Source organism: Canis lupus, chromosome X (genome assembly GCF_048164855.1).
Source record: "Canis lupus baileyi chromosome X, mCanLup2.hap1, whole genome shotgun sequence".
NCBI classification, from domain to species: Eukaryota; Metazoa; Chordata; class Mammalia; order Carnivora; family Canidae; genus Canis; species Canis lupus.
Window position 1 is genome coordinate 86,456,532 of NC_132876.1, and position 72,089 is coordinate 86,528,620.

At 39.9% G+C, this 72,089-nt stretch overlaps 1 long non-coding RNA gene across 1 annotated transcript; it reads left to right on the top strand.

The window, feature by feature from the left end:
• The first annotated feature begins 9,570 nt into the window (after positions 1–9,570).
• LOC140628597 (uncharacterized) lies at positions 9,571–24,567 on the top strand. The gene is made up of 3 exons (XR_012026664.1): positions 9,571–9,905; positions 15,249–15,401; positions 24,480–24,567. It is a non-coding gene; the product is annotated as an uncharacterized lncRNA (long non-coding RNA).
• Positions 24,568–72,089: the final 47,522 nt, after the last annotated feature.

The following is a 72,089-nucleotide window of genomic DNA, read 5'->3' on the forward strand; positions in this document are numbered from 1 at the left end:
GATGCAAATATTGATGTAGGCCCACTAAGATACACCAAGCACGTGTTTATCAAAATGGATGGATAGTGATATTGAAATACTTCTTCATAGCATGCATAAACGAGATTATGTGCTTTTACATTTTTTTCTTTGTCTTTTCTAGTTAAAAGAGACATCCTTCATGTTTATGAGTGTGATTTTCATAAGACTTCACATTTTTTTATATTGAAGTTTCCATATACTACATTTTCATGATCCTTCACTGACTCACTTATACATTCACTCCTCAACAAACATATACGTGTGAGGTAGCATGTAAGTGCTTCAAGGAGTAAAAATGGATCAAAACGGTTCACAATGCTCAAAAGTTCACAATTGTGTGGTGAGTTTAGGGAATATGGTAGGGATATGAGAAGAGCTATCCAAAATGGCACCCACAAGAGAATAAACGTGAAATAAAGATGTGATCATTGTGCTATGAGAGAAGAGAAAGGAGTAATTCCTTCCAGCTTGAGTACGAGAGAGAGCTTCCAGAAAAAATCACCCTGATCAGCAGAAACCACCACTGCAAGCAGCTACCCAAGCCTCCCCTAACATAAGATGCCATCTTTTCAAAGACTGATCCAATTTCCTCCTTGAAGATGAAGTTAATAGTGTCGTCCCCTGCCTTTTGGTAGAGAAGAAATAATCAGAAGTTTTGCCATACAGAGTAGAAATTGAGAGGATTATGTGGATATTCTTTATAAGGTCCAAAGTAATTTACAACTCCAAAGCATTTATTATGATTGCTCTTATTTTTTTTATTAGTTTCAGAGGTAGAATTTAGTGATTCATCAGTTGCATACAACACCCAGTACTCATTCCATCAAGTGTCTTCTTTAATGCCCATCACTCAGTTACCCCATCCCTCCACCCACCTCCCCTGCAGTGACCCTGTTTGTTCCCCTAAAGTTAAGAGTCTTTTATGGTTTGCCTCCCTGTTTTCATCTTATTTTATTTTTCCTTCCCTTCCACTATGGTCATCTGTTTTGTTTCTTAAATTCCACATATGAATGAGATCATATGATAGTTGTCTGTCTCTGACTTATTTTGCTTAGCATAATACTTTCTTACTCCACCCATGTCATTGCAAATGGCAAGATTTCATTGTTTTTGATGGCTAATATTCCATTATATATATATATATATTTATCTCCAGTCATCTGTTGATGGACATCTGGGCTCTTTCCATCGTTTGGCTACTGTGGACGTTGCCGCTATAAATATTGGGTGCATGTGCCCCTTTGAATCACTGTTTGTATCCTTTGGATAAACACCTAGTAGTGTGGGGTGCCTGGGTGGCTCAGTTTATTGGGCACCTGCCTTCGGCTTGGGTCATGATCCCAAGGCCCTGGGATCGAGCCCTGAGTTGGGCTTTCTGCTCAGTGGGGAGCTTGCTTCTCATTCTCCCTCTGTAGCTCCTCCCTGCTTCTGTTCACTTGCTTTCTGTCAAATAAATAAAATCTTTTTATTTATTTATTTATTTTATTTTTTAGCAGCAGGCAGAGACAGCGAGAAGCAAGCTCACTGCTGAGCAGAGAGCCTGACGTGGGACTCAATCCCAGGACCCTGGGATCATGACCCAAGCCGAAGGCAGATGCTTAGCTGACTAAGCCACCCAGGTGCCCCAAATAGAAGTTTAAAAAAACAAAACAAAACAAAACAAAACAAAACCCTTAGTAGTGCAATTGCTGATTGCTCTTATGTTTAAGAACCCCTACCTCGGGATCCCTGGGTGGCACAGCGGTTTGGCGCCTGCCTTTGGCCCAGGGCGCGATCCTGGAGACCAGGGATCGAGTCCCACGTCGGGCTCCCGGTGCAGGGAGCCTGCTTCTCCCTCTGCCTGTGTCTCTGCCTCTCTCTCTCTCTCTCTCTGTGTGACTATCATAAATAAATAAATAAAAATAAAAAAATAAAAGAATCCCTACCTCCCAAATGTAAAAGACTATGAAGGGACTGTTTGGTGACTCTGGAGCATTTGTAAACCTAAGCTCTCTCAATCTCTTGCTCAGGCTGGGTTCTCTGAAGTTCTCACCATGGCAGCTCCTGTGTAGGCATTGGCTCTGAGAATCTTGTTCTGACGAAACCCAAACATGTGTGCGCTCACCTTGTTCTCAGCAAAGCTTCCTCACTGCCAGGCCTCTGGAAAGGGGTAAACACTAACTAAGCCCAGGCACCCCTTCTGTTTCTTCTCTTCCTCTGTCTCAAATTCATCCAAAAATAAGTCAGCAGACTCATGAAACTTGATGCCTTTGAGCAGATGCCAGGAAGAGTTGCTCACTGGCTAGAATAATTAGGAGGGAAGGGAATTAGGTCTGGAGTTGCCACATTAAGAAGCCTGATGTAGCAAATCTGTTGGGCCTTCCTTGGGCAGACAGGGTCACCAACCGTGATGTTCTAAAATACTCACAAATTCTTGTATACTATAGCCACAATTTCCTCCCCTTGAACATGAGCTGGCCTATGGTGACTTACTTCTCACCAACAGAATGCAGACAAAGTGACAGTTGAGTGACTGCTGAGGCTGAGTTATCAAGGGTAATACAGCTTCTGCCAGGCTCTTGCTCTTGGGATCCCTGCCTTGGGATCCCAGTGCCATCATGTCAGGTGTCTGGCTACCTGGAGGCCACCGTGCTAGAGAGCCCACATGGAGACCCAGAGAGACTGCCTGAGGTGTCCTGGTCTCCAGCTGTTTGAGCCCTTCCAGCATCAACATCCAGATTTGTGAGTAGAGCCTTGGAGTGTTCCAGATCCCAGCCTTGGAGCATCCCTTGCCAATGGCGAGTGGAGCTGGCTTTCGAGTCCCCTCCACTATCATGGAACAGGGCGGTCATGAGCTGTCCCTGCTGAACCCTGTTCAGATTGCAGATTTCTGAGCAAGATAAATGCTGCTGATTTAAGCTACAAGTTTTTGGGTGGTTTATTATGCAGCCAAAAGTAACTGTAATATCTACTTAACTTCGTCATACAATCAGTTTTATTTTCCCCTGAATCAAGCCATCGAACTGTTGTTTAGACTGGTATAGACAGAGCCAGACTTGCTATTTTTGGAGATGAAGTTCCCAGAGTGGGTCTTCATATCTGGGACATGCAGGCCATAATCATTTCAATCTACTCTCATTTAGTAGCAGAGAAGTGGGCTGGGTTTTTTTTTTTTTTCTTTTTCTTCTATTTTTATTATCTATGGTAAAAACAGGATCTGTGTATTTGAATTCAGATCTCTTCTCAATTCCCTGTCAATTTTTGTTGCAAGCTTTCTTTCCCACAAGGAAATATTTTATCGGTTTCCAGAATTCAGCACTGCCCAGCATTAATTTTGAAATCACAGTGTTTAATAGGGATTTATCTATAGAAAAAGTTGTCTCTATAATTTTCTATTCCCGTGACTAGAAGCTGCTGGGTCAGTGCAAATTTTAATGCTATTTGTCCCCTGTGTATTCATTTACTGATTTAATGGAGGGGTAGGGGACAGGAGGCCCAGGTTTTGACTTCTTGGAAATGGCCTAAAATAGTTAGCTGAGTGAGGACTCACAGATAAATAGATGTTTTTAAATGCAGAGAGCATTAAAAAAAAATCTAGCAAGGAGATACTATGGAGAAAAGAAGTAAGGAAATACCTCAGTTCTTATAAAATCGTACTTTTGAATAAAAAATAAAAAAATAAAAAGTAAAATCGTACTTTTGGTAACACAACCATCTAGAATGCATCTCTGAGCAGAGACAGATGAACATCGGAAAAAAAATGACAGGTGTGGAGAAATACCTGAATAAGTGTTAGAGTTTTCATAATTTATTCATAGACAAGTTCCCCAGCTTTCACTCAGAGACCATTTCTTCATACGGCAGTAAATTCTAGCTTCTGAATTTGCAAATATTTTACACAATATTGTAACATTCGTGGTCATCTGGTTTCCTAATCCATGGTAGATTAGAATTAGCAAATAAGCAAGGGGGGTGGGAGGAATGCTTAAGGGGGAAAGATAGTAGGGACAGGTACCAGTGACAGTAGTGGGAAAAAAACATCTCAGAACATGAGACAGAAACTTAAAAGTGAAACAAGAAATCAAAATGCATAGTCCACTGCCCTTGGCATAGAGGCAGACAGCTCTACCTGCGTCAGTGATCCAGGAGAACATCATTGATGTTCAATAACATCACGTGGTGACAAGTCGTGGTGAAATTTTATTCAGGATGCTCTTTTTATAAAAGAAGGGAAAGTTGTTTGGGCCATATTTTAGAGAGACTAGAGAAAATGAGCTGAAGAAACAAGTTTTAGCACTTAAAAAGATAAAGTTCTGTTAGCTAGAAAAATCACTTAGGTGGACACATTTTCTCACACGTGGGTTAAGTCTGGACTTGCAGCATTATGAATATTCATCTCAATGACTGGAAGTCATGTCACTTTGTATAAGGTCTCACAGGTTCGATTTTTGTCTTTAATGAGACGGTAAGGTTATCTATTTATTTATGAATTTATTATTTTTTTTATATCAAACTCCCCTCCTTTCTTCCGGATTGAAGACTCTGCTTTCTTCGGGGAGATGCTCCTTTAACCCGAGGGTCAAAGGGGAGTTGCCATCTTTTCACAGACGTCACCTCCTCGGCCACGGTGATTGGTTAGAGGTGGCGCCTGCCTAAAGTGGCCTGATCCCTGGTCACAGTGGTGGGACTCGGGGATGAGCTTGTGACCTAAGACAGGCCTGTGTCCACCAGAGTAATTTTAATTAGCACAAAAGAGAGAGACCACTTTCCCACTTTCCTATGGGGCCGTGAAATTGAGTAGATAGGAGGCTGGAAGCTTCCAGGGCCTTGGTCTCAGCCTCTGGGCCTAAATTGATCTGAGAAAATGTCACAGGGGAAGAGACAGCACACAGATCCTGAGGAACTTCTTTCCATCCTTTGAGGTTCCTGGGGCTGTCCCGATTTTGCTTACGTGACCCTGTGTGCTTAGCAAATCCCTTGATTCTAGAAGCTACCCACAGTGTCCTTGCCACAAATCCTCTTTTGCATAAGTTATTCCAGTTGGCTTTCTATCATTCTGCTGCTAAGACGTCTGCCAAATGCAGAGAACTCTGGAAACTGGGTGAGGCCCCTGTGGGCTGGCCGCTGCAATCTAGAGGGTCTGATGTGGATGTCAAGAGTAGAATACTGAGAAGCAGTTCCTGTTTGTGCAACTATGGGGGAAGGGACGTCTCTCGAGCCGCATGATTGGGAGGAAGTGCTGCTGCCTACCTGGGGGCGGGGGTGGGCTGGGGTAAGGCCAGGCCTCAGGCTGCAGTCGGAGTCCAGGAGCAAGCTGCATTATCAGATTTCCCTTTTCTGGGACGCCTGGGTGGCTCAGTGGTTGAGACTCTGCCCTCGGCTCAGGGCGTGATCCCAGAGTCCCTGGATCGAGTCCCTGGATCGAGTCCCTGGATCGAGTCCCTGGATCGAGTCCCTGGATCGAGTCCCTGGATGGAGTCCCGGGATCGAGTTCCGCATCCGGCTCCCTGCGAGGAGCCTGCTTCACCCTCTGCCTATGTCTCTGTCTCTCTCTCCTTGTCTCTCATGAATAAACAAATAAAATCTTTTAAAACAGATTTCCCTTTTCTGAACAATGCAAGCCCAGGGCTCAGCCTCACTCTCCGGCTCCCCTCACCCCCGAGGCCCTAAGCGAACCCGCTGATCAGGCGTCATCCCAACTCCGGGGCGGGGTGGGAGGTGGGGGGTGGAGGGCAGCTCTTTGAGGACTCTTTCAGTTGGAACTTTCTAGGCCATCCCATCATTTTGGGATTCAAATCAGTCCTGTTTTTTTTTTTTTTTTTTTTAATATTTTATATATTGATTCATGAGAGACACGGAGAGAGAGGCAGAGACAGAGGCAGGGGGAGAAGCAGGTTCCATGCAGGGAGCCCGATGTGGGACTCGATCCCAGGACAGGGGATCACAACCTGAGCCGAAAGCTGAGCCACCCAGGCGCCCCTCCAGTCAGTCCTGTTAACCAATCATCATGTCTCTCAGATACTGCTGGTGCCCCTAACCTCAAGTCTGGCTAACTCTGAGTAGAATCCCTGAACTATAACCACTCTAGAGACAAGATGTCCTCCAGCCAGAAAAAAAAAAAAAAAAACAATAATAGCAGGTTAACACTTATATAACACTCTTACATAGAGTATCTTACCTATACTAACTGATCAATGGCCCACAACAACCCTAGGAGGTAGGTGCTATCATTAACCTCATTTCACAGATAAACTAAGGCACGGAAACATTAAATGACTTGCCCAGGTTTATATAGATAGCAATATGTGAAGCTGAGATTCAAACTTAGGCATTCTGGCTTCCCAGTCTACTGTCTCAACTTCCAGGTTAAACCTGCCTTCGGTGTGCCCATCTGTCTATCCATCGATCTCTCCATCAAGTACCTATCTCACATGCACACATACTAGTAGATTTGGTCTGCTAATTTTCCTTTTGTAGTTAGGGGTTTGGGTAGCAGCCTTTGTAAGAGTGATCAGCCTATACTTTTCCTATGTTTTTTCTTCATTATTGGTACCAAGATTATATTGACTTTATAACATGAATTGGGGAGTTTTCTCAAAATTGCTAATGGTATTGCCAATTCTATATTCTTCCTTGGATTTTATAGCCTTAATTTATTAGTTTCTAATATGCCTGTTAACATCCTCCATTAGGATTGTGTTTTACATGTCTTCATAATTTTTTTAAGACTTTATTTGAGAGATAGACAGCACATGCACTCAAGTGCTGGGGGTGGGGGCAGTAAGGGAGGGACAAGCCGACTGTGTGCTGAGCAGGAAACCAATGCAGGGATCAGTTTCACCACCCTGAGATCATGACCTGAGCTGAAACCAAGAGTCAGAGGCTTAACCCACTGAGCCACTCAGGCACCCCATATTTTCAGATAATATCAATATAAAAAGGAATGTTAAGGCAAACTCCAAAATTAAAAATAGAGTGAAACAAACGAACCCACAGGGAAAAGCCTTATTTTAAGTGGCCTGTGCACAGTACTGTGTACATTCTTGGTGGAATATATTATAAAGGCATAAAACACTACAAAGAAACCTTAAGCTCTCCTCAGTCGTTTTATTTTTAGAAGTAATATTGACATTGCAATTTTGGAGCTATTTTTATGTATTATAGAGTAAAGTAAAACATGTAACTATGTCCATGTTATGAAAAAAACAAGACTTTCAGTTAAGAAAATAGAGATACAAAAATAAAATCAAAGAAGTCAAGAAAAACACTTGAGTTCCAATTTGAATGAAAAACAGAAACATGGAATGTTATTATAATATATAATTCCTAGATGTTTACACCAGAATTGGCAAATTTTTCTTGTATGGCTGAAATGGCTGGATAGTAGACAATTTAGACTTTGCAGGCCACTTCATCTTGCTGCAACTGTTTGACTCAGCTGTTATTGTGTGAAAGCAGCCACAGACAATATGTAAACAAACGAGCATGATGGTATTCCAATAAAAATTTATTTACAAAAAAAAAAAATTTATTTACAAAAGCAAGCAGTAGCTTAAGGGCCAGAGTTTGTTGTGTTTTCTGACCCTTGGTATAGAATCCACGCCCCTTCCCCCAATAGCAATGAGAACATTTAGCACTTATGTTGGCTTTTGAATTGCATTCCCTTAAAAGCAATCAAGGGTTTTCAGAGAGAGCTGATTCCAGATCTCTGCAGGAAAAGTTCAAGATGAGCCTGAATTATCTTGTTTCAGAAAGCAAAACAAAACCAAAGAAATCTCCAAGATTAATGGAGTCATTTCAAAAGAATCTTGGCATTACATTGAAGGGTTCCCACTGTCCAATTTGAGCAATTTGAGTATCAAATAATGATAATGATGATAACAAACATAATTATACACAAGACAAATAAAATTCGTTTTTTATTATTCTTTTTTAGAGAGGAAGAAGGAAGGGACGAGCAGAGAGAGGAGAGAGAATCCTAAGATGGGCATGGAGCCTGATGCAGGGCTCACTCTTACAACCCTGAGATCATGACCTAAGCTGAAATAACTGACTGAGCCACCCAGGTGCCCCAAAATGAATAAAATACTTAAGTTTATATTGATAATTAAAAAGAAAAGGAAGAGAAAGAAAAACCACTCCTTTGCCAGCATTGCAGATGATTTCTATATCAACTTTTTCTCTGGTGATTTGTAATTAGAAAAAATAAGTTTTTCCTCTACTCTAATTGAAGAGAGAAGCCTCTTCTTTACAGAAAAATTACAATTGATAAGTGTAGAAGGATGATAGAAGTAAAGAATCACCAATGTGTAAATCCTAGTGGCACAACTGATTCAAGAAGGGATTATGAATGTGTGGCAAAATGGTCAGCTGTCAGGTTGTTGGTGAACAGAAGAGTTGCGTGGTGCCAAATTGTCACCTCACAAATAATTCACCTGCTATAAAGGGGAATGCATACCTTTGCAGTGGAGAAATCTGGTGGTTGTCACTAACTCAGGAATCAAATTCAACAGCACTAAGGCTGGGGAAGTCTGACATTACATACACCTAGTCTGATACAATATGAAGGAAACAGCATAACCTATGAAATAGTGTTGCCTTTCAACCTTTCACGTGGAATATAGGGGCCAGGAGAACAAGTTAAGTGATACCGCAAGGAAACAGTCAAATTCAGGATGATGTGGGACATTCGACAAGATGACAAATTGATCTTGTCTCTTCAAAGTCTATGAGTGCAAATTAAAAAGATGTCGAGGGGATCACTGGATGGCTCATTGATTAAGCATCTGCCTTCGGCCCAGGGCGTGGTCCTGGAGTCCCGGGATCGAGTCCCATGTCGGGCTCCCTGCATGGAGCCTGCTTCTCTCTCTGCCTGTGTCTCTGCCTCTCTCATGAATAAATAAATAAAATCTTTAAAAATAAATAAATAAATAAATGTTGAGACACAAAGGAGATATGACAAATACATTTCATCAACTTTAAATCACTTTTCAAAAAAAACAGTCACATAAAATATATTTGGACAATTGGGGAATTTTGATTATGAACTACATAGCAGTTATAAGAAAATTATCGTTAATTTTCTTAGGTGTGATAATGGCACTGTGGTGATATAAGAAAATGTCCTTATTCTTGGGAGATGCATGTTCAAATATTAAGGACTATCATAGCATCATACTTGAAAGCAGATACAGAAAGCAAACATGGCAAAATTTTAACAGCTCTTGAATCTTATTGGTTATATATGTGTGTGTACATTACGCTATTCTTTCAAATTTTTTGTATGTTTGCAACTTTCCAAAGTCAAAATTTAGGGAAAAGTTTTCTTTGTGCAGGACTCTACCTTGCCTTCAAACTTGCAGTCAGGCCGATCATTTTGCAAACTGGCTTTCACATAGGCAGAATTTTAAGGATGACTCCCTCAAGATTGTATGCCCTAATCCAGGTCCTGTGGGTACCATAAAAACAGCCTTCCCCCCGATTTACATTATGTTACATAGCACAACTGACCCTAAAATAGGGAGATTATCCCAGTGGTCCCAATTCTAACCATGTGAGTCTCTTTAAACAGACTTTTTTTTTCTGGTTGGCAACAAAAGAGGACATCAGACTCAAGGCACGAGAAGAAGTCAACTCACTGTCGCTAGCTCTAAAGACGGGCAAAAGGGGGCATAAGCCAAGGAATGCAGGTAGTCTCTAGAAGCAGAAATCAGCCCCTGATGACAGCCAGCAGTTCGACAACTGCAAAGAACTGAATTCCAGCAATAATTTCAATGGGCTTGAAAGAGAAATATTCTTCAGGGCTTCCAAAGACAAATATAGCCTGGCCAACACCTTCATTTCAGTCTTAAGAGGCCCAGAACGAGAAAGTACTGAGTCTGCCTAGAGCTCTAACACACAGAATGGTGAGCAAAGAAATAGTGTTGTTTTTAACCATGAGGCTTATGGTTATTATTATGGCAGCAATAGAAAATTAATATAGTATACTAGCAAGATCCAGGTGCTAGAGGAAAATGTTCAGGGAGTTTTGAGTTTGGGTTCATTAATTTGTTGAATTCTGTAAACTGTGGAATTAAAATTAAAATCTGAGTTGCTTTGCTTCTCTGTTGCAAATTACTCCTTATCTTTCCAAATTATATAAAATTTATTCTCTGTTCCTTATTTCTTTGTATCTTCTAAATATGCGTGCTCATTAAGGTGTTTTCAGTTTTATTTTTCAAGTACCAGAAAATATATAGATATGCACTTTCTAATCCTGTAAAAAATAAACACTTAATAGATTTTCCTTCATAGATTGTTAGATATGAAAGCAGATTCAGAGGAGTGACGTCCGTGGGAATGGTGGCACAAAAATATCCGCAAAAATTCTCCCCAATAAGAACAATGAGAATGCTAACAAAAATTGTCAAAATCAACTTTTTCAGAACTCTGGAAACTAAGTGAAGGCTTGCAACAATTCACAGAATGTTTATTCAAGAAAAAGAGTGGAATCTCAGCAAGAATGGGAGCTTTGTGGTACTTGCCTCATAACATCTTCCTCTTCCAGTCTCCTTGGAAGCCTTGAAATCCAGGAATCTCACAACAAAAGTAGCTGTGAAAACTAGCAACCTAATGGCCACAGGGGGCAGAAGAGGTTTGGAGCTCCCCCAAGGCTCATCCCAATAATTGCCTTTATCTGTTTTTTTTTTTTTGCTGCAGTTCCCTGGAAACACCCTAAATCAAAAGGCAGAGATTGGCAGAGTGGATAAGAAAACATGATCTGACTCTATGGTGTCTATGAGAGACACACAATAGTCTCAAAACCAAATAGGAGCACCTGGATGGCTCAGTGGTTAAGCATCTACCTTTGACTTGAGTTATGATCCCAGGGTCCTGGGATCAATCCCCACATCGGGCTCCCTTCTCGGCAGGAGGCCTGCTTCTCCCTCTCCCTGTGCCTGCTGCTCTGCCTACTTGTGCTCTCTTGCTCTCTCTCTCTGTCAAATAAATAAATAAAATCTTAAAAAAAAACCCACAAATACTTTGAAAGTAAAAGGACGGAAAAAATATATACCATACAAATAGTAATCCTAAGAGATCTGGAGTGGCTATACTAATTTCAGCCTGCTTTTCCCTCTCCCCCTGCTTCTGCTTCCTCTCTCTCTTTCTGTCAAATAAGTAAATTTTTAAAAAAAATCTTGAAAAAAAAAACCACAGCAAAATACCACTACATCCCTATTATAATGGATAACATTTTATTTTAAGTAGGCTCCATGCCCAGCATAGATCCCAATGAGGATTCGACTCAACAACCCTGAGACCAAGACCTTAGCTGAGATCAAGAGCTTAATGCTCCATGGTCTGAGCCACCCAGGTGCCCCTAATGGATAACATTTTTAATAATAATGACAATGCCAAGTGCTGGTAAGGATGAGGAGCAACTGGAAGTCTCACAATTTGCTGGTCGCAATTCAGAATAATATAGTTACTCTGGAAAATGGCTCAGTATGCTCCTTGTAAGATTTAACATACCCTTCCTATGAGACTGAGCCATCTCACCTCTGGATGTTTACCATGGAGAAAGGAAATTTCATGTCCATACAGAAACCTGTTCGCTGATAAACCTAGGCTTTATTCATAATCTCAAAATATACAGTTAATTTTTGTTGATTTTAGAGTATCACAGATAATTAATAATTACCTAGAAATGATTTTGATGATCAAGGATTTCACCATTATATATAAAAATATGCTGCAGAGGAAATTTAGAACAAATTAGTAGGTATGTGTTAGTATGTTTTTGCTTGTTTGTTTGCTTGATCCATCTTCTTTGGAATTTTTGAAGGATAGTATAAGCCTCTTCTCAAGTTTCTCTTTCCATAACAAGACCAAATTCATATGCATAGAGATTTTATCTCTGGATTCTGAAATGGTGGACTAGGGAATTTGGCGTGCACGCATGACTTTGGGACAACTAGAGAAGGTGGGTGAAATAAAAAAGTCTGTGTGAAGGCTCAAGGGAGGTCCCTTGATCTACCTTCCCAAGATCTAGGAGAAGGAAGAGACCCAGGGAGCTGTTTTTCCCCTGGGCACTTATACTAATTCTAATAGGAAAGCTGAAAAGCTGAACAGAACTTTTCACAGCCTTGCCAAACTGAGGAACCTGTCAACGATATACGGGAAGACGGGTGTTTACCCCAACGGGCTGCATCCTACAACCAGAAGCACATTCTCCCAACAGCTGTAGCCTGGAATCACCTTAATCACCAAACACAGAATAAGTAAATTCTGGTGTGCTAGTGCTTCTGGGCATCCCAAACGCCTGGCATGCCCAGATTCCTTCCTGAAGTAAACATATATCTTCTTTGGAGGAGAACAGCTATACATCAAATTGTTTCTGCAAACAGCTTTGCAAATACAATATCCAGGATTTGACAAGAAATAATGAGACACATAAGAAGAAAAGATGCCATAAATTAAAGCCAGCAGAAATTACAGAAAATAGAAACAGACTCACACAGGCTATAGATACTAAAATTATGAGACACAGGCTTTAAAATAATAGTTCATTCTGGGGTACCTGGGTGGCTTAGTTGGTTAAGCATCTGACTCTTGGTTTCAGCTCAGGTTGTGAAGTCAGAGTCCTGGTCTCTGTGCTCAGCACTAAGTCTGCTTGAGAGTCTCTCTCCCTCTCAATCTGCTCCTTCCCCCAGTGTGTGGGCATGCGTGTTCTCTCTCTCTCTCTCCTTCTAGCTCTCTCTCTCTCAAATAAATAAATAAATCTTTTAAAAAGAAAAGAAAAGAATGATCCTCCTTATGCCCAAGGAGATAAGGAACAAAATTAAGAATTTGGCAGAGAACTGCAAATATTGAAACAAATGAAATAAAAATTCTAAACTACACTAAAAAATTCAATAGAGCTAAAAAAAGAAAATACAATAACCAAAATTAAGAATGCAGGGGTTGGATGTAACAGATTAGACAAATCTACAGGGAGAATCAGTGACCTGGAACAGGGGTCTATAAACTAAAACCTGTGGGCAAAATCTGGCTAATAGCCTGTTTTTGTATGGCCCAGGAGAGAATGGTTTTCACATTTTTGAAGGGTTTAAAAAAAAATATGTGAAAGACACTCTCTTTGACCTGCAAAGCCTAAAATAGTTACTGTCTAGCCCTGTAGAAAAGCTTAGCAACCCCTAACCTAGAAGGGACAAGGAAGAAGGCTGACAAGTCAGCCCCAACCAGCATTGTACCCAGCTGGTGAGACTCAGCTACTCTGGCCCTTTCAGGAGGGCTTTGACCATTCATTTATTCATCCGCCCAGATATCTAATATCTATGCAGTCAATTCCCACCTTAGTGCTTAAGAGCATGGACTTTATGGTCAGAGCTGGGTTTAAATCCCAACTTAGGGGCTCTCCTGTGTGGCTCAGGCAGTTAAGTGTCTGCCTTTGGCTCAGGTCATGATCTTAGGGTCCTGGGATAGAGTCCCACAGGTTTCCTGTTCAGCCGGGAGCCTGCTTCTCCCTCTCCCTCTACTGCTGCGCCCCCCCCCCCCATTGCTTGTATGCTCTCTCTCTGTCAAATAAATAAATACATCTTTAAAAAATAAAAAATAAATAAACCCCAACTTAGCCTCCTCACACAGAGAAAAGGGGATTAATAATAGGGCCTCGCTGACTGATACTCATGAGGACCTTGATAGTGCAGATCAGACACTTAGTACAGTGTTTGTATAAAGTAAGGACTCAATGCATGTCAGGTGCTATTGTTAGCAAGGAGTGCGCTCAGGTCATGCCCCAAACTGACTGTAAGTCCCAGAAGGACACCCTGGTGCCTGTAATGGGGTAAGATGGGATGAAGGTAGGACAGGAAAGGAAGGGAGAGCAGGATTATCTTGAATATGCAGGATGAAGGCCAAACACAAACTTTTTTTTAAAGATTTTATTTATTTATTCATAAGAGAGACACACACACACAGAGAGAGAGAGAGAGAGAGAGGCAGAGACACAGGCAGAGGAAGAAGCAGGCTCCACGCAGGATGCCCGACGTGGGACTCAATCCGAGTTCTCCAGGATCAGGCCCTGGGCTGAAGGCGGAGCTAAACCGCTGAGCCACCTGGGCTGCCCAAATACAAACTTTATACCATTCCCCTTCCCACAAACATTTGCCTACATGTGAATTACAGTCGGAAGTGAATATCATCAGAAGTGCCTGGGTGGCTAAGTCAGTTAAGCACCTGACTCTTGGTTGGGCTCCAGACATGATCTCAGGGTTATGAGATCGAGCCCCACATCAGGCTCTGCAATGGGTGTGGAGCCTGCTTAAGATTCTCTCCTTCTCTTCTGCCTCTTCCCCCTATAGTTCTCTCTCTCTCTCTCTTTCTCTCAAAAAGAGTGAATATCGTCAGCAATGCTTATTTGTAATAGCTAAAGACTACAAGTAACCTAAATCTTCAACACCTACGGAGTAGAGTGAAATTAGTTGATGACATGTAAGGTGCAAAAAATCAATGCAAAACTGTGAAGTATGTCAAAGCATAATATTCGAACACTTAAAATTTAAACTCATAAATATAGACGGAACATGTAACAAAGATTCATTTGATTCATTAGTGAGGGCATTGGCGAGATTGTAAAGCTGGTTCAAAGAGCAATTAGTGAACTGGGTATCCACAGGCATGAATAAAGAACATTAGAATAAGCACTACATAAGGTACAAATCTGCTTAAATAACTCATAAGGCCATAAAACCATAACCTTCAGGTTATCTTTTGTACCAGACAGAAATAATCTACAAGTTGACTACAACTTCACAGTGTCTGGGCTTTAATCAAATAGTAAAAAGTGAAGCCAAGCACAGAGACATTTTCTTAGAGAATTAAATAATTCTATTACACAATTCTCCCAGTACAACACTGAGATGACGTGCCTCCCCTCCTTTGCCTTATTTCCAAACTTTTAGGCATTTTTTCTTAATAAATAGTATGCCAGTGATATAAAATGTGTTGAATGTCTAAGTATTAGATCTCACACAGGAAATTTGTGCCACCCCAAAGGTTTTAACTGGGAAGTGTTTAATAAACAGACTACTTGTGGGGCAGGGAGTGAGGCAGGGAGGGGGAATAGGGTTAAGAAGATCAAAAAGAGATGAGGTTTCTAGGCACTAGGACAAGTAGGAAACCCTTACTATCCATAGATATGACAAAAAGGGGAGAAATTGAGTAAATAAATACCAACTCTTGTCCTCCTTCTGCCCTCTGTTCTTCAGTCAATGCCTTCTATTGGCTCAACCCAACTGGAAACCAGAGGAAGAGCAGCCATTGATGCCATCCATGCAGGTCAGCCTCTGGACATAGAGCAAGACCGAGAAGGTGGGAAATGAGATGCAAACAGAGAATAACCTGCTCAGTCAATATGTCAGGTATTGTTATGGATTAAATTGTGTCTTCCAAAAAAGATATGTTGACATCCCAACCCCCAGTACCTCAGAATGTGACCTTATTTGGGCATGGGGTATTTACAGAGGTAATTGAGTTTACTTTATTTATTTTTGTATATTTTTTTATTGGAGTTTGATTTGCCAACATATAGCATAACACCCAGTGCTCATCCCGTCCAGTGCCCACCTCAGTCACCCAGTCACCTCATCCCCCTGCCCATCTCCCCTTTCATTACCCCTTGTTTGTTTCCCAGTTAGGAGTCTCTCATGTTCTGTCACCCTCTCTGATATTTCCCACACATTTCTTCTCCCTTCCCTTATATTCCCTTTCACTATTATTTATATTCCCCAAATGAATGAGAACATACAATGTTTGTCCTTCTCCGATTGACTTACTTCACTCAGCATAATACCTTCAGTTCCATCCACATTGAAGCAAATGGTGGGTATTTGTCATTTCTAATGGCTGAGGAATATTCCATTGTATACATAGACCACAGCTTCTTTATCCATTCATCTTTTGACAGACACCGAGGCTCCTTCCACAGTTTGGCTATTGTGGACATTGCTGCTAGAAACATCGGGGTGCAGGTGTCCTGCCGTTTCACTGCATCTGTATCTTTGGGGTAAATCCCCAGCAGTGCAATTGCTGGGTCGTAGGGCAGGTCTATTTTTAACTCTTTGAGGAACCTCCACACAGTTTTCCAGAGTGGCTGCACCAGTTCACATTCCCGAGGTAATTGAGTTTAAATGAAATAATGAGGGTGGACCCTAATCCAATATGACTGGTGTTTTTATAAAAAGGGGAGATCCGAACACAGATACACATAGAAGGAAGACAATGTGAAGAGACAAGGGGAGAAGACAGCCATCTACAAGCCAAGTGGAGGGTTCTGGAACAGAGTCTCCCTCACAGCACTTCAAAAACAACCAACTCTGTTGGCACCTTGATTTTTGTTTTCTAGCATCTAGAACTATGAAGAAATACATTTCTGTTGTCAAAGCCATCCAGTTTCTGATACTTTGTTATGGCAAACTAATACAGGTGTGTAAAAAGAAAAATACACACAGAAGGAGGTCCTCTATCAAGAGGGCCTCTATCACTCAACACAGTGTTACTTCTGTGAGGTGGCAGGGGAGATTTCTATTTGGTGGTTTTCTTTATTCCCTAGCTTGTGTACGTTTACATCAGAACAAATGAGCAGATGGTTTTGTTAAAATGAAATTCAAGGCAGTAGGAAGAGGAAGTCACTCATGGGCAACTGGAGCGGTGTGTATGGCAGAGGGGCCAGCTCAGTGATATACCATTAATATGTGGGCTCTAGTTACTTGTGTCCCAAGGGGACATTTCTTGCCCCGGACTGGATTCCCAAGCTTTCTGTTCCCTTTATGTCACACACTTGGCTTTTGTCTCCTTTCCAAAGCTGCTGTCCCACTGGTAGGTCCCCTGAGGCTTTGTTTCCAATCCCTACCCCCCACGACTGTAGAGAAGGCCAAAGGTTAGCACAGAAGACAACTCCATTCAGGGGGGCTCCTGGGTGGCTCAGTGGTTGAGCGTCTGCCTTTGGCTCAGATCCTGGTCCCAGGGTCCTAGAATCGAATCCCGCATCAGGCTCCCCACAGGGAGCCTGCTTCTCCCTCTGCCTATGTCTCTGCCTCTCTCTGTGTGTCTCTCACAAATAAATAAATAAAATCCTTTTTTTTTTTTAAAGGCTACTTCATTTGAGAATGTGTTATTGCTCTTCACTAATTGAAAAAGTTAAAAATATCACAAGTTGTGGGCACCTGGCTGGCTCAGTCAGAAAAGCGTGTGATTCTTGATCTTGGGGTCATGGGTTCAAGTGCCAGTTAGGTATAGAGATTCCTACCAAAAATAAATTTAAAAAGACATTAACACAAATTTGATCCTCTCAGAAAATGTTTGCTAAATGAACACATGTTATAAGGTTTAAGAGCTCTAACCTAATTTTTATTTATTTATTTTAAAAAAATTTTTATTGGAGTTCAATTTACCAACATACAGCATAACACCCAGTGCTCATCCCATCAAGCGCCCCCCTCAGTGCCCATCACCCAGTCACCCCCACCCCCTGCCCACCTCCCTTTCCACCATCCCTTGTTCATTTCCCAGAGTCTAACCTAATTTTTAAAGGAAGGGTATCTCATCCATAGGTTCTCTACTCATTTCTTAGAAAAATAATTAAAAATCCAACTGGAGAGAGGGGAGGGGCAAAGAGTAGGGTCCCCAAATCACCTGTCCCCACCAAATTACCTAGATAACCTTCAAATCATCCTGAAAATCTACGAATTCGGCCTGAGATTTAAAGAAAGACCAGCTGGAACGCTACAGTGAGAAGAGTTCGCGCTTCTATCAAGGTAGGAAGACGGGGGAAAAAAGAAATAAAGAAACAAAAGGCCTCCAAGGGGGGGGCCCCCGCGAGGAGCCGGGCTGAGGCCGGGGCGAGTGTCCCCAGGACAGGAGAGCCCCGTCCCGGAGAAGCAGGAGCTACACCAACCTTCCCGGGCGGAAAGGGGCCCGCAGGGAGGTGGAGCAGGACCCAGGAGGGCGGGGGTGCCCTTGGGTTCCCGGGGACACTAACAGACACCTGCGCCCCGGGAGAGTGCACCGAGCTCCCTAAGGGCTGCAGCGCGCACGGTGGGACCCGGAGCAGCTCGGAGGGGCTCGGGCGGGGGCTCCGCGGAGGGGGCTGCGGGGCGGGAGCAGCTCGGGGGGCTCGGGGGCGGCTCCGCGGAGGGGGCTGCGGCCCGGGAGCGCGAATCCAACAGCGCAGGCTCCGGAGCGCAGGGCGCCAGGACACAGCCCAGGATCCCGCCTCCCCCCGGGACAGGCAGAGGCCGGGAGGGCCCAGGACAGCAAGGACGCTCCTGCCCCGAGCTGAGCAGATCAGCGGCCCCGCCCCGGAGCCTCCAGGCCCTGCAGACGGAGAGCTCCGGAGTTACTGCGGGGGCTGAATCCAGGTTTCCAGAGCTGCAGCAACCACTGGAGTTGTTCCTCCTGCGGCCTCACGGGGTAAACAACCCCCACTGAGCCCTGCACCAGGCAGGGGGCAGAGCAGCTCCCCCAAGTGCTAACACCTGAAAATCAGCACAACAGGCCCCTCCCCCAGAAGACCAGCAGGACGGACAAGTTCCAGGGGAAGTCAAGGGACTTAAAGAACACAGAATCAGAAGATACTCCCCCGTGGTTTTTTTTTTTTTTTTTTTTTTTTTTGCTTTTTGATTTGTTTGCTTCCCCCACCCTTTTATTTCCTTTCTTTTTCTTTCTCTTTTTCTTTCTTTTTCTTCCTTTTTTCTTTTTTCTTCCTTTCTTTCTCTCCTCTCTTTTTCTCCTTTTCCCAATACAACTTGTTTTTGGCCACTCTGCACTGAGCAAAATGACTAGAAGGAAAACCTCACCTCAAAAGAAAGAATCAGAAACAGTCCTCTCTCCCACAGAGTTACAAAATCTGGATTACAATTCAATGTCAGAAAGCCAGTTCAGAAACACTATTATACAGCTACTGGTGGCTCTAGTAAAAAGCATAAAGGACTCAAGAGACTTCATGACTGCAGAATTTAGATCTAATCAGGCAGAAATTAAAAATAAATCGAATGAGATGCAATCCAAACTAGAAGTCCTAACAACGAGGGTTAACGAGGTGGAAGTACTAGTGAGTGACATAGAAGACAAGTTGATGGTAAAGAGGGAAACTGAGGAAAAAAGAGACAAACAATTAAAATACCATGAGGATAGATTAAGGGAAATAAACGACAGCCTGAGGAAGAAAAACCTACGTTTAATTGGGGTTCCCGAGGGCGCCGAAAGGGCCAGAGGGCCAGAATATGTATTTGAACAAATCCTAGCTGAAAACTTTCCTAATCTGGGAAGGGAAATAGGCATTCAGATCCAGGAAATAGAGAGATCCCTCCCTAAAATCAATAAAAACCGTTCAACACCTCGACATCTAATAGTTAAGCTTGCAAATTCCAAAGATAAAGAGCAGATCCTTAAAGCAGCAAGAGACAAGAAATCCCTGACTTTTATGGGGAGGAGTATTAGGGTAACAGCAGACCTCTCCACAGAGACCTGGCAGGCCAGAAAGGGCTGGCAGGATATATTCAGGGTCCTAAATGAGAAGAACATGCAACCAAGAATACTTTATCCAGCAAGGCTCTCATTCAGAATAGAAGGAGAGATAAAGAGCTTCCAAGACAGGCAGGAACTAAAAGAATATGTGACCTCCAAACCAGCTCTGCAAGAAATTTTGAGGGGGACTCTTAAAATTCCCCTTTAAGAAGAAGTTCAGTGGAACAATCCACAAAAACAAGGACTGAATAGATATCATGATGACACTAAACTCATATCTTTCAATAGTAACTCTGAACGTGAACGGGCTTAATGACCCCATCAAAAGGCGCAGGGTGTCTGACTGGATAAAAAAGCAGGACCCATCTATTTGCTGTCTACAACAGACTCATTTTAGACAGAAGGACACCTACAGCCTGAAAATAAAAGGTTGGAGAACCATTTGCCATTCAAATGGTCCTGAAAAGAAAGCAGGGGTAGCCATCCTTATATCAGATAAACTAAAATTTACCCCGAAGACTGTAGTGAGAGATGAAGAGGGACACTATATCATACTTAAAGGATCTATCCAACAAGAGGACTTAACAATCCTCAATATATATGCCCCGAATGTGGGAGCTGCCAAATATTTAAACCAATTAATAACCAAAGTGAAGAAATACTTAGATAATAACACACTTATACTTGGTGACTTCAATCTAGCTCTTTCTATACTCGATAGGTCTTCTAAGCACAACATCTCCAAAGAAATGAGAGCTTTAAATGATACACTGGACCAGATGGATTTCACAGATATCTACAGAACTTTACATCCAAACTCAACTGAATACACATTCTTCTCAAGTGCACATGGAGCTTTCTCCAGAATAGACCACATACTGGGTCACAAATCGGGTCTGAACCGATACCAAAAGATTGGGATCGTCCCCTGCATAGTCTCAGACCATAATGCCTTGAAATTAGAACTAAATCACAACAAGAAGTTTGGAAGGACCTCAAACACGTGGAGGTTAAGGACCATCCTGCTAAAAGATGAAAGGTCAACCAGGAAATTAAGGAAGAATTAAAAAGATTCATGGAAACTAATGAGAATGAAGACACAACCGTTCAAAATCTTTGGGATGCAGCAAAAGCAGTCCTAAGGGGGAAATACATCGCAATACAAGCATCCATTCAAAAACTGGAAAGAACTCAAATACAAAACTAACCTTACACCTAAAGGAGCTAGAGAAGAAACAGCAAATAGATCCTACACCCAGGAGAAGAAGGGAGTTAATTAAGATTCGAGCAGAACTCAACAAAATCGAGACCAGAAGAACTGTGGAACAGATCAACAGAACCAAGAGTTGGTTCTTTGAAAGAATTAATAAGATAGATAAACCATTAGCCAGCCTTATTAAAAAGAAGAGAGAGAAGACTCAAATTAATAAAATCATGAATGAGAAAGGAGAGATCACTACCAACACCAAGGAAATACAAACGATTTTAAAAGCATATTATGAACAGCTATACGCCAATAAATTAGGCAATCTAGAAGAAATGGATGCATTCCTGGAAAGCCACAAACTACCAAAACTGGAACAGGAAGAAATAGAAAACCTGAACAGGCCAATAACCAGGGAGGAAATTGAAGCAGTCATCAAAAACCTCCCAAGACACAAGAGTCCAGGGCCAGATGGCTTCCCAGGGGAATTCTATCAAATGTTTAAAGAAGAAACCATACCTATTCTACTAAAGCTGTTTGGAAAGATATAAAGGGATGGAGTACTTCCAAATCCGTTCTATGAGGCCAGCATCACCTTAATTCCAAAACCAGACAAAGACCCCACCAAAAAGGAGAATTACAGACCAATATCCCTGATGAACATGGATGCAAAAATTCTCAACAAGATACTAGCCAATAGGATCCAACAACATTAAGAAAATTATTCACCATGACCAAGTAGGATTTATCCCCGGGACACAAGGCTGGTTCAACACCCATAAAACAATCAATGTGATTCATTATATCAGCAAGAGAAAAAACCAAGAACCATATGATCCTCTCATTAGATGCAGAGAAAGCATTTGACAAAATACAGCATCCATTCCTGATCAAAACTCTTCAGAGTGTAGGGATAGAGGGAACTTTCCTCGACATCTTAAAAGCCATCTACGAAAAGCCCACAGCAAATATCATTCGCAATGGGGAAGCACTGGGAGCCTTTCCCCTAAGATCAGGAACAAGACAGGGATGTCCACTCTCACCACTACTATTCAACATAGTACTGGAGGTCCTAGCCTCAGCAATCAGACAACAAAAAGACATTAAAGGCATTCAAATTGGCAAAGAAGAAGTCAAACTCTCCCTCTTCGCCGATGACATAATATTCTACAGAGAAAACCCAAAAGCCTCCACCCCAAGATTGCTAGAACTCATACAGCAATTTGGTAGCATGGCAGGATACAAAATCAATGCCCAGAAATCAGTGGCATTTCTATACACTAACAATGAGACTGAAGAAAGAGAAATCAAGGAGTCAATCCCATTTACAATTGCACCCAAAAGCATAAGATACCTAGAAATAAACCTAACCAAAGAGGTAAAGGATCTATACCCTAAAAACTATAGAACACTTCTGAAAGAAATTGAGGAAGACACAAAGAGATGGAAAAATATTCCATGCTCATGGATTGGCAGAATTAATATTGTGAAAATGTCAATGTGACCCAGGGCAATTTACACGTTTAATGCAATCCCTATCAAAATACCATGGACTTTCTTCAGAGAGTTAGAACAAATTATTTTAAGATTTGTGGGGAATCAGAAAAGACCCCGAATAGCGAAGGGAATTTAAAAAAATAAAACCATAGCCGGGGGCATCACAATGCCAGATTTCAGGTTGTACTACAAAGCTGTGGTCATCAAGACAGTGCGGTACTGGCACAAAAACAGACACATAGATCAATGGAACAGAATGGAGAACCCAGAAGTGGACCCTGAACTTTATGGTCAACTAATATTCTTTAAAGGAGGAAAGACTATCCATTGGAAGAAAGACAGTCTCTTCAATAAATGGTGCTGGGAAAATTGGACATCCACATGCAGAAGAATGAAACTAGACCACTCTCTTTCACCATACACAAAGATAAACTCAAAATGGATGAAAGATCTAAATGTGAGACAAGAGTCCATCAAAATCCTAGAGAAGAACACAGGCAACACCCTTTTTGAACTCAGCCACAGTAACTTCTTGCAAGATACATCCACGAAGGCAAAAGAAACAAAAGCAAAAATGAACTATTGGGACTTCATCGAGATAAGAAGCTTTTGCACAGCAAAGGATACAGTCAACAAAACTAAAAGACAACCTACAGAATGGGAGAAGATATTTGCAAATGACCTATCAGATAAAGGGCTAGTTTCCAAGATCTATAAAGAACTTATTAAACTCAACACCAAAGAAACAAACAATCCAATCATGAAACGGGCAAAAGACATGAAGAGAAATCTCACAGAGGAAGACATAGACATGGCCAACATGCACATGAGAAAATGGTCCGCATCACTTGCCATCAGGGAAATACAAATCAAAACCACAATGAGATACCACCTCACACCAGTGAGAATGGGGAAAATTAACAAGGCAGGAAACCACAAATGTTGGAGAGGATGCGGAGAAAGGGGAACCCTCTTGCCCTGTTGGTGGGAATGTGAACTGGTGCAGCCACTCTGGAAAACTGTGTGGAGGTTCCTCAAAGAGTTAAAAATAGACCTGCCCTACGACCCAGCAATTGCACTGCTGGGGATTTACCCCAAAGATTCAGATGTAATGAAACGTGGGGACACCTGCACCCCGATGTTTCTAGCAGCAATGTCCACAATAGCCAAACTGTGGAAGGAGCCTCGGTGTCCATCGAAAGATGAATGGATAAAGAAGCTGTGGTCTATGTATACAATGGAATATTCCTCAGCCATTAGAAACGACAAATACCCACCATTTGCTTCAACGTGGATGGAACTGGAGGGTATTATGCTGAGTGAAGTAAGTCAATCGGAGAAGGACAAACATTATATGTTCTCATTCATTTGGGGAATATAAATAATAGTGAAAGGGAATATAAGGGAAGGGAGAAGAAATGTGTGGGAAATATCAGAAAGGGAGACAGAACATAAAGACTCCTAACTCTGGGAAACGAACTAGGGGTGGTGGAAGGGGAGGAGGTCGGGGGGTGGGGGTGAATGGGTGACGGGCACTGAGGGGGGCACTTGACGGGATGAGCACTGGGTGTTATTCTGTATGTTGGTAAATTGAACACCAATAAAAAATAAACTTATTATTTAAAAAATCCAACTGGACTTCAACCTGCTGTCTTTATTTCTTGAGGTGCAACTCTTCTCGAGGTGGAACCCCTTCACCTCTTTTTTCAGTATAGACTGAAGTACTCCTACTTGTAGACAAATCTTAGTAGATCCTTCCAGACTATCCCTCTGTCCTTCATTGACCTGTGTTCACTTGTTTCCTTTGCCTTCTCTCTCTCTGAGGCCAAGACTTCCTTGAGGGGATGGGACATGGCTTATCCTTACTTGACTGACACTGGTGATAAGAATCTGGTAATAACCAAATGCTCACTCAAGCCTGAAACATGACTCAGGTGACCTTTGAAAAGGGGGATAGGCAAGGAGGTAAGAGTCATGCTTCAGGAAAATGAGGGATCAGTTTTTTTTTTTTTTTAATGAGCAAAAAGGAAATGAAGAGTATATATCAGCTAAAGGATCCTAGGGATTTTTGAACCCAATCCTTTCCTTTTCCTAATAAAGGGAACAGAACCAGGGCTGAGGAAGATGCATTACCGTGTTGGTTCCCATGGTGACTGATTTATTTATTTTTTTTCTCTTCAAAGATTGAAGGTATTTTTTTTCCTTACCTCAGTAATTTTTCTTATTTATTTATTTATTGTATTACAGTTCTCTCTGATCTGCTTTCTTATAGGGGTCATTTGGAACCTACTTGCTACTGGCACTAAGGTATAATTTCCAGAAAAGGTGAAATCATGATTCTTGAGCACATACAAAAGGTATGTAAGCCAAAGATTTTATTCAACTCATTAATGAATGTGGTAACCAGTAGGATATTGAGTATAGAAGAGCATGTCAGGAGCTCGATACGGATAGGTAGTTTAATAAAGGATGACATAGCTGGGTTAGATACAAAACTTTTCTACAGGGAAAAAAAAAACCTATAACCCCTGGGGTTATCTTTTCTACTGAACAGAAATTATTTGAATCTCTAGAGGACAAAATTCTTTAAGTTCTTACATAACTTCACAAAGTCTTTGACTTTTAATGAATGGTCAAGTGAGCAAACAAGGTACATTCCCCTAGACCACTCTTGGGTGAGTCTTCTTCTCCATTTGATATTCAAAGGCTATGACATCTGCCTTTTCCCCTTGTCTCTCACTCTTTTATAATTTTTCTTAACAGTTACCAGATGGAGGATGAATATTTGGGGAGCATATAAATTGAAACCTTTTTTAAGAGGAGATGCAAGATTTCCACTCAAAATGGGGTTTCAAATAGCCTTAAATGCATCAGATACCCAGGGAGCTGGCCCAACGGCAACCACAGAATGAGGAAAAAGAGGATTTTTTTTTTTTTTTGGCATCTACATGGTTTTATACTGAACCATGGCCCCATCAAAAAATGAGGAGATCGTGATGGGTGCTAATATCCCTGAAGGATTGAATTGCATTGTAAACTTGGAGTATGTAAGGAGTTAATAAAGTATGTTTGTATATGCTAATACACATATTTTGTGTATGAGCTAAAGATGTTATGGAACCAAGTGGAATAACAACAAAAAATTGTTGAACTATCTGAATCTTATAGAACAACATTTAAAATCACCGGGAAAACTGAAAATATGTATGGATTTTTTTAATCTACTTACTCTATTTTCAAAACGTCAGATATTTGGGAAACATCAAAGCAAGATGCAGTGTTCATTTTGCATTCAAAAGCCCTTTAAGCTCTTTTGGAAGACCTGTAATAATGAAGAACTTGTAATAAGCTCACAAAAGACTCTTCTAATGAATTAGTCAATTTTAATACTCTTCAGAATTCCCCATAAGAACATCATGCTTTCGCTCGCTCTCTTCCTTTTTTCTTCTTGCAAAGCTTAGCTCTCTCCTCTCTTGACAACCACTCCAAGATATTTTAGATTTCTTTAAGAGAGAAAAGGTTTCATTTATTAAAGACAGAATTGTGCTAAATTAAAATCAATCATTATAATAATTACTTCTGCCTTAACACATACTGGCTGCTATGAAAAGGATTGTAAAGACTGGCTTCAAATTTTTATTTTGAAAAACAGTCTGGATCATACGTGTTGTGATTCAGGTTCAAAGGTTTATCTTCATCCTAAAGTTTAGATACCCAACCTTAAATGTTCTGAGAATAGAATGGGAACCTCGTTACATATTTCTATTTTAAACTTCTATTACCACCTTTCTCATCCCCCAAACCCTTACCATCCTAATCAGTGGGATTTGAAAATATCTGAGCTAGATATTGACTTCTTTGACCAGCAGGATCTAAACGAGCAGAAGACATTTTCTGCCTGACTCCTATGTCCATACATATCTGACAACATTTTGTAGTATTTATCCAAACGGCTGCAGTCTGTTTTCCCTACAGATATTTTCCAAGCACTTCCTTTGTGTCAGGTGCAGTTCTAGAATGGGAATGATGAACAAGACAAAGTCCCTTACCAAAGAAGAATACATTTCCGTAGGAGAAAATGGATGATAAATAAGTAAACAAATTAATATTCTGTGTTTAAAGTGGTGCCTATACATAAACGGATAGAACATACATTTTTTTCCCCTCAGTTACATCTGTTAGTAGTGCCAACTGAATAATGAGAGACCATAATTGTGCTTTATGGCAGGGAAAGAGGTAGCTTGGCTGGATAACCAAATGTAGGATCAGGCCAAGAAAAAACTGGCCTGTGGTTCAAATTCATTTTCTCCTATCAAATTGAACTCTCAGAAAGCTAGTGGAGAAACTCCTTCCTTGGCCTGCTGTCCCCTACATCTTCAAACCAGTAACAGCATGTCAAATCCTTCCCATACCTTGATCTCTCTGTCACCTCTCTTGGACTCCAGCTGGAGAACGTTCTCGGCTTTTCAGAGCTCCTATGATTAGACTGGACCTAGCTGGATAATCCAGGATGATCTCCTCATCTCAAGGTCCGTAAACTTAACTATATCTGCCAAGTCCCCTTTGCCATCTCAGGTCACATATTCACAGGTCCCAGGGATATAGCTGGGGAAGGGGCATTATTTTGCCTACCGCAGAGGGCCAGTCTGTCACTGTCGCAACCACTCAACTGAAAGCCGCCATAAACAATATATAAGCGAGTAAGTAAGGCAGTGTTCCAATAAAACTTTATTTATGGGCACTGAAATCTGAGTCTCATATAATTTTTGTGTCACAAAATAATATTCTTATTTTTTTTCTCAATGATTTAAAAATCTACAAGCTGTTCTGAGCTCACAGGGTGGTGACAAAATAAGCAGTAGGTTACATTTGGCCTGTATGATTTGCTGACCTCTGATGTAGACGTTAATTCCTCTGTCCCAGACTGGGAGCCCACAAACGGCAAGAATGTTCTCTCTGACTTTTGCTGTACTGTGGATGCTTTTTAATACGATCAAACATTTGATCAAAGCCCTTACCTGTAGGACAATTCCAGATGCCAAAGTGATATTTATGGTGAAGTGGCTATAGAAAATTTTGCTCAGGAAACTAGTCCTTTTGTAAGAGTAAAGATGTGCTAGAGTTGAGAAAATGAGTTCATAGGGGGAGGAATACAAATGTGCAGTTGCTAAATTAGCTGCATTCTCCTTTGAACTTTAATGACACCTTTAGGTAGGCAGGCAAAACTAATAATAAAGGAAATCAAATCAAATCTCATGCTTCAGGAGGGTAGCAGATAACCCAAGATGATATGGGAGGGTTTTTTTCATTTTTTACCTCGTATTAGTTTACCTGAAACATTGTAAATTCCATTTACAGTCTTTTAAAATACTGTACCCTAGGGGCAGGACTTCGACATTAACTGAATTGGTAATATGATTAGGCATGTGGTAAAACCCATTTGCTCACAGAAGCAAGGTATTGAAATTATTATGCTTCATAAAATAATTGCATAATGAGGTATAATCTGGAGTGTTCGTAATGTTCGAGAGGTGGGATTGGAACTTATAATAATGATACCCCAATCTCTCAAATCTATATATTAGGAACAATCAAATTTTGGTGTCATGTTATAGCTATTCCAAATCTAATAAACCGTATGCTTTGGGCCATGTTCTCTAGAAAGGGATCCCAGGACATGGACTCCTGTACAGATGATTTATGAAATGAAGTCCTCCTGGGAGAAACCAGAAAGGGGGTGGGAGAGGTGGGGCATGGAAGGGAAAGAAGCCAAATAAGTGTGAATTCAAGCAAGGTCCCAGCCTCAGGTTGATCTTGTGAAGGACTCTGGAACATAAATTATACCTCCAAGTTTGTTTGGACCAAAGGCAAGGAGCTAGGACTTCCTACTACTGCACTGAGTAGTCAACTGGTCAAGGCTTCCCCAGGGCAAATAAATACCCAAGCATTTCTTGCTCTCTTTGCAGGTGGGCAAGATAGCTTTAACAGCTCAAAGTAGCTTTAACAGCCCAAAGAGTGTCACAGGTGCAGGCCATTATAAGCAGAGCTCTCAGAAGTCGGGGGAGGGGGAGTTCACAGAAAACATAACAGGGATCCGAGGGAATTTACACAGAGCACCAACAGGGTCAGCTCTACCACACGTGTATCATACAAATACATGGGGATTTGGTTTTCTGGAAGAAAACAAATTTAGTCATTCTCTCTATATATCTCTTTCTCACTTACTCACTTCTAAAAATGCCTTTTGATACCCGGGCCTCATGTTCTCCCATGTAACAAAGGACAAGTCTTAAATTTTAGAAAGTTGCCTCTGGAGTTTATAACTCCAGGTGGACAGGAAGGGAAATATATTCGTTTTTGTTTGTCTTGCCACTCTCTGTTCATTTATTTTTAAATTTATGTTTCGAATAGGTAAGGTATTTCTGTGATTGAAAAGCCTGGAAATACAAAAAGATACACAGTGAAAGTCTCTGCTGACCCTTGCCCCCCATCTGCCAAGACATCTGTGCTTGTATGTGGGCATACAAGCAAACACACACAGACTTGTAGTCTCCTTCCTTTTATACAAAGGACGGGGTAGTATAAAAACTGTTCTGCCTATAAAAATTGTTGCATTTTTTTTCACTTACTATATCTTAGAGTTCCTTCCGCATCAGTACTGGGAGAGTTTCCCCTTGCCACTCTTTTGATGACATCTGCATGGTATTCCATTGGGTAGATAGGTAAACATTTATTTAAACAATTGGCTATGGGGATCCCTGGGTGGCGCAGCGGTTTGGCGCCTGCCTTTGGCCCAGGGCGCGATCCTGGAGACCCGGGATCGAATCCCACATCAGGCTCCCGGTGCATGGAGCCTGCTTCTCCCTCTGCCTGTGTCTCTGCCTCTCTCTCTCTCCCTCTCTCTCTGTGACTATCATAAATAAATAAAAATTAAAAAAAAAAAAACAACAATTGGCTATGGATGTGCATTATTTTGGAATCCTTTGCAGTTACAAATGGTGCTGCATTAAGTATCCTTGTGTATGTATCATTTTCCAAGTATGCCAGAGTATCTGTGGAATAAATTCCCCGACATTTAGTTGCTCATTGAAGGGCAAATAAATTTATAATTTTTTAAAGTTTTTATTTAAATTCCAGTTAGTTAAGATACAGGGTAATATTAGTTTTGGGTGTGTAATATAGCAACTCAACACTTCCATACAACACCCGGTGTTGTTCCATACAACAAGTGCCCTCCTTGATCCGTACCACCTGTTTCACCCATCCCTCCCCAGCTCCTCTCTGGTAGCCACCCATTTGTTCTCTACAGTTAAGAGTCTGTTTCTTGCTTTGCCTCTCTCTCTCTCTCTCTCCCTCTTTTTCCTCTTTGCTTGTTTCTGAAATCCCACATATAAGTGAAATCATATGGTTTTTGTCTTTCTCTGACTGACTTATTTTGCTCAGCATAATACTCTCTATCTAGCTCCATCCGCATTGTTGCAAATGGCAAGATCTCATTCTTTTTTCTGACTGGAGTATAAGAATGAGATCTTGCCATTTGCAACAATTGTCTGTATATATCACATTCCATTCCAATATAGACAATTGTCTATATATACCACATATATTCCATTGTCTATATATACCACATCTTCTTTACCATTCATCAGTTGATGGGCACTTGGGCTATTTCCATTATTTGGCTATTGTAGATAATGCTGCCATAAACATTGGGGTTCATGTATCCTTTTGAATTAGCATTTTTTTTTATTTGGGTAAATACTTAGCAGCGCAATTGCTCAATGGTAGGGTAGCTCTATTTTGAACTTTTTGAAGAACCTCCAAGCTGTTTTCCAGAGTGGCTGCACCAGTTTGCAACCAACAGTGCCAGAGGGGTCCCCATTTTCCACTTCCTCGCCAACACCTGCAGTTTCTTGTATTGTTGATTTTAGCCATTCTGACAGGTGTAACATGATATCTCATTGTGGTTTTGATTTGCATTTCCCTGCAGATCAGTGATTTTGAGCATCTTTTCATGTGTCTGTTGGCCATCTGGATGTCTTCTTTGGAGAAATATCTGTTCATGTCTTCTGTCCATTTTTTAATTGGATCATTTGTCTTTTGGGTGTTGAGTTGCATAAGTGCTTTATAGATTTTAGATACTAACCCTTTATTAGATATGTCCTTTGCAAATATCTCCTCCCATTCCACAGGCTACCTTTCAGCTTTGTTGATTGTTTCTTTCATTGTGCAGAGGCTTTTTATTTTCATGAAGTCCCAATAATTTTTGCTTTAGTTTCCCTTGCCTCAGGAGACATAGTTAGAAAGAAGTTGGTAACCTGTTACTGCTTATGCTCTCTTCTAGGATTTTTATCGTTTCAGGTCTCACACTTAGGTCTTCCATCCATTTTGAATTTATTTTTGTGTGTGGTTTAAGAAAATGACCCAGTTTCATTCTTCTGCATGTAGCTGTCCAGTTTTCCCAATAACCATTTGTTGAAGAGATGGTCTTTTTCCCATTGGACATTCTTTCCTGTTTTGCCAAAGATTAATTGACTGTATAACTGTGGGTCCATTTCTGGGTTTTCTATTCTGTCCCATTGATCCATGGGGCTATTTTTGTGCCAGTACCATACTGTTTTGATCACTACACCTTTGCAATCTAACTTGAAGTCTGGAATTGTGATGCCTCCAGCTTTGTTTTTCTTTTTCGAAGTTGGTTTGGCTATTTGGATTCTTTTGTGGTTCCATACAAATTTTAGGATTGTTTGTTCTGTGAAAAATGCTGGTGGTATTTTGATGGGGATTGCATTACATGTATAGACTGCTTTGGGAAGTATAGACATTTTAACAGTATTTATTCTACCAATCCATGAGCATGGAACGTCTTCCCATTTCTTTGTATCATCTTCAATCTCTTTCATTAGTGTTTTATAGTTTTCAGAGATAAATTTATAATTTTGATAGCCATTGCTACATTCCAAAGAGGTTGTATACCAATTTGTGTTCTTATCATAATACATATTTCCCCACATCCTCGTGATACATGAATATTTTCCCGCACCCTCACCAGCACAGTTTGTTATTAAACCTTTAGATTTTTGCCAATCTCATAGATAAAAGATGGTTTCTCAGCACAGTTTTAATTTACATTGCTTTAATTGAGTGAAATTGAGCATCTTCTCATTTGATATGTAGACCAGATACACTAAACAATTTCCAGTTGATTCAAAGAGTGATATCTTTGCAACTAGAAAGCTGGAGCCAATGCAGATATCAACCTTTCTGGAACACATATCAGGGTCAGAAAGCACCTGAGTTGTCATCTAGTCCGCTTCTGATCTGATACCTAAATGACCTCCTTGTCTTTCCCAGCACTGTTGTTCACGACTAGGGAGTTCATAAAATTGAAGACATTTTTCGGTGGCTCTAAAACTTAGGAAGTTTTTTATATTGAGCCAAAACCTTCCCATAATTACTGCATGACAGTAATTACAATATGCTCTTGTTAAAGTATGCTATTCTTTTAGATCACAATGAATATACTTCACAAAGAAATAATATTAGCTTCAAATATAGGTAAAATAGTTAACTTCTCTGTCCCTGATAGTCTTAAAATTACATTACATATTGTCTTCATCACAAATAGAAATAGAATTTAAAACATAAATGCCATTTATGTAGTATTCTTACTAAAAATGCATAACCTGAATCTAAGCATGAGGAAATCTCATGCAGTACTAAATTGAAAGACACTCCAGGAAATAACTGGCCTGTACTATTTCAGAACATTGATGTTATGAAAGCTGAAAAAGGGCTAAGCAGCTGTTCCAGATCAAAAGAGATTAGGTGCTCCTGGCTGGCTCAGATGGAGGAGTGTGCAACTCTTCATATTGGGGTCGTGAGTTCGAACTTCACTTTGAATGTAGAGATGACTTAAATAAAACTTTAAAAAAAGAGAGATTAGAGAGATGTGACAATTATTTGCAATCTGTGATTCTGAATTGGATTCAGGGAATCCAAAGAAAAAGAAAAAGGCCATAAAAAAGGATATTACTGTGACAATTGGCAAAATTTGAATACAGATTATATATCAGATTATAGCATTAGGTTAACATGAGATTTTCTGATTTGGATAATCTAGCTGTTACTCTATAAGGGAATGTCCTTGTTCTTAGGAAATGTATACTGAAGAATTTAGGAGTAAAGAGCCATGATGTCTGCAACTTACTCTCAAATGATTCAGTAAAAATTAGAGAAAAAGAAACAGAGAGACAATAATAAAACAAATGTGACAAATGTTAATTGCTGAATGTGGGTGAAGGGTGTTCGGGATTTCATTGTACTGTTTTTGGCAGCTTTTCTGAGCGTGTTTGAAGATCTTTCAATATAAATTGAATATAAATACTTCTAGAACAGTGACTTAAGTTTCCACCAAAATGTGAATGACTGCTATGGGCACATTTACTGAGAAGGCACAGGTGGCAATTGATTAAAAGATGATTTGGAAACCATGCATGGTCCCATAGAAGCCCTTCATAAAATAGACTAAGAAAATCAGTGAGTTATTGGCTTTTGCCAACTGGCCTCTGCATTTTCCATCAGGATACATTTGTTTGGATTATTTTAACTAAAAAGATCGTAGTACGCATAACAGTAGAGAGGGCTAGTGATCCTCTGTGTTATTGCCAGGGTCACAGAGGTGGTTGTCAATCAGAATGCCAGAGCAGGGGGAGGAGAGATGTGTATCAGAAGGGCATGAAAGGAAAACAAGATGAATGAGGTGGTATAAAGCTGAATTAAAGGAGAAAGTTGATAGTAGAAGGAAAGGTGGTTGTGAGTATTTGCTGTTATTAAACATAGGAGAACATACATGTGTTCATGGGTGAAAGGAAATGGTATCTAAAATTAAAAAAAAAAGATGGGCCACCTTGATGGCTCAGTGGTTCAGCGTCTACCTTTGACTCAGGTTGTGATCCCGGGGTCCTGGGATCAAGTACTGCATTGAGCTCCCCACAAGGAACCTGCTTCTCTCTCTGCCTATGTCTCTATCTCTCTCTGTGTGTCTCTCATGAATAAATAAATAAAATCTTAAAAATAAAATAAAAGGCTAACCCATCAGTTATTGCCATACTCTTACTGTAAAACAAACCACCTCAAAATCGAGTGGCTTAAAGCAACAATGGTTCGTTTCCATCAGACATCCGGAGAAGAGTTGGCTGGTGTAGACTGGGCTGAGCTGGGGTTGGGTCAAAAGTCTGTTCAACGTGTATCTCACCCTCCTTGGACCAGCTAGCTCCCCAGAGCATGTAACTCTCATGGCCGTGACCAACAAGAGGAAAGCAACACAGCTGTGCAAGCACGCATTTCAGCCCCTGCTTATATCACTTTTGTTAGTATCCCTTTTGGTCAAATTCTTCCCATCATCTTTGTTTGAAGATCTACCCTCCCTCCACTTCTCCACCCCTCAGATAAGCTCATGAATACACTGCCAGGCAAAAATCTTTCTGGCCCATGGAAATGAGACTGTCTTTAGCTGCTAGCCCTGTCCTCTCTGCCAGGCTGCTTCCCACCAGGAAGAGTGGCTACGTGTAATGCTTTAGGATACATTTAAATTCCGCGTGGCCCTGGACAAATCACTTAACAAACTCATGCCTTGATCTCTTCATCAGTAACATGAGGATAGTGATAAATGGCCCCTATTGAGCGGCTATGAAAGTTAAGTCAACTTAGAACAGTACTTGGCACATAGGTAGTACGATGTAAGTGTGAGCTATTATTATTACTTTCACTAATTCCAGGAACCCACAACTCTGCAGCCAAGTGGTGGTTAAGCTACCCTCAGGGCGGCCCTGCTAAAAAGCTTTTGAGTATTAGCCTATTTTTAAGCCTAACCTGCTTTCCAAACGCTCTAGGGTTGTCTGGTCAGGCAGCCCACGGGCCAATAAAAAGAAGATGCTCTTTGAATTCTTCCAGATTTCAGGAATCAACTCAATGAATAGACCTCATTAATTTTGAACTCTTAATTCATTTACTCTACTATACTCACGCCATGGATGGACAGTTCCCCTAGTTATATTCATGGTTTCAAAGTTGTCACAGATTTTAACATTATCCTCCTTGCATCTTTGGTTTTGCTCCGTCAGGCTACGTTTTTGGATTTCGTAAACTGAAAAGCACAACATTAGATGATGCATGGCCTTGGGGGCCTTCCAAGGGGCTCAGAGAGGGAACATGGCAAACCTTCATTAATTTGGACTCAACCAACTCTGAATTTGTGATCATTTCGACACAGGATAAATGAGACGTTTTCGGTGCTATTGCAGGAGAAAGGTATTGCATTCAAATTCTGCCTACCTCAGCTTAATATGTAGTCCAATATCTCAAGTGAGGAGATAAGAAAGGGGGAGAAAGCCCCAGATCTTTGGGGAAGACTTGACCTAATTTAAGCTTGGACATGGAAATATAGCAGGTAGGATTAGGAAATAAAAATTGTGAACCACTTCAAGAATAGAGCAAAGTGACTTTTAAAACTAACATGAGGGATACCTGGGTGGCTCAGTCAGTTAAGCTTCCAGCTCTTGATTTCGGCTCAGGTCAGGATCAGGCTCCTTGCTCAGTCGGGAGTCTACTTGAGATTCTCTCTCTCCTCATCTCCTTCTGCCCCTCCCCCTGCTTGCCTGCTCTCTCTGTCTCTCAAATGAATATATAAACTCTTTTAAAAAGGGGGGACCTGGGTGACTCAGTGGTTGAGCACCTGCCTTTGGCTCAGGTCATGATCCCAGGGTCCTGGGATTGAGTCCCACATCGGGCTTCCCACAGGGAGCCTGCTTCTCCCTCTGCCTATGTCTTTGTCTCTATGTGTCTTTCATGAATGAATAAAAATTTTTAAAAAATCTTTAAAAAAATAAAACTAAGTTGAGACCATTTATTACCCAGTTGGCCCCATGGGGAATCAGAAGGCAGGAAATTTGAGAACCAGTTCTGCCTCAGGACAGCTGGGTTTACTTGGGCATGTGGTTCAGGATCTTTGACCTTGTTTCTTTATCAGTAAAGTGGGGATCATTTTTACTCTGCAGAACTATTGGAAGGATTTATTGGAATAATCTGTATAAAGTCCCTGGCATTGTGTTTGGGGAGAAGCCAGGGGCTCATTCCAATAATACTGTCACTACTCAAATTAGTTTTTGAAACTCATATTTTTAAAGTGCCTTCAGATTTAGTTTGAGTTACCGGGAAAGAAAAGTTTCACTGCCCTAGAGTCATATTTCATTTTTGACATTAAAAGATATTTTCCAGATTGGTCTTTTGACCTACTTATTAAACATGGGTTGCTCTTGACTATTTCTAAAAATCAAATCACCATTAAAGGACAAACATGTATTGCCATTCAGGGTAATTAAAAAAAAAAAGACACATTTCATGCTTTTGGAGGCAAACTTAGCAAAATAAGAGTTTCAGAAACATTTAAGCAATGATTTCATCAATCTTGGCATCAATGCAAAACCTCAAAAAGAGACTACCTGGAAGATGCTCAAACTTTCCAGAAGTGTACGTTCTAGTCAGTTTGTTTTAAAAACACACACATATTTTTATGGTTTTACCTCATTTAAAGAATAAATTCTCAGCTTATATCAGAAATATTGGGTTTTCTGTTATAAAAATTATGTCATTTCCCTGATACCACATTTGGTAAGAAGCCAGTATCAATTTCCAAGCATAAAGAGGAATTGATAAAAGCACAGTTGTTTCCTTTTAAACCACTTGATGCAGAAAAGCAGGCAAACTTTGGAGTGCCTGGATAACTTAGTTAATTGAGCATCAGGCTCTTGGTTTCAGCTCAGGTCAAGATCTCAAGGTTGTGAGATGAAGCCTGATGTCAGGTTCCACGCTCAGCTCAGATTCTGCTTAGGATTCTCTCTTCCTCCCCCTGCCCCACCCCCAGCTCTCGCACAGGTGCGTGCACGTGTTCTCTCTCTCAAATAAATAAACAAATCTTTATTTTTTAAATATTTTATTCAAATTCAATTTGCCAACATATAGTATAACACTCAGTGCTCATCTCACCATGTGCCCTCCTTAATGCCCATCACCCAGTTACCCCATGCCCCCACCCTCCTCCTCTTCTGCAACCCTTTGTTTCCCAGAGTTAGGAGTCTTTCGTGGTTTGTCTTCCTACTTAATTTTTCCCCACTCAGTTTCCTTCCTTCCCTTATGGTCCCTTTCACTATTTCTTATATTCCACATATGAGTGAAACCATATAATAATTGTCTTTCTCTGATTGACTTATTTCACTCAGCATAATACCCTTTAGTTCCATCTATGTCAATGTAAATGGTAGGTATTCATGGCTGGGTAATATTCCGTGTCATATGTATTTATATATATATATATATATATATATATATATATATATATATATATATATATAAACACATCTTCTTTATCCATTCATCTGTTGAAGGACATCATGGCTCCTTCCACAATTTGGCTAATAAACAAATCTTTAAAAAAGAAAAAGAAACGGAAAGTCAAACCTCGGGATAGTTTATCAAAGAAGTTCCAGAAGTGTCTAAAATGAAAAGATGTGTTCCATGGAATTTATAGAAAATATGTTCATACAATAACAGCCATTGCATGGCTACCAGCAGGAGAACAAGAGTATCAAGAGGAAGAGCCAAAATACAAAGCAAGAAAAAAATTTTAAAATCTACTATGTTTGATTTCTGAAATGTTTTTATTGAGCTATAAATCACATAACATACAATTCACCCAAAGTATACAAGTCAGTGGTTTTTAGTATATTCATAGGTGCAACCGTTACCACAATTTAATTTTAGAATATTTTCGTCACACCCAGGCAATCTTTTAGCAGTCACTCCCATTTCTCCCAAATCCCCTGCCCACTAGCCCCAGGCAATCACTCGTCTGCTTTCTGTTTCTGGAGATTTGCCTTTCCTAGACACTTCATATAAATGGGATCATGCAATATGGGGTCTTTGTAGCTGGCTCTTTCGTTCAGAATAACGTTTTTAAGGTTCATCCATGTTCTAGCATGTGCCAGTCATTCCTTTTATGGCTGAATGACAGGTTTTTTTTTAAGATTTTATTTATTTATTCATGATAGACAGAGAGAGAGAGAGAGAGAGAGAGAGAGAGAGAGAGAGAGAGGCAGAGACATGGCAGAGGGAGAAGCAGGCTCCATGCCGGGAGCCTGACGTGGGACTCGATCCTGGGAATCCAAGATCAAGCCCTGGGCTGAAGGCAGGCGCTCAACTGCTGCGCCACCTAGGGATCCCCCATGAATGACAGTTTATAGTATGGATAGACCAAAATTTGCTTATCCATTCCTCATTTGATGGACATTTGGGTTGTTTCCATTTTTGTCCTGTTATAAATAATGCCACTTTGAACACTTGTATCCATGTGTTTGTTTGAAGCTCCGTTTTCAACTCTCTTGGGTACATACCCAGGAGTGGAATTGCTGGATCCCAGGATAACTCAGTATTTAATATTTTGGGGAACCATCAAACTATTCTTCACAGTGGCTGCACCATTTACATTCTCACCAGCAATGCATTCAAGGGTTCTGATTTCTCTACATCTGTTTGATTTGGTTTTAAATCAAACTCTGAAGACGACTAACAGCAAAGCCAAGCTATTAAGATGGAAAGAGTTAGAGATATAACAAGCTCATAAAGGGTTTCAGGGCTGCTGACAATGTCATGAGCCTGTTGGATGAAGAAGAGTCAGGAAGAAATCCAATGTCAAATAAAATAAAATATTTTAAACATTATCATTATCAACCAACATTGCTTGTCGCCACCTGTTCTTTTGTGCTTTTGTCTCCCTCCTGGGCAGCATGCATATTCATATTTAGAGACTTAAATTAAGGACAACAACTGAAGAGGGAAAGAGCTTAATGGAAATAAATAATTGAGGATAATTATAATTGAGGGAGAAAATAGACAACTATTTATGATATTATTTCAATGTGTTGTATTATCAAGCTAAGTGTCCAACTTCACCTCCCCCCCCCCCCCCACCATTCCCTCCCCAAATACACCGTTCCAGCTAGGCTCTCAGCTCCACTGTCCTATTGTCTGATGACTGCTGTCCCATTTATCCCTGATTCTTTGGCGGCTTCTCCACTTCTGCCTATGAATACACAGCCTTTACTTTGGATATTACTCATTTGGCACCTTCTGACATATATCATTGTTTGTCGTAGTTATTTAACTTTTGATGCAAAAGTGCTTTGCCTCCCTCCTTCACCTCCTGCATGCTGGCAGAGTATTAAACTTGTATTAAACTTTCTAATTCAGCAAACACAGCTTGGGATCATGATGTGAGAATTTCATAAAGGCATTCAGTTCATCTTTGTTGAATCATTTAATTCTGGAGCAGGACTTATAAATTTCAGTGATGTCACAAGATGACAAGGCACAAATTTTTCAGCTTCTGGACCCTGAAAATAAGCACCAAAAAAAAAACACTTGCCTATTTTTCTTAACAATATGCCAATTTCCAAATGGCAATACACAACTAGCAGCCAGAAATAAATATCGATCATAAACTGACATTTAATCAAAATCTGATTCACCCTGTGTGCTACCCATTTCCCATCTGAGTATACACACACACACACACACACACACACACACACAACGCCAACAAAAAACTCACCTGTCAATATCTGCCTCTGAGCATAAAAAACTTGAACAGCAACAAAAAATAGGAGTTGCCACTTTCACAAAAGCCTGAAGATCTATTCCCAGAACTAGGAAGATAATGTTCATCCTCCTGAAATCGTTGAGAGATTTTATTTGTAGCTTTTTTATGCTGCAGAGCTTATAAAATAAAATAATAATGCAACACAGTATACTTTGGTTTTATATAGTACCTTTCATCCAAGGAGCTTAAAGAAACTTACAAACATTACTCATTCACCTTCATAAATTTTTTTATTAAATTAACAAGATAGTCTACCAAACAAAAGTTAAAAGCAATAAAAACAACCATATTTTATGTAACAACTGTTCCAAACATATCCAATTTCCATTTTCTTGACTTACATGAAATTATTCAGCCTCTCATTAGTTTCAACCTCCAGGAGATAAGGCAACCACAAACTGCTGAAGCATATAAATAAAAAAGAATAATTCAGAGCTCGTGTCGCATTTGTCTTCTCCCTGTCTAACTTAGAGCTTTAATTCTGAAGAAGAAGGAAAAGCCCATGATATATTTCTTATCTTGCCAATCCAATGTGTATTTCATGTTTCACAACAATCCAACTAAGCCTGTAAAGGGGTTTGAGCTCCTGGGGGAAACTCTAGTAATGCAAGCAGAGACATATTTCTGGGACTCCAGGACTCTGGGCCTAGCCATTTGTTCTTTGTTCTTTGTTTTTGTTTTTTAAAGATTTTATTTATCCATTCATGAAAGAGACTGAGCGAGAGAGGCAGAGACATAGGCAGAGGGAGAAGCAGGCTCCATGGAAGGGAGCCCGATGTGGGACTCGATCCGGGGACTCCAGGGTCAGGCCTTGAGCCAAAGGCAGACGCTTAACCACTGAGCCACCCAGGCGTCCTGCCATTTGTTCTTTGATCCTGATATTGCAAAGCCAAAGTTTGCTTAGGTCATACATTTTTATGCATGTGGGCGGAGGGGTGATACTCTCTGACCATCCAGGGAAGACATAATGAAGCCCCATACCCCAAGGACTCTTGAGACCCAATATGGGGGCTCCAGGAATCTCCATGGGAAAACAAGATTCCTTGTTTTCTTCAAGTGGGTGCTGGCTATTTGAATGAATTGTTTCTTAAATTAATATAAAAGCAAGACAGTGCTCAAAAGTCATATTAAAATAATAGCACTGTCTTAGAACTGCTTGTGATGGCAATACGAAAATGGATTTTTCCCTTGGAAAGTAGAAGTCTCAACAACTAGGTCACCCTACACCCTACCCAAGACTTTTCCCCATCCGTTTTTTTGTCTGTGGTCTGTTTGGTTGGAAACTCAACCCATTTGGATGTTGAACTAGATGTCAAATCGAGGCCTGAAACTCTGCTAGTGTTTTATAATCATACATTCATGAGACTCTAGGCTCTTATAAATGCCAGGGCAAACGTTTAGATGAAGATAAAGTAAAATAAAGCCCATAGCTTTATTTTCTTAAATGAATTATTTTAAAGGACTATTTAACAGTTTTTAAGGGTTCTACCCAACGTGTGGTTTTAGCCCTATTTAAGCAATGCCAAAATAATTATTTTAGTGGGAAACAAGACAAAAAGGTTGCACTTCTCTCTTGGCATGGTATAAATAAAAAAGGATAAAGATTTCTTGGTTTTAAAATACTTTATTACAGAACATTAAAATCATACAAAAAGAATAATGAACAGTTATATACTCTTTACCACAAAACAACAGGCATTAGCATTGGCATTGGTGACTATATTCTAATGAAATGAAATGAAATAATTCTACTTTAGCTAAGACTTCATCCTTTCTCCTTACCTTCTCTTCCTAAAAAATACCCAAGATCCTGGTGTTCATCATTCTCATACATATATGAGTCCACTAAAAAATCACTATTGTTGCCCATTTATTTACCCATTCCTAAATTGACGCAAGTGAAATTTATTTCCATTTTTTTCTACAATTAGAGTGTTACAATAAGCACATGTACATGTTTTCTTGGTCATAGGCAAGAGAGTTGTGCCAGGGTGGATATGGGCACATGGACTCTTGGGTTGTTAGGTAGACACATAATCAACTTTGCTATGTCTGGTCAATCTGCTCTCCAAATTACTCTTCTGAAGGTTCTTATAGCTTCAGAGCCTCATGGTGACTTCATGTACTCAGATTGTCATACCCTTTAAATTTTTTCCAATCTGCTGTGTCTAAAATATTTCATTGTAAAATGATATTTAATTTATATTTTCCTGATTAGAAAAGCAGTTGATCTTTGAACATATTTCATGTGTTTATCGCCCATTTGCTTTTCTTCCTCTATGAATTGCCTATTCAAACCTTTTGGCTATTTTTTTAATAAGCTGATTATCATTTTCTTATTGATACAGCAGTGTTCTTTTTTTTTTCCCCAGCGGTGTTCTTTATATGTTGAGGTTACCAATTCTTTGTCAGTTATCTGTTATAAAATTATTTTCCCAGTCTATGTCTTGACTTTGTTTTTAAGTATCATTTCTCTTTTCTTCTCTCTTTTAAAAATGTTTTAAATGGAGAATTTCAAATATATGGCAAACTAGAGAAAATAGTGTAATAAATCCCCATGTCTGCATCACCCAGATTTAAGAACTGTCAACTCCTAGCCAATCTTGTTTGATTTATACCCAACCTGCCTTCCCCCAACTCCTCACCAATTTCTCTTCTTGCTTCCTGAGATTTTTTTAAAGCAAGTCCCAGATATCATATTATTTCATCCATAAACATTTCAGTATGTATATTTAGAGGATGAAAACTTAAAAAAAGCATGACTTGTCACTTTGTTTCTGTGTCTTTCTAATATAGAAGTTTTAAAATTTTAATATGGCCTAATATTATCATTTCAAAGCTTTACTTTTCACATTTAGATCTTCAGTCAACTGGAATTATTTCTTTAGTATGGAATGGGGTGTGATTATGTTTTTATTCTCCCTCCATATTTAACAAATTGTTCCAACACCATTTAATGAAAAATTCATTCTTTCCAGACTTGTGATGTCTTTTGTCAAATACTAAATTTGAAACTATATGCAAGCTTGTTTATGCATTCTCCATTTTATTATCGTGGCCAACAAATTCAGCTTTGCACCAATAACAGTACTTTTCATTATTGTAGCTTTATAGTGGGTTTTCATATCTGAAAGATAATTTTCCTCTTCTTCTCTTTAAGATTGCCTTGGCTACTCTTGAATTTGAAGTTGAGATTGTCAAGTGCCGGGAAAGATCCTGTTGAGATTTTGAATAAAATTACACTGGATTTATAGATCAGTTTGAGAATACTTTATGTCTTTATGATGTTGAGAGTTCCCAACAAATATGGTATATCTTCCCATTTGTCATCTTTTATGTCTTTCATTGAAATTGTATATTTTTGTGAATTTTTTAATTATATTAATTTCAAAGGACCTAAGCTTCTATTGCTATTTTAAATGTTTTTTTAATTGCATCTTATAATTTTTTATGCTGGTATAAAAGAAAGCAATTGGTTTGGTATTTGAACTTACATTTAACAACTTTGTCATACTATCTCATTAGTTCTAATTGTTTGTCAATTCTATAAAGATAATCATGTCATCTGCAAGTGACAACAGTTTGCTTTCTGACATTTTATTCATTTTTTCTTAAGTCACTGGCAAGAATCACTGATACACATTAAATAAAGTAGTGATGGAGTGAGGTGTGATTATGTTTTTATTCTCCCTCCATATTTAACATGATCTTAGATTTAAAGGGGATGTTTATAATGTTTCATGTAACAGGGTTCAATCAGAGGAGCAGAACGCTAGGAGATACATATTTGTTAAGGGATCTGCCCTGACAAAATTGCAGAAGCGGTAAGGGTGCTGTCCTCCCAACTGATGCTGGCACTTGAAGTTCTGGGGCATGGGGAAGAGAAGATGTACGTAAAGCAGGGAAAGATCAAGGACAAGATTGAACCCACAGGCGCGAGCTGAAGCCCACAACGACAAACTGAAACCCACGTCAGTTCTTACTACCTCTGGCCTTGGTGGCTGGAGCTTTTTGTTGCAGGGCTCAACACACACACCTTGCCCAGGAAGGTAGTTATGAACACCAGCTATGACCATGTGACCAGTTGCAGAAACAAGAGTTTGGTGTATCATTCAATGCAATCCCTATCAAAATACCATAGACTTTCTTCAGACAGTTGGAACAAATAATCTTAAGATTTGTGTGGAATCAGAAAAGACTCCAAATAGCCAGGGGAATATTGAAAAAGAAAACCAGAGCCGGGGGCATCACAATGCCGGATTGTACTACAAATCTGTGATCATCAAGACAGTGTGGTACTGGCCCAAAAACAGACACATAGATCAATGGAACAGAATAGAGAACCTAGAAATGGGCCCTCAACTTTATGGTCAACTAATATTCAACAAAGCAGGAAAGACTATCCACTGGAAAAAGGACAGTCTCTTTAATAAATGGTGCTGGGAAATTTGGACAGCCACATGCAGAAGAATGAAACTACATCATTCTCTTACACCATACACAAAGATAAACTCAAAATGGATGAAAGATCTAAATGTGAGACAAGAATCCATCAAAATCCTAGAGGAGAACACAGGCAACACCCTTTTTGAACTTGGCCACAGCAACTTCTTGCGAGATACATCTATGAAGGCAAGGGAAACAAAAGCAAAAATGAACTATTGGGACTTCATCAAGATAAAAAACTTCTGCACAGCAAAAGAAACAGTCAACAAAACTCAAAGGCAACCTACAGAATGGGAGAAGATATTTGCAAATGACTTATCAGATAAAGGGCTAGTATCCAAGATCTATGAAGAACTTATTAAATTCAACGGCAAAGAAACAAACAATCCAATCATGAAATGGGCAAAAGATATGAACAGAAATCTCACAGAGGAAGACATAGACATGGCCAACATGCACATGAGAAAATGCTCTGCATCACTTGCCATCAGGGAAATACAAATCAAAACCACAATGAGATACCACCTCACACCAGTGAGAATGGGGAAAATTAACAAGGCAGGAAATAAATGTTGGAGAGGATGTGGAGAAAGGGGAACCCTCTTGCACTGTTGGTGGGAGTGTGAACTGGTGCAGCCACTCTGGAAAACTGTGTGGAGGTTCCTCAAAGAGTTAAAAATAGAGCTACCCTACGACCCAGCAATTGCACTGATGGGGATTTACCCCAAAGATACAGATGCAGTGAAACACCAGGACACCTGCACCCCGATGTTTATAGCAGCAATGTCCACAGTAGCCAAACTGTGGAGCCTCAGTGTCCATCGAAAGATGAATGGATAAAGAAGCTGTGGTCTATGTATACAATGGAATATTCCTCAGCCATTAGAAATGACAAATACCCACCATTTGCTTCAGCGTGGATGGAACTGGAGGGTATTATTCTGAGTGAAGCAAGTCAATCGGAGAAGGACAAACATTATATGGTTTCACTCATATGGGGAATATAAGAAATAGTGAAAGGGATCATAGGGGAAAGGAGAGAAAATGAGTGGGAAATATCAGAGAGGGTGAGAGAATATGAGAGACTCCTAACTCTGGGAAGTGAATAAGAGGTAGAGGAAGGGGAGGTGGGCGGGGGGATGGGGTGACTGGGTGATGGGCACTGAGGGGGGTACTGGACGGGATGAGCACTGGGTGTTATACTATATGTTGGCAAATCGAACTCCAATAAAAAATATATATACCAAAAAAAAGAGTTTTGTGTATTTCTTCATTATTCCAATGTGAGTAAGTTAAAATATTTAGTCACATATTTTTGTTTTCTTTCCCTCTGGGTCTTTGTTATCAGGGAGCTCAAATACCCATCACCTATCCCGGTAACTGTAAGGACCCTTATTATTGGCATAATTATTGGCATAATTTGGGATCCCTCTTTTCCCCCAGTATTGCACTTGTCTCTATTGGTTAACCAATTTATGTATTTTGTAGGGGAAAGATTTAAAGCAAAAATTAAATAAGTAATGATTCTAGTAGCAACCAGCTTTTGGATATCTCATTTATTTTCCTTTTTATGTAATGTAGATTTATAGTGGTACTACATATTATTTTTCCTTTGGAACACATTATACATAATCACAATGAAATGATGGCTGAAGACCTTTCCTTCCTCAAGGGGCTTTATGAGTCATGGTGCAATTAGAGAAGCAGAGGCACCAGAAATGAGTATACATACATGTATGAATGTGTTACAGGAATTGGACCTTAATGCAATTGTAGCAGCCGGTACAGTCTCTGTAAGGTTGCTGTCTTCACTTCTCATGCTAAACATTCAAGTCCACAGGGCAAGCAGTCAGCAAGGGAAGGTGGATTTAAAGTAGGGGAGAGCAGGGCACCTGGGTGGCTCAGTTGGTTGAGCGTCTGCCTTTAGCTCAGGTCATGATCTCAGGGTCCTGGGATCAAGCCCCAAGTCAGGCACCCTGCTCATCGGGGAGTCTGCTTCTCCCTCTTCCTTTGCCCTTCCCCCCATTCATGCTCTCTTTCTCTCTCAAATAAAATCTTTAAAATATATATATAAAGTAGGGGAGAGCAAGAACAAGTGGCAACCCACAAGCACCAGCTGGAGATGGTGAGGATGGACTGGAGCCCACATTAGTTCTCATTCCCTCTGACCTTGATGGAGCACTTGCTGCCACTTGCCTTACACCAACCAGGTGAGCCAGAAGACAAATGATAAAATGTGTGAAATACAAAATAGCTGCTGTTTCACTCCCACTCTCCAAACGTCACCCAAGAATCTCTCTCCTGGGCCACTCTAAACAGAAACATACAGGAAGGGGAATTCTGGGAAATGCAGGTCAGCTTCACCAAGTTGACAAGTGACAGACCCACCAAAGATGCTTTTTTTTTTTTTTAAATTCATGAGAGACACAAAGAGAGAGGCAAAGACAAAGGTAGAGAGAGAAGCAAGCTCCCTGTGGGGAGCCTGATGTGGGACTTGATCCCAGACCCCGGGATCACGACCTGGGCCAAAGGCAGCCGTTCAACCACTGAGCCATCCAGGTACCCCTGGGTATTTTTCTAGATCAATTTTATTGAAGTGTTTATTTATAATAACATGTACCCATTTGAAGTGTACAATTTGATGAGTTTTGACAGTTATTATTGATTACTCCCATGTAACCAGTAATCACCAGTGCAATTAGGATATAGAATATTTCCATCCCCCTTAAAAGTTCCCTCCTGCTTCTTAATAGTTAATTCCCTCTCTCATCCACCATTCTAGGCAACCATCGATCTGTTTTCTGTCAGTATAGATCAGATAGGACAGATCGAGAATTTTCTGTAAACGGAAGCATATAGAACTGTACTCTCTTGTATCTGGTTATACCGTCCCTGGTGGTCTAGCGGTTAGGGTTCAGCACTCTTTGTGCCTGGCTATTTTTGCTTAGCCTAAAGATTCTGAGATTCATGTGTGTTGTTGCATGCAGCAGTAATTCATCCTTTTCATTGCTGAGGAGTATTCCCCTCCCCCACCCCCGCTTGTGCTCTCTCTCTCAAGTAAATAAATAAAATCTTTTTTAAAAGTCTGTTGGGATTTTGACTGAGATCCATTGAATCAATAGATCAATTTGGGGAGAATTTAGATCTTAACAGTACTGAATGTCCCAAACCACAATCATTATCTCTTTGTTTAATTATGTCTTCTTTAATCTCTTACAACCACGTTTTATCATTTTCATGTAGAGGTTTTGCAGTTTATTAAATATTTCCCTACATCTTTCATTTGTTTGTTGCTATTTACAAGTTGTATTTTTTAAAATTATATTTATTTATTCATGAGAGATACAGAGAGAGAGAAAGGCAGCGACATAGGCAGAGGGAGAAGCAGACTCCATGCAGGGAGCCTGATGCGGGACTTGATCCCGGGACTCCAGGATCACACCCTGGGCCGAAGGCAGGTGCTAAACTGCTGAGCCACCCAGGGATTCCCCCAAATTTGATATTTTATTTTTATTTTCATTTATTTTGAATTTCCTGTTGATTTCTTCTTTGACCCATGAGTTTCCTAAAAATATATTGTTTCATGCCCTAATATTTGGGAAAATTTTTCAGTTACCTTTCTATTACTGATTTCTAAATTGATTCCACTGTGGTCAGAAGACATATGCCATATGATTTCAGTCCATTTAAATTTATTGAGACTTTTTTAAAACATGGCATATAATCTGTGTTGCCGACTCTTCCATGTGTGCTTGAAAAGGATGTCTATTCTGTTACTGTTGGGTTAGAATGTTTTATAAATGTCAATTATGTCAAGTCGGTTGATGGCATTTAAGTCTCCTATATCCTTACTGATTTTCTGTCTACTTGATCTATTAATTATTGAGAGAAGAGTGTTGAAATCTTGAATAATGACTGCATTTGTCCGTTCCTTTTTAAAGTTTCCTCGGGTTTTGCCTCATGTATTTTGAAGCTCTGCTATTTGGTACATATGCATTTAAGATGTACATCTTCTTGATGAATTGACCCTGTTATCATTAGGAAATGCACTTCTTCATCTCTGATAGCATTTTTTTAAATTCCTTTTCAGCAAAGGTCTGTTTGTAGTAAACTCTGTAAATCTTTGCCTGAAAATGTCTTGATTAAATGATGACTTAGGGCCCCTGAGTGGCTCAATCCGTTAAGTACCTGCCTTTGGCTCAGGCTATAATACTGGGGCCCTGAGAACGAGCCATGCATCAGGCTCCCTGCTTCTTCTTCTGCCTGCCACTCCCCCTATTTGGGCTCACACTTGCTCTCACTCTATCAAATAAATAAATAAATAAGATCTTTTATATATATATATATATATATATATATATATATATATATATAATGCTTAGTTGCATATTGAATTCCGGTCTGATGGCTATCATCTTTCAGCCCTGTGAATATGCTATTCCATTATCTTCTGGACTCTAACATTGCTGTTTCAATATCCCTTCTCCATTTAAGTGTTATTTTCTTAGGGTACTCTATTATTACTTGCTAATGGCTTTTAAAATCTTCTTTGTAACTTCGGTATTTTGATATTTCTTTGCAACATGTCTAGGTTTGGGTTTATTTTTATTTTTCTTGCTTGGATATGCTTCTTAAATCTGAGATTTATGACTTTAATGAATACAGAAAAAATTGTCAGCCATTATGCCTTAAAATATTGATTCCCCGTCACCCCACCATCCTCATAATCTTTCTGTTCTCTCCTTGGGGAGTTCCTGTTAGAGACATATTTGACTGTCTAATTCTATCCTTAATATCTCGTAACCTCTTTTATATATGCTCCATAATTCATATATTTCATCTTTTTTACCTTACTGTGTTGCATTTTGAGTAAATTCTTCAGATATATTCTCCAGAGAGTTCAGTAATTCTTTTCAGCAATGTTAAATCTGATTTAAGAGTCCACTGGGTTTTGAATTTCAATAATTATATATTTAATTTCTAGGAGATAAGCTTGGTTCAAAATCTGCCCACTATTTTTAAAATACTGACTTGCTCTTATGGGTTACAGTATTTGCTTTATGTTTTTAATCATTCTAAACATACTTATTTTATCCTTTGTTTTAGGTTGTTCTAATAGCTGAGGTATTTGGGGGATATAGATATGCTATCCGTGTGTCCACTTTTACTCAGAGTGAAATCTTTCTTATGTTTTGTAGTTCAAAGTTTAAACTGAATGTCAGTGGAGCTTTGGCTGTGCAATCCTGTGCATCTCAGATTTGGGATGTGGGCCTCCAAGGCACTTTTGCACTTGTTTTTGCCAGGCAATAGAGACTGGGAAGGTTTTTGGTTTTTGTTTTTGGTTTTTTAAAGACTTTATTTATCCATTTGAGAGAAAGAGACAGTAGCGGGGTGGGGAGCAGGGGTTGAGGGCCAGAGGGAGAGGGAGAAATAGACTTCCCGCTGAGCAGGGACTCAGCCCTCACCCCCACCCCAAAGCAGGGCTTAAACCCAGGACTCTGAGATCATGACCTGAGCCAAAGGCAGACATTTAACCATCTGAGCCACCCAGGCGCCCCTGGGTAGAATATTTATATTAACTTTCATTTTAGGGTTTCATGCAACATGAAATACATGGTTATGCATTTTTCAAGAGAGACACTGGCAAAGCAAGCAAGCAAGACTCTTCATTGTCAACTTGTGGCAGCAGGTGGATTTTTTTTCCCCTTTCCTACCTTTTACTAATGGCTTATCCCTTCAACGCCCTGGATTTCTGGAGAACATGGCTATTCCAATTCTTTGTCTCACTCATGGGTCAAAGGAATTCATTATGCAGCTAAACCATCATTCAAACAAGAGGGTTAAAGAAACACATTTATAGACAAAGACTTAGAGTTACCCCTGACAAACCATTGCTAAAAAAAGAAGCAAAAGATTTTCCTGAGGAAGGAAGATATTTGAACAAAGCAACATGAAATTAAATGGAAGAAGCATGTAAACAAAGAAATTGGTAAATGTACAAGTAAAGCTAAATAAGAAATCACAACATGTTTTTAATGATGATTAATTAAGGGGGCATTAAAAGTTAATGGAACAAAGATACTGGACAGTAACAGCATGTCAAATGGAGATCATATTAAGGAGGATTAGAATGCAGCAGAAAACACAATTAGAGCTGGCTTAAATCATCCAGAAAATTTTATTTTTCGATTAACAAGAAATCCAAAGATAGGCGGCCCTTGAGCTGGTTAAATTAGACACTCCTCAGGGCCAGCAAGCATTCAGATCCTTCATCTTCCCCTCTGGCCTCCTTTTCTTATGCTCCCTGCTAATGTTAAAATTCAATCCAGTATCCGGATCACTTTTGTCTTTAGATCTCTTTGTTCCATCCATCTGGAAATTTCCATTTGTCACCTGGAAGGACTTTCTTCTGCGTGCATACATACATATTTTTTTTCTCCCTAAATCGAAGTCACGCTGTAGATACCATGTTGTTACCTGCCTTTTAGAAAATATTCATCATTAAAATATTTAGCATTCCATAGGAGAAAGTCTTTTACTTCATTTTCCATTTTTCAAATGACTGAGAACTGTGAAGAGTTCTTTAAAAATGTTGACTCAAACAACAATTTAATGTAATTCATTGTCATCTGTTCACTCAAATAAAAATAAGGGAAGAAATGTCCACCTACAGAAGGTGGAGGGTTAAGAGAATAAATAAGCTGGTGAATGTTCACACAGTAGGGAAGAAATTGAAATCAGGAAAATCTGTTTTCGCAAAGATAGTATAATAGCCTTATTTGTTTCACCCTTGAGATTAGGATTCTGATGTTAGTGTTGCAATGTCTTTATTAAAATATGCTTCATCTTTGCATTTCTTATTTTCAGAGTTGCACAATAAGGCTCAGTGAATGTGTCTTTCATTAACTCTGAAATGCTTTGTTTATTCGTGGGTTATTTCCACGTAGTATGGAAAGACCAAAGGCCTACCTTGAAAGATGCTAGAAACTTCCCCATGGACCTGTCTACTGGGGGAGGGTGGCAGCTGCTGTTGCTGCCTGTTCCAGAGAAGTCACTTGGGTCATCAGATGCCATGGAAAGAACCCCAGATTTTCGGGTATAAGTACTTCTACCAGGGGATCCCTAGGTGGCGTGGCGGTTTGGCGCCTGTCTTTGGCCCAGGGCGCGATCCTGGAGACCGGGGATCGAATCCCACATCGGGCTCCCGGTGCATGGAGCCTGCTCCTCTCTCTGCCTGTGTCTCTGCCTCTCTCTCTCTCTCTGTGACTATCATAAATAAATAAATAAATAAATAAATAAATAAATAAATAAATAAATTTAAGTACTTCTACCATAAGAAGAATGGTTAATTTAAGCATAAACTTTCTTTTTATTTTATTTTGTTTAAGATTTATTTATTTATTTGAGAAAGAGAGAGAGTACCTATGTGTGTGGGAGGGGAGGGGCAGAGGGAGAGGGAGACAGAGAGAATCTCAAGCAGACTCCCCACAAGTGTGAATGCCGTGGGGGAAGGGGCGGCTTGATTTCATGACCCTGAGATCATGTCCTGAGCCAAAATCTAATCGACTGGGCAGCCCGGGTGGCTCAGCGGTTTAGCGCTGCCTTCGGCCCAGGGCATGATCCTGGAGACTCAGGATCGAATCCCACATCAGGCTCCCTGCATGGAGCCTGCTTCTCCCTCTGCCTGTGCCTCTGCCTCTCTCTCTCTCTCTCTCTCTGTCTCTCATGAATAAATAAAATCTTTTTTAAAAAAATCATCTAATCGACTAAGCCACCAAAGCATCCTAACTTTCTTTTTAAAAAGCTTGATTTCAAATAGCCAAAAAGTGGGAGCAATCCAAGTGTCCCTTGACAGATGAATGGGTAAACAAACGTGGCATATGCATACAATGGAATATTATTAAATTATAGAAAGGAAGTAAATTCTGACATATAATACAACATGGGTGAACCTTGAGGACACCATACGAAATGAAGTAAGCCTGTCAAAAAGGACAAGTACTGTATAATTACATCTATATGAGGTATCTAGAGTTGGCAAATTCATAGAAAGTAGAATTGTGGTTGCCAGAGGCTTGAAGGAGCGGGGAAATGAGAGGCTGTTGCTTAATGGATACAGAGTTGAATGGGTACAAAATGAAGATTTTCCAGAGATCTGTTGCACAACAGTGTGCAGTTAATACTAGTGAACTATGCACTTAAAAATGGTTAAGATGGTCAATTTTGTGTTATGTGTATTTTATCACAATAAAAAAATTTTATTTTTTTATTATTATTTTTTTTTACAATAAAAAAATTTTAATGGGGAAAAGAAAAAAATCTTGATTTCTATTTTGAATAGGCAATACATATATGTGTTGCCCGAATCAGCAGGTACAGAAGGGTAGGCAGTGTTTGCACTATGTGCTTTACCTGTTTGTCTTCTTACCTGTCCCACAACCACTTAGCCCACCTCCCATTAGGTGTCAACTGATACCACTTTCCTGTGTGTCCTTCCATAGGTATTTTATGACTCGTTCTTTTGAATAGCTGCATGGTATTTTATTGTACATAGGCTCCATATTTTCACTATTCCCTTGATATTGGTCATTTAGTTGCTCTGAGCTTGACATTTCTTTGAAATTTCTTTTTTTTTTTTATTTTAAAGATTTTATTTATTTATTCAAGAGGCACAGAGAGAGAGGCAGAGACACAGGTGGAGGGAGAAGCAGGCTCCTCATGGGGAGCCTGGGATCACTACCTGAGCAAAAGGCAGATGATCAACCACTGAGCCACCTAGTTGGCCCTGAAATTTCATTTTTTAATTAAAAATACATTCTATTTTGCATTTATTTGATTCTTTAATTTTACTCGTTTTGATAAGCAATATGTTTACAGGGTTCAAAAATCAGAAAGCACAAGAGGGTAAACATTAAAATGTCTCCCTGTAAGCTATGTTATGAGCCTTAAAGACATTGAAGTCATTAGGTCCCTGAAAATGACTACAGGATTTTTTTTTTTAATTTTTAAATTAAAAAAAAACCCACACAAATGTTTTTATTTAAAATAAAATTAGAGGGATCTCTGAATGGCTCAGAAGTTCAGCATCTTCCCTTGGACCAGGGCGTGATCCTGGAGTCCCGGGATCGAGTCCCACGTCAAGCTCCCAGCATGGAGCCTGCTACTCCGTCTGCCTGTGTCTCTGCCTCTCTCTCTCTCTCTCTCTCTCTCTCTCTCTCTGTCTATCATGAATAAATAAATGAAATCTTTTTTAAAAAAAATTAAATTAAAAAAAATTTTAAAAAATTAAAAAAATAAAAAAAAATTAAATTAGATAAAATAAAAAATAAAATAAAATAAAATAATAAAATAATCTCCCTGCTACAGCTATCTCCCAGGTCAACACATTTCCTTCTGGACCAGTCGTTTACCCACTTCTTCACAAATCAATTCACTGGCCTCTGTCTGTTCTGCTCTGTGCTGTAGGAAACTGTCTTTCCCAGGCTCCTTTGCGTGGTGGTTTCTGTAGCTTCGGGCAATGGGCGCTCAGGTACTGGTAAAGACTGGAGAGTGGGAGGGGGCAGACACAAGCTATTTCTTTCTTTCATCATGTTTTAGTAGGACCGTCTGCAGTTGGGGTGACTGCACCTTGGTTCCAGTCCCCTCCCCCTCCACTCTCAGCCTCACCCTCTGTGGCCCCAGCTCCCCATGAGCACTCCCCACCACTGTTCCACTACTGCTGCTTTGACCCAGCACCTCCTTCTTATATTTTTCAGCGCTAAGTGTGGTAGTCATTTCTTGCTTTTAATAACTTCTGGGTCACCTCAAAGTCTCCTATTTGGCATCTAAATCCTTCCATTACCTGTGTAACCAAGTTCTTATGTTCAATGCACTCTGAATGCAATCCTTAGAGTGGTTCCTCTGGCTGAACTCTGACTGACAATCACCCCTGGAGGCAAACAGTATTATTAATTTCTCCACGTGTCCTCCCAGAGGTATTTAATGCATGAACAAATTATATCCATGCTCTCCCTCCCATTTTTTTCACTAATGATAAAATATTATATGCACTATTCTGCACTTTGCTTTTTCTTTCATTGAGCAATAATCCTGGATCACACAGATCTGTCACAGGCAGAACACAGCCATGCTCATTTGTTTACGTATTGTCTGTGATTGCTTTTGAGCCAGTCCCATATTGATGGGTATTTAGGTCATTTAAGATTTCCTGCTGTTACAAATAATTCTGCCATGATTAACCTTGAACTATACCATGTCATGAACTTGGAATAAAATTTGGAAACTGAAATTGCTGGATCAGTGGTTACGTGTGTTTGAAAACTTTTTAAGCATAAAATTTCAAAAATATATTCTTGATAGGCTTGGGAGCAGAACTTTTGGAGCTCCAGGAAAACAGGATGTTAAATTTCATCTTTTAGTGTTATTTTGCATATGGTCAAAATAATTTCACACTATTAAATATTCTTGAAAAATTAGATAGTAAAAGCTAATCCTACCTGTACACAACCAAGCGAAGATGAAAGGGCAGGCTTCCAAAATTATCTTGAGTTTTTCAGAAAGTTCAAGTACTACTAGGTTAACAGTTTAAGAGCTCTGTTGGGTTCTCTTGATTGTGAGTTGGTAGAGTGATTACCCAAGGAGGATAACCAACTTGCTTGCTGAATGATTTAAAAAAAATTCTCGGGCAGCCGGGGTGGCTCAATGGTTTGGCGCTGCCTTTGGCCCAGGGCGTGATCCTGGAGACCTGGGATCGAGTGCCACATCTGGCTCCCTGTGTGGAGCCTGCTTCTCCCTCTGCCTGTGTCTCTGCCTCTCCCTCTCGTGCTCTGTGTCTCTCATGAATAAATAAAATTTAAAATTAAAAAATAAAAAATAAAAAAATTTCTCTGAGCATAGAAAGCCTACTGTAACTCTCTTCCCTGGTAAGAAATTGAGTTTTGCATGGAGAGACTGTGTCAGTGAGGACTTGAAGACAGTGAGGACTTCTAGAAGTGTGAAGGACACAAATTGGTTTGACTTGAAAGCATCACATAGGTTTACTTTAAAATTCTATTACTGAAAGCTTTACAGTCTCTTGCCTCTTTAGGGTATATATGGACTAGCCCAAGACCTGTCTACTACTGTCAGTTAAAATGTGTACCTTGGGGTCAATATAATTTCTGGAAACAAAACCACATACGAGGAAGAGTATCATTGCTGAATATTACCCCGGTGCCATGGTTGGCAAACTTTTTCGGTAAAGGGCCAGACATCACATATTTTAGATGTTATAAGCCATGCAGTCTCTGTTGCAACTATTGAGTTCCGATGTTTTAGTGCCAAAGCTGTCATAGACAGTACAAAAATGATTGAGTATGGGTGGCAGGATTTTGCCAGAGGGCTGGAGTCTGCCTACCCGTGGCCTAGGGTAAAGTCAGAGTCCTCACAGGGCACCCTCACTTTAAACCATGGAGTGTTTGGTGGACTTTGGTACTCTGGCTTTCCTTGACATGAGCCAAGCTCTCCTGTGGGACAACTGTAACATCTGAAGTGACTTTCCCTGGTAATAGCCTGGGTATGCTCTCTCATTAGCTTTTGTTTTTTGATTGAGAGTAAGTACACAGGGCATGTTGATATTATACCCTCCAATGAATTTGGAGATCCATAGAGTGAATGTCATTCATGACAGAAAATTAGAGAGTGAGAGAACAAAAGCAAAAAGAGGCCTCTGGCGTCACTGATGTCACCTAAAATGGATTGTTTCCAATGATGCCTGCCAACAATCTCTCTTATCCCCATATGCTGCACCTCCCATTGAGAATTGAGGTCTATTTCCCTCCCCTTGAAAATGGACCGATCTGGGGACTTGCTTTGGCCAATAGAATATGGCAGAAGTTCTATGTCCAGGCCTTAAGAGACTTAGCAGCTTCAGCTTTCATCCTCTTGAGAGCCTTAGGTAGAGAAGTTTCTAATGTAGAGAAACTTGAGTTAGACTTCTGAATAATGAGCGATCAATGGAGAGAGAGAGAGAGAGATTGGTCAGTCAGATGAGGAACTCAGGTGTCCAGTCACTCCTGCCATCCCGACTGAGGCACCAGACATACGGGTGAGGCCACCTTCGAGGCCCAGCTTCCAGCTCAATGTAGCCATATGACTGACTGCAGTAACATCACATGGAGCAGAGACCTCACATCTCTGCCGATCTCCAGCCAACCTGCAGAACTATGAGCAAATGCATGGTGGTTGTTTTAAGCCACTAATGTTAGGGATGGTTTGTTAGGCAGCAATTGTTCCCTTGATCCTACAACTCAACAGCAGGGAACTCACATTGGGGAACCCCTGGCCTAAGGCTCTCCTGAATCCTGACTTTCTGCTCTTACAGCATCGTTCCTAGCAACTCCTTAACCCGGCCTCCCCACTGCCTGGCTTTTACTTACCTCTCCAACACTGTCTCTGCCTGCCCCACTGCAGGAAATGTTCCCTCTAGAAAGCAGTTACAGCGTAGGTGTTAGGAGCACTTCCCAGAGACACACTGCCTCTTGTATTAGTTGTGTGACCCTGGTCAAATTGCTTACTCTATCTGTGCTTAGCTTTCTGCATGGGAAAGGTGAGTAATAATAGTCCCTACTTCAAGTGGGCTGGTGGTGAACATTAGTATGTTAGTATGTGTAAAGCACTTAGGGTTGCTGCCGCACTCTGTATGATTTTGGTAGGCTTCAAACATTCTGTCCTGCCATGGTGGCTCTCTCTGCTCCTCTTTCTTTTTCCCTTTCCTTCTATCTCAGCCTATCTGGAGCTCCACATTCTACAGGGAGCTCCTTAATGCAAGAGCTCTCACTCATCTAGGTCTTCCTTCTCCAATTTCCCAGGCACTAATTCCTGGGACATACATCTAGGCTTTGAGATTCTGTGGTCTCGGACCATTCTGGGGATCCCGTTCTGCCTCTTGAAGGCAGACACTGTTATATAAAGATACACAACACTTGTGTTGCCGCCCCCACAGTGTGTGCACGTCTTCTGGAAATGAAAAACTTTGCGAAAGATTGCGGGGAACTAGAGCCAGTGGCAATGCTTTGGGGGTGAGCAGGACTTGCATTGATCTTGGAGGCCTAACCACTTAACGAAGTGGGGGTGGGTCCTTCTCCTGCCACATGTAATAAAGACCTTAAGGGTGTGGGTCTGCTGCCAGGCTGCATGTCCAGTTCCTCACACTGTCACTAGGTAGCTTGATAACATTGGGCAAGTACTTACCTTAACTCTTTGGTCTCCTCATCTGTCCGGTGGGAAACTTAACAATAGTCCTCCATTCGTAGGGTCATGGTGAGGATTTACTGGCTAATATCTCTGAAACCCCTGGAACAAAGTCTGGCGCAAGGAAATATATCATAAATGTGAAATATTTTTGTATCACTAAGCCCTGTAATTTCTGCCAGCTGCTGTCAGCTCTATCACCTGATGAGCCAAACACTAAAGAACACGTGTCTACACTTTTCTGTCACAAAGATCATCCCACCCAGGTAGGATTCCCCGACCCCACTTTAAGAAGGACTGCTCTAAGGGCATCCTATCTGACCATTCCTTAAAGTGCTCTCTTAACCCAGGACTAGAGGAGACTACCAAAGAGACTTATACCTGAACTACGTTATTTTAGCCCTTTGTAGAGTTGTTTTTATTGGACTGTGCTTTTGCACTATGCCTTTGGTCTATACTGTAGGACGTTATAAAGAATAGCACCATGAACTATAGATTTTCCTATAAAGATACCATTGAAGAGATTAATTTCATTTCAGTGTCCTCTGTATAGAGAAAACTTTCTCTCAGTTTCATTACTAAGAATAAGTGTTCTTTTCTCATAATTTTTTTTACCATATGTCCCTGTGACACAAGTGATGGAGCAGGTATCACTCTTGGCCTTTATCTGCCAAATTCGTGGGCCTCTAGCAAGTAGATAGGCTCTTTCAGGGTGTTGGGGGGAGGATTCTAACCTAATCCTTGCTTCATCTCTAGTTTTCTACCATCGTTTTCCCTTTCCCCTGATCATCTTGTTTAATTTTTTTAAATGGTAATCCAACTCAAATCCTTTTGTTGGACTGAAGCGAGCAAAAGACTTAAAAATTGCTACTTAAAATAATTCTAAATCAACACCTTTTTAAAATATGTGGATAATGTAAATATGCATTCTATAATTTTAGAAATCATATAACTTATCTGTGAGTTTCTTCTTGGCCTTGAGCAGTTAAACAGTCAGTGAGTAAAATTAGACTTGAGAAGGAATGTGAAAGACAAGAACCTTTTGGTTCTTATTTTCAAGCTCAAATGATGTATTGTCATAAAATCCCCTATCACCACTACGGCCCCTGCTACCACAGAGCACCTACAGTATGCTCGGAGTTCTGCTGGATGCATCACATTCATCATCTTGTTCATGAACAACTATGTGCCATACTGAATATAGTCAACAAGTAAAATGTATGCTAGATGCAAAGGTGCTAGGGATACAGCAGAATAAAACCAGACAAGATCTCTCCTCTCATAGCACTTCAGTGAAATTAGTTATCTTTCATAACGAATTTATAGCTGCCTGCCTTTGAGCAAGTTATCTTTGTGCTCTGAGCTTTAAAGAGCCTCATGATGGTGATGAAGATCATGTGATGCTACCAGGCCCCGTTTATTGAGCATATACTATATTCCAGGTATTGATCTAAGTGTTTTACATGTGTTAGTTCATTGACGCTTCAGATAATCCTATGAGATTTATGCTAATATTAATTTCATTTTATAGGTTAGGAAACTGAGACACACAGGGTTTCTGAACTTCAACACTCTTTGGGACCAGGTAATTCTTTTGTGGTAGGGGCTGTATTGTGCACTGTAGGATGTCTAGCAGTATCTCTGGCCTCTCCTCCCGACTAGATGCCAGAAACAATCCCTGTCCTCAGTTGAGACAACCAATATGTCTCCAGATATAGTCAAATGTCCTCTGAGGGGGGCAGAATTTTCCCCGGAGTTGAGAATCACTGGGTGAGATGATTTGTCTAAGCTCACACAACTAGTAAAGTGTCAGGGCTGAGATTTAGACCCTCTGGCTCCAGAATCTGAAACAGCAACAACACGAAACTCTAAGTGTAATGATCTTTTTCATAATTACAATTTTCAGCAGTGACGATGCAAAAACCATGCCCTAACTTTCTGAAAATGACGGCCATCACACTAATGTTGAAATCTAATAATTATTAGCATTGTAATTATTCTGGGAGGGATTGGTTGGGGTCCCAGGAGGAAACCAAAGGTATCCTCTAATCAAGATAATTTGAGGAGAGTTGAATAAGCCAACTGTTGACAAAGGTGTGGGATGGGGAGTAGAGAGAGAGAGCAGAATGCAGAGTGCAGTACTCTGACACTATTAATGGTGGTGAGGCTTTACCACTTCTAGGCTGGAGGGGATGAAGAAGAGAAAGAAAGAGAAGATTGACAGACAGAGTGTTGTAAAGAGACACCTCGAGAAAAGCACAATCTCCTGTCAGGGGACCCAGTTAACCCAAGGCGACCCTGCAAGAAGAGTGCCAGGAGAATAAATACTGCAACTTCACTCTCCTTCCTCCCTCTGGTCTTCTGGTGCTGCGTAATGGCTTCCCACTGGAAGCCAAAGAGCAATGGTGCCCACGAATGTGCTCCATTCAGGTCAGGAGGGGGAGAAGGGTGAAGAGAGATGTCCGCAACCTGCAATAACATTTCTCACAAGTTTTCTCCCTATCGGCTTTGAGATTTTAAATGTTAATCCATTAACTTTACTGATTTGTGACTTCTCATGGTGAGAAGTGAATTTGATCTAATATCTTTGTATGGATTTTTCCATGACTTCCAATTTGTATAGTTGATTAACCAACTTGTATGGAATTTGTTGGGGAGTAGGGGAAGAAAATTATTGTAATATCTGCTTTGGAAAGATGTCATCAGGATGCATCCGTTACCAAGACATAAGGTTCGTTATTATGTGTTTATATTGGCAGAGCTTCAAATGTGAAAATTCTCTTCTAAGCAGTTCTTTGAAATATTTGGATATTTGCTTCAAACTTTTTGTTACACCTGACATTGATTAAATGTTTATTTTAAAGAGTTTATGCATAGCATGCCTGAATTTACAGTCCTTTTGAAAGACTTCTAAAGTCGTGGCTATACAATAACAAAAATGGTCTACCAATTCTGGGAAATTGAATCAATTTATGGGGAAAAATCACCACTATATCGCCAATGCCACTGCATCCTGCGTGTGAAAAAGCTCTTGGGTTGACCATAATTTTTATTTTTTTTGCAATGGATTTTGGCACTGTTGGACACAGCTTGGCTGTTTCTTTCCTATCCATCCTTGACTGCTTCTTCTGTCATGTTCTTTATACATTGAGTTCAGACCCTTGCTCTGAACTGTATGTTCTAGAAACAGAATCTTGGAGTCGAAAGTGCTTTTAGGATCCACTCAGTTCGTTCTGCCTCCCAGCGAACAAACACCCTCTTGTGTCATGTCTGTGACAGGTGGCCACCCAGCCTGTGTTCGAGCATCACCTAGGACAGGGAACCCTCTGCTTTCCAAGGCAGCTTGTTCTGGTGTGAGCAAACTCATACTGCTAAACAAGTCAGCTTTTTATTGAGCCCAAACTGGCTTTCCTCTAGCTTTCAGACATCGGGACAAGGCAGGAGAGGGATACTGGTGAAGATCCCAGGCTCTGAGCCAGATCCCTGTTGTCCACGTTTCCATTTCCTCTTATCATCTGTGTGCCCTCATGCACATTATTTAACCTTCTAAGCCAGTTTCTCTGTAAAATAGGGACAGCAGGAGAGCAGGAGCTTAGAGTCCTATCAATTTTGTGAAGTTGGAACCAAGATTCCCCGAATTTCTTTCCCTGGTTGGTTCTAAGTTAGGGTTGCCTACGAGAGAAGTTGAAGAGCAGAGTGAGGCCAGAAGGAGAGCTTAGGGCTGGTGCTGTTGCAGTGCCCCTGCATTGCCACAGACCCTCTGGTTTGCGTACTCATGTGGGGTAACAACTGGGCCTGCAGCTCCTCCAGCTTCTGCCGGATCTTTTCCTTCAGCATCTTTGGATCCTGGGCCAACTCTGTGTGAAGCCCAATGGCAAAATGTGGCAGCTCTTCTGCAGGTCCCCTGCATCTTAGAGACAGTAAGAGACAATGTAGGTTTCAATATGAGACCGAGATGGCCAATATGAGTTCTGATGAGAGACAGATATGGGTTTCAGCTCCTTCATGGTCTCACCCACCTCATGTCCATCTTCCCTTCCTGGCTGCTGCTTTAGGCACCAGATATCAGACACAGAAATAAGAACTATGCATAAACTATACGGCTCCACCACTTTGTAAGGTCTCATCTCTCAAATAGATCTCTTATATTACTCACACTGGTTCTGCTTCTCTGATCAACCCAAGTGATATCAGTACATTGTGAAGAATACATGACATCGTGCATGTCAAACACTTAGCAGTCTCTGAAACAGGGACAAGTGCCCAGAATCTGTGAACGTATGTTATTCTTCATCTTCATGGAACTATCAGCTCCATTCTCCAAGGCATTAGAGAATGCATTTGGTTCCTCTTCCACCTGACAATGGACCTACATATTTAAATCCATATTTTTGAGGCCTTTTATAGAGAAAATGATCTGCCAAGTGAAACTTTATAGTAGATCCCAGACTAAGTGATTTAGATACATTATCTCATTTAATCTTCACAAAAACTAGGAGTTTTATGGTGAGGCTACAGAAGTCCATCCCAAGGTACTCTACCAAGAGGCATGTCAATCTAAGCTTGTTAATGACCTAAGAGGACTCTTGGACTATCTATACTTAAATGGCTTTTATAGTAATATTCAATTTTTAAGCTTACATATTTATTCTTGAAATGTTAAGTTCAATTTGTGACTATTGTTAGTTATGCTATTAATAAATCTTGTAGCTCCTGTATAAAATAAGGGCAATTACTTTCATTTGTTCTCTGATTAATAGTCAACACAGTTCAAACAAATTAAATTCACTTTAAACAATTAATCTCATTTATAAACTTATTTAATTCCCCTTTTTAAACTCTACTCATACATTTAATATATTTGAACTTTTCAAGCCCTTCAACTGCCTGACAAGGCGTATGCATAATCCTAACAAATAAAATCCTACTAGGTGGTTAAATGACTGGTGAAGATAATAAATTAAGCCTGTAAGTTTGTTGAATCTTGAGTTCCCTTAAATATTTCATTTTTTTAAATTTTTATTTATTTATGATAGTCACACAGAGAGAGAGAGAGAGGGGGCAGAGACACAGGCAGAGGGAGAAGCAGGCTCCATGCACCGGGAGCCCGCCGTGGGATTTGATCCCGGGACCTCAGGATCGCGCCCTGGGCCAAAGGCAGGCGCCAAACCGCTGCGCCACCCAGGGATCCCTAGTTCCCTTAAATATTTCAATACTGTTAATATACTTGGTGAAATTCTCATGCTTTTCTATCTGAAACTAAAGTCAAAATCAATTGCTCAAGGCTAATCTGACAGATTTCCTAAAATGGCAGATTTTCTTAAACACTACAAAGAGATTTCTTTTACTTTACACAAAAGTATTACTGTGATGATGGTTATTGTATCATTCTAAATTCTTCCCAGAGTTGAAAAGTCAAATAAGGGTAGCAGATTTACCACATCTGGTGGATTGAGCAAAAGTTAGAAGGTGGCTTTGGCCATCAGCGGGTGTTTGCTCATTAGTCAGAGATTCAAAACCAAGATATAGGATTTAAGAGCTTCATGCCTTCTGAACAAGTCTACCTTAGCCACCCAAGTACAAAGGGAACCCCTCTTTTTATAGTCACTTTGTTCAGGGCGACTCCAGTGCCATGCCTTTCTCTACAAAATTTTAGTCTCCTGATTTGGATAGCTGGAAATCTACAATTCCACTCTGGTGGCAACTAACTTTCTTTACCCTTGATTGGGCTCTTAATTATTTAAATATTCTATTTAATCATGTGCCGTGGGCTAGTAGAGCTGGATTTCAGCCTAGGTCCCCTTGCTCTCAGAGCTTGGGCTATGATCCACCATGATAGGCTATTCTATGAATCCTCTCAAGTCTTTTTAATTTTTTTTAAGCTAGACACTTCCTTCTGGTTCTCAGGGGTTGTTTTTTTTTCCCCTTCTAGTTTTCACTTTATGAATTTCCAATTGCCTCACTATCTTAATTTCCTACTTCAGAACTTACTTCAGTTGTCAATATTCTTCTTAAAAATATAGTGAACTGAATTATCCTGGGAAAATTACCTGCCTGGATCTAGACCAGAGTGAGGAAGAATAGTTCAAAGATCAATCAGCCAAGAAGCTCTGTTTTTATTTTAGATTTTACTTATTTATTTGAGAGAGAAAGAGCGAGCATGAGTGGGAGGAGGGGCAGAGGGAGAGGGAGAAGCAGAGTCCCCACTGAGCAGGGAGCCCATCTCAGGGCTTGATCCCAGGACCCTGGGATCGTGATCAGAGCCAAAGGCAGACACTCAACCAACTGAGCCACCCAGGACCCCCAAAGGAGCTCTTTAAAATGAGCCTGCCTCCAGTTCCTCCACTTCATACATTTAAGATAAAAATATGGCCCTGGTTTGCTGGTCATCTTAGCCCTTGGTGTGCTGGGGTAGAAAGGCTTGCAAATTAGTGGTCTTGATACTTTGCTCCTTTTAAACAGGGCTTAGGTATGAGCTGGTTTTTCAGGGCCGCATCAAAGTGTTAGCTCAAATTGACCTTTTATGGAAATAAGTAAAACCTATAATTCTTTTAATCCCCCAAATACCTTGCCTTCTCCATTCTGAACTTGTATAATCAAATTATTTAAATTAAATGTGAAAATCTTCTTAAATCTCATCTTGCTTATTAAACACATTTTCCAACTTGTGGACTGCTCTCACCTTAATGTCTTTACACCAAGGATATTATCCTTCTGAACTTAGTTACCCTATGATTTAAAAACAAGTCTTTGTATCTTCATTTAAATTGTTAGTAAAAGTGCTAAACAGATTGACCAAGAGACTGGCCAAGCTAGGTATGATCCTAGAGATTTCCACCCTGGTTGGTGTTGATATGTTAATTAAAACTTTTTTTGGTATCATTATTTAATCTATTACAAATTTGTCAAATTCTTCTTGAATGCCATTCACATTTCTACATTTTGTCCATGGTACCATGAGACTGTCCAATGTCTTACTGAAATTACTGAAATTAAGATACTTTATTTCTAGTCCCTACCACAGTGCCAGACATAGTCTGGCACACTGCAGGTACTCAGGTGAGACTTATATTAAGGGTATATCATAGCATTTCAGGACCACTAAGTGTATTCTGAAACATTTTATGCATTCTCTGCTTCCATGTTCTTGCCTCTAAAAAGGGGTGCCTGGGTGGCTCAGATGGTTAAGGCATCTATCTTCAGCTCAGGTCATGATCCCAGGGTCCTGGGATCCAGGCCTTTCAGGCTCTCTGCTCAAAGGTGGCCTAACTGTTCCCTCTCCGTCTGACTGCCGCTCCCCCAGTTTGTGCTTTCTCCCTCTCCCCTCAAATAAATAAAATATTTTTTAAAAATAAAGTATATCTGCTGAACACTGGTTGGTAAGATAAGTGCAAAATGTGATAACTATATTACTCTTAGGAGTACAAAAGACCTGTAACACACAGGACAGTCATGAGTTCCACTTAACCACAGCTCTTTGACACATATTGTTGTTCATTTGTATGATCTTGAATAGAATGAAATGTTGGATTGTTTTGAGCATACTGTGATTCTTTTTTTCCTCCAGTTCACTGAACTTAGAAAACAAAAGGAGATTCAGTTTCAAGTTTAATGAGTTCACTAGTTTGGCCTATTTTATTTGGTTTGCTTTTATTTGTTTTATTGGAGGGAAGGGTTTTTGTTGCTAAGTAAGTTAGTTTAATCCTAGTTTTGTTTACAGCTTATGCCAACATAAGTTTTATGTGAAATAGTTTTACTTTTTATTGATTTTATTTATTTTTTAAAAGATTTTATTTATTTATTTATTCATGAGAGACACAGAGGGTGAGGCAGAGACATAGGCAGAGGGAGAAGCAGGCTCCTTGCGGGGAGCCTGATGCAGGACTTGATCCCCGGACCCTGGGATCACAACCTGAGCCAAAGGCAGATGCTCAACCACTGAGCCACCCAGGCATCTCTGAAATTGTTTTAATCTCAAGATCTCGCCAATACACTTCTGGGCCTCACAGTACTTCCATTTGATAGTTGACTAGAAAATCCAGGTGAAACTTAATAAAAACATATAACAGCTAGCAGTAAGAATGAAAGATGATTTGTAAAAATATTAAAGGCTAAAAATAAATGATCTTTTCTCTTGCCTGTTTTGAACTTCCTTTAGTATTATACTGTGCATTTAATCAGCCAAATTGGCATTAAGTTGTATTTGGGTAGTTTCTCAGTGTGCAGGGCGGGGGGTGGGTACACTAGTGACATTGAAGTAGGACAGTTCTTGATTATGTTAAAATTGCAGCATTTTTAGCATCCATAACCTCTAGTTACTAAATGCCATTAGCAACCCCAAGTCATTCTGATAACCAGAGCACTCCTATCTATAACACCTATTCGAGTGTCCCCTAGGTGGGCCCACCTATTGACAACCATTGGGTAGTAAAAGGAATAACACACAATAACACTGAGAATCAGTACATCTCCTTTCTTATCTCAACCCTACCACAAACTGTAAGACTTGATCCTTTTTGCCTGTATTTCTTTCTAATAAAATTATGGGGTTGAATTATGCCCCAGGAATCCAAACACTCAAAGCCAGGGACATATAGGGCTTATTTGAATCTGGGGAGCAGCCTATTTAAACTTTTTCATACACACGTCTTATCTAGTTTATTTTTTAAGATTTTATTTGTTTGAGAGAGAGAGAGCAGGAGAGAGCACTTGAGCTGGGGGAGAGGCAGAGAGGCAGAGGGAGAGGGAGAGGAAGACTCCCCGCTGAGCAGGGAGCCCCATTTGGGGCTCGATCCCAGGACCCTGAGATCATGATCTGAGCGTAAGGATATGCTTAACCAAATGAGTCACCCAGGTGCCCTATCTTACCTAATTTAATAGAATTTTTAATTAATGAGTTGGTACCTATGATTAATAGACCACCCACTATTACTACTCCTGTCACCAGGTTCCTGTTAGATAGAATTACCATTCAAAAGTTACTAATGAAGGATGCCTGGGTGGCTCAGTGGTTGAGCATCTGCCTTTGGCTCAGGACATGATCCCAGGGTCCTGGGATCGAGTCCTGCATCGGGGTCCCTGTGGGGAACCTGCTTCTCTCTGCCTCTCTCTGTGTGTCTGTCATGAATAAATAAATAAAATCTAAAAAAAAATAATAAAAGCTACTAATAAAATGGAACACACAGAATTGTATCATTATGAATTGATCACCATTAATTTTATTAAAGTACCATCATGAAATTAGGATATCCTGAAGGATGAATAACAAAAAGGAAAATAGGGCACCTGGGTGGCTCAGTGGTTGAGCATCTGCTTTTGGCTCAAGTAGTGATCCTGGTGTCCTGGGATCGAGTCCCACATTGGGCTTCCCATGGGGAGCCTACTTCTCCCTCTGCCTATGTCTCTGCCTCTCTCTCTGTGTCTCTTATGAGTAAATAAATAAAGTCTTTTTTAAAAAAAAAGAAAAGGAAATGTGCATGAAGATACCTTCCCAACTCATTGTTTCAATGAGATGTCCATGGTGCCTCCACACATAAAGAGTTCTTGGATTCTCATTTTTTAAATGATGTACTTCAAGCATACAATGAAGGGGAGCATTTGTCACCTCAAATTTGTCACCTCAAAATATGCCTCTTTGGTATAAAGATTATCTTGAGCTGATTATTTTTAAGAAATGGTAGATGCTGGGGCAGCCCGGGTGGCTCAATGGTTTAGCGCTGCCTTCAGTCCAGGGCCTGATCCTGGAGACCCGGGATCAAGTCCCACATCGGGCTCCCTGCATGGAGCCTGCTTCTCCCTCTGCCTGTGTCTCTGCCTCTCTCTGTCTCCCTCTGTATCTCTCATGAATAAATTAAAAAAAGAAAGAAAGAAATGGTAGACGCAGGAAAAAGCTCTAAAAACCTAGTAGAAGTTATTGCCTTGTAAGACACATTTACCTTTTGTAAGGGAAATCTCCATTTGTAAGGGCGTCTCCCTTGTGGTACCTGGATGGAGAGGGATGACTCCATCTCTAGAAACTCTTGTCAATGGAGGAGGCAGTGCCTGAAATCCACATGATAACCTTACCCTTTTTACGGTGCTTTCCCTTGTCATCCCCCATAACTGGCTCTCTCCCACCCACATCACCTTTTATCTTTAGCGGCAGATGGTATTTTAGGAGGTGGCTTCAGCCGTTTCTGGGAGTTACTCAGTTTTCCGGGGTCTCTCCCATGTGTACAGGTGGTATACATGCTATTAAACTTCTATTTTTTTTCTCTCCTATTAACCCGTCTTTTATTGGGAGAAGGGGATAGGTGTCTCAACCAACAACCTAGAAGGGTAGAATGAAAATTATTTTTTCTTCCCCACAACAGCAAAATAGAAAGAATAGGAAATTGAACATTCTTTTTTTTTTTTTTTTAAGATTTTACTTTTTGACAGAGAGAGAGCACAAACAGAGGGAGCAGCAGGCAGAGGGAGAGGGAGAAGCAGGCTCCTTGCTGAGCAGAGAGCCCAAAGTGGGGCCCTATCCCAGGTCCCCAGGATCATGACCTGAGCCAAAGGCAGACACGACCGACAGAGCCACCCAGACATCCTGAAATTGAATGTTCTTACACATACTAACTGGTTTTAACAATTGTTAACCTTTTGTCCTGTTGGCTTTTTTTCTGAACTATTTTAAAGTATAGATATCATGATACTTCACTCCTAAAATCTTTAGCATTTATCTCCAAATAATATTCTCCCACATAACAATAGTACTACAAATCTAAGAAAATGAGCAATGATTCCTTACTATCATCTAATTCCCATTTATTTTACCCGTGTCCCCCACATTGCTTAAAGATTGTCTCTTACCACTATTTTTTAAAGTCAAAATCTACTCAAAGGCCATTATCTTTCATAATTATTTTGCTTCCGTCTTTTTTTAGTTTATACTAAAACTAAAAACTAAAACAGTTTTCTTTTTTCTTCATTTTTTCTTATTTCATAGCATTGACTTTTGAATGAGAATGATCAAATATCTTGCATGTCTCACATTCTGACTTTGTAGGATTATTTCCCTGTTGTATCATTTAAAATATGTCTCTTCCCACAATGAATCTATAAAGAGGAAATTAGATACAAAGATTTGATTAGATTCAGGTTGAACATTCTTTTTAAGAACATAGGTGGTGGTGTGTGCTTCCTATATTTCACATCAGAAGGCCCATTGTTTTATGTGTCCATTATTAGTGATGCTAACTCTGCTCACTAAATTAATGATAATTTAATAAGTGGTTTCTGCTTGTTAAAAGGGAAATTTTTGAAAAAGGTAAACTCGGACCTCATACATATATAAAATGAACATATGTCAAAGAATTTATTTAAGTCCCTAATTAATGAGGAAATTGGTAAGATGTTACTACTGATTCAAAGGAAAATCCAAAAAGCTGACATATCCAGGCTGAATAAAGCTGAAATGAATTGGCTTACATTGTTCAATATCCATGGGGCAATAATCATCTGCATCTCTACCAGACAATTCTATTTCTATGGACAAGAATTATTGGCATTATTCTTATATTTTATATCTTAAAGAGTTGTAAAATAGCTCAAAGACAAGGAAAGGCCCAGAGACCCAATGGGATCAGACAACCTGTACAGCACTTATTTCTCCATTGAAGAGTGGAATCTTTGGTTATTTCAAAGGGTTTCATAATTTTTCCCTACAGTATAGATCTTTCCATTATAGAGTTAACACACTTTACTTTTAAACTAGCAAGTTATCTGTGATGCCTTGGGAATATCCAGTTCTTCATAAGGTAATGGAAACACAGTTTTATGTAAGAGTTTTGGTATTCATCGATGATTTTTGTCTGAATCAATTATTTCACCGAGGGTGGCAAAATGGTGATTGTTCTAATTTTATCATTTCTCCTTCATGTATTGCCAGACATTCTGCAAACATGACAAGCTTTCCCTTACAGTTGGGACTATTTTATTACTCCTGAAATACAATTTCTACTGAAAAGGCAAAAAACGTGCTTAGATTTTTCCCCTTTAATTACGAACTTTCAGAGTTAGGAGTACATATAATAATTACCTCTAGTGTTGCCAAAGAAGATTTTGTTTTGTTTGGGGCTTTTTTTGGTGTGTGTGTGTGTTATGTCTCCTATATTTTATTCAATCATACTCATTTCTTATGCTCAAATTATCTCAAATTTAATCAGTGGGAGCCTCTTTAGTCTAGTTCCTTTATCCTTTCCACATGCCTCCATTACTCTTTGAGCATCTTGCTTCTGGCACAAAAAAACGCACCAGACTGATCAAGAAAAAAAGAGAGAAGATGAAAAATATTCATATCAGGAATTAAAGACGGTTTATCACTAGAGATTCTACAGACATTAAAAGGCTAGTAAGGAGATACTATAAATAGTTTCATGCCAATAGATGTTTTAACATAGATAGATAAAATGGAAAAATTCAATTTTTATCAATCTTTTCAAAGAACCAGCTTTTGGTTTCATTGATTGCCTGTGTTTTTTTTTAATTGATAGTTCCAACTGAAATGTAAAATCATTTTACGTGATTTTCTGTATAAAACTACGGAAAACAATGTTGAGATTCCTCCACCAATTAAAACTAGAAATACCATATGATCCAGCAGTCCCATTTCTGGGTATATATGCAAGGGAAATAAAATCACCATCTTGAAAGATATCTGCACCCCCATATTCACTGTAGCATTATTTGCAATAGCCAAGACACAGAAACAACCTAAGTATTCATCCTTGGGAGATGGATAAAGAAAATGTGATACACGCATACACACACGGACCCAGGGACACACACACACACACACACACACACACACACACATACACAGAGGAATGTTTTTTGGCCATAAAAAAGAAGAAAATCCTGAAAATTGCAATAATATGGATGAACCTTAAGGGTATTATGCTAGGTGAAATAAGTCAGACATAGAAGGACAGATACTGTATGATCTCAGTAATATATGAAATTTAAAAACAAAAACAAACTCATAGAAACAAGGAGTAGAGAGGTGGTTACCAGGGCCTAGGGAATTGAGGAAATGGAAGAATAATGGTCAAAGGGTACAAACTTCCACTTAGAAGATGAATAAGCTCTGGGATCTAATATATAGCACAGTGACTATTGGGTTTTTTTTCTTTTTCAATTTTATTTTTAAGTAATCTCATATCCAGTTTGGGGCTTGAACGCACAACCTACAAGATCAGAAGTCCCAGTTTCCACCAACTGAGCCAGCCAGGTACCCTTAGCACAGTGACTAGTGTTAACAACACTTGAAGGTTGCTAATTAAATTTACACAATGTTATGGGTCAATTATCTCTCCATAGAGCTGGAAAAAAATGTGAAATTAAAGTATTTTATACCAGCATCTCTTTTCTCTTATGCTGAAAATCTTGGTTCTTATGATAACAACATAATTATGTATTTGCTTTATCTTAAAATATACATAAAATGGTTTTTAAGGAATAATTCTTAGATTACTACTATCAAACTGTGGAATGAAATTAGAGATTTGTTGCAGTTCTTTTTGTATTAGAAGGATATGCAGCTTTCAATATTATAATGTCACATCAAGTAATTACTTTAGTGTAGTAATATTACCAGATATATAGTTAGGTTCATTTGTTTAAATTTGTTTTCAATTTTAGAGTTTTTAAAATATTTAATTTTATTTTTGAATAGGTAGAAATTTAGGTGTTTCAAAACCAAAAGTATAAAAACATCTACTCAGAGGTCTCTCTTCTGGGGCACCTGGGTGGCTCTTAGTGATTCACGCCTCCTTTATAGAGGTACCCTTGGGGCATCTAGATGGCTAAGTTGGTTAAGCGTCTGCCTTCAGCTCAGGTCATGATCTCAGGGTTCTGGGATTGAGCCCTGTCAGGCTCTCTGTTCAGTTGTGAGTCTGTTTCTCCCTCTCCCTTTGCCCCTCCCCCTCACTGGTGTGCGCTCTCTCTCTCTCTCTCTCTCTTAAATGAATAAATAAAATCTTAAAAAAAAAGAAATCTACCTTCTATCCCTGTCTTTTCACTTCCTTCCCCATCCCTAGAGTTAACCATTTTGGTGAGGTTCTGGTTTATTATTATGTTATGTATATACATTCGTGTGTGCATGTGTGTGTGTGTGTGTGTGTGTATTCTTATTTCTCCTCCTTTCTCACACAAAATATAGCACCCTGTAAACACTATTCTGCACTTTAGTTTTTTTTTTAATTTAATGATATATTCTGGAAATTAATCTGTCTCATTACATGGAGATTGTAGTCGGTTGAGTTGCACCCGCAAAAGATATGTCCACCCAGAACCTCAGAATGTGTCCTTATTTGGCATAAGGGTCTTTGGAGATGTAATTAAGGTAAAGATCTCAAGATGAGATCATCTAAAGGCAATGATTGGTGTCCTTCAAAGAGAAAGGAGAGGGAGATATGAGACACAGAGAAGGAGGCCACGTGAAGGAGGAGGCAGAGATCAGAATAACGAAGCCACAAGCCAGAGAATTCCAAGGATTGCTGGCAGTCAGCAGAAGCTGGGAGAGAGGCATGGAATGGATTCTTTCTCCCAGCCCCCAGAAGGAATCAACCCCGCCAACACCTTGCTTTCAGATTTCAGGCCTCCAGAACTGTGAAAGAACACATTTCTGCTGCTTTAAGTCATTAACTTTGTTATGATTTGTTAAGGTATTCACGGGAAATTAATACAGAGATTCTCCTTATTCTTTCTTTCTTTCTTTCTTTCTTTGTTTCTTTGTTTCTTTGTTTCTTTCTTTCTTTCTTTCTTTCTTTCTTCTTTCTTTCTTTCTTTCTTTCTTTCTTTTTCTTTTTTTGGTAATGACTGCATAGTATCCCATGTGCGGTTATACAAGTTTCCTCAGTCAGTCGCCTATTGATGGACATGTGGATTACTCCCAAACTTTTATTTGTTCAAATAATGCTCAGTAAATAACTTTGTGCCTATATTATTTCAAATCTGTTTATGTATAATTTATATTTGATTCTTAGAAGTAAGATTGCTGGGTCAAACTAAATAAATTTGCATTTTTGCTAGATATTGCCAAATTCCCGCTCGTAGGGGTTGTAACATTTTGTACTCCCACTAGCAATGAATAAGACTGCCTATTTCTCCACAAAGTCATCAACAGAATGCATTTTCAGTCATGAATTTTTGCCAATCTGATACACAAAAGATGGTATTTCAGTGTAGTTGAAACTTGCATTGCATGAAGTTGAACTTTTTTTTTTTCCTGGTTACCAGAGTTCCTTTTTTTGAACTTTTTTTTTTATGTTTGAGATTCTTTGCTTCTTTTTTTCTTTGAACCTTCTATCATGTCTTTTACTCATTCTTCTACTGGGTTTTTTTCTTCTTGATTGTTAAGAGCTTTTGCAATATGTAATTTGAAAATAGTTTTTCTGAAAGCACCTGGGTGACTCAGTGTTTGAGCATCTGCCTTTGGCTCAGGTCATGATCCCAGGGTCCTGGGAT